Source organism: Poecilia formosa, unplaced genomic scaffold (genome assembly GCF_000485575.1).
Source record: "Poecilia formosa unplaced genomic scaffold, Poecilia_formosa-5.1.2 Scaffold59, whole genome shotgun sequence".
Taxonomy (NCBI): domain Eukaryota; kingdom Metazoa; phylum Chordata; class Actinopteri; order Cyprinodontiformes; family Poeciliidae; genus Poecilia; species Poecilia formosa.
Genome location: NW_006799998.1, coordinates 952,709 through 1,005,676, shown reverse-complemented (window position 1 = coordinate 1,005,676; position 52,968 = coordinate 952,709). Strand labels below are relative to the sequence as shown.

Here is a 52,968-nt window from a genome sequence, read left to right as displayed (position 1 = left end):
TATATATATATATATATAAATATAAATGATAATGTAGAAGAAGCAGTAAAGAACATAGCAGAGCTCATGGTACACGTTCCTTCTTCCTTGAAGACAAAGGAAGCAGGGATAGATTAAAATATTGCCCTATCAGGGAAATTATTGATAAAATAATCATCAGCTGCAGCCCTGCAGGAGAGCTCAGGCCTGTTTAATAACCATGAAATCGTGATAATAATAGCCACTGTTTTGAATTCATCGCAATTATTTTGACTCATATTCGCAAGGCAGTGACAAACAACTAGAGATTAATTAACCTTTCAGTGAAAGAAATCTCCTCCCCAACAACATCGGGTTGTGAATTAATGCAGAATCAATGCAGCTAAAAATGATAACAGTAAAACACAAAGGTGCAAACTGATAAACGGTGGGCCGCGCTTGCTGATAATAATCAGAGACCATTTGAATTCTCATTATACCTTCAAAGCCTTTTCCAAACCGCCTCTGCCGACTCAATTAAGGAACAACATGTTGCAGGAGTTCTGCGTCAGCCTGTCTCGTTCGCTGATAACCCTGCTGGCCCACGTGCTTGCTTTGGGTGACCACATCGTCAGTGTCAGCAAATACAGTCAGGGATGGCTCCATGTCTGTTGGAATCTGTCCATCATTTTGTAGCATTCAGTGAGAATCAACAATGTTGTCACCGCTGTCAGAGATTTATGTTGTTTCTGTGCAACAGAGAAGGTTCTGATTCGCTGTTTACACTTGTGCATGATGTCCACTTATGTGAAACATTTGGGTGGCATGATTCATAGTACGTGACTCTGCTCATGTGATGTGATTGTGACCATTTTTAACTGCAGCAAGGGAAAAAAATAATATAAAAATTATATGTATATTAAGGGTGTCTTGAGTGTGGTAAACTAGAAAAAGCAAGAAACTGCTATACTATTGACTTTCACAGGAAAGTCCAGCTTCTCTGATGAGGCTATCATCAGCGACCTGCTGGCCAAACAAAACCAGGCACCAGAATGGCGGACAGATTCACCTCAGCAGGCGCCACTCCGCCTTTTCTCTCCCATTCGAGGGCATTGCCCCCGTCTGTCACTGTTTCATCCATGTCCTCTGCTCATGTCCCTGTCTGCCGGCCCCTCCTCTATGTACCAGCCAGTGTTACACGTGTTTATCTTTCCTTAAAAACAGCACATAAACACATCACTGACACCTGAATCCCAGAACAAACAAAACACATTATTTTCCCCACATGCAATTGTGATTTCTTCTTCTTTTTTTTCCCCCAGCAACCTTAAAGAAGTAATGACACATTCTAAATCCAGGGGGCGTCATAGAGAAATTTGCTAATCATTGCTGGGATTTCCCCACATGCAGTTGAATGTGAGAAATGTTGCAGTGTCTTGACAGGAATTTCCAATATACAACAGAGCGTGAATAGCTTTGAACAAGAATGGGAAGTGAATCCTCCAGAACGCATAGCTGCATAAAAGTATCGACATAGGAAATAAAAGGATGTCATAAACTCAGATACATGTAAAATATGCATTCAAATCAAAAGGAGGCTTAAAGATTATGAGCTGAGTGTGATTTTATAAAACTTGAAGTTAGTTCTCACTTTCTTTTACATTTCTACATATGATTATAAAGTTTAAATCCATCAATGGTTTGATGACTAATATTAAAAAGGTATTTATATCTCTCTCTTCCTCTCTCTCTCTTTTTCTTTCTTCCTTCCTTCCTTTTTTCAAGCTTGAAAGTACATCATAATTGCAGACTGCTGCCAATAAAACTCTGAATGACGTTTTCAAGATCTTTCAGCCTCATGAACAACCACAGCATGACATTATGTTAGAGTGGCGAGACCGCTGCTATTCTACTCAGCTTCTTGATGTATGATTTAACACTAGAATCCCTCTCTAATGCACCCTTTTAGCGTGTTAAAACATAAAATGCTTTACTTATATATTTTTTATTATTCCGGTCAGCTTTCATTTTATTCAAACTAGGCAGATGAATGTTATAATTTACTCCTTATGGAAAGGCATTTTGATTATACTGGTTCATGCAGAGGGTGCTACTTAGAGTTTTAACCCCCAAGGTAAATCATAACAATATAAAAAACATTAGAAATGCTATTTTGTATCAGTAAGTATTCTAAAATTACAAACAACTTTCAAGCACTTTACGCTAAGTAATTAAAGAAAATAAAAAAAGCTTGTCTGGTGTGTTTTTAAGGCATTTGTCTTCATTTTCTCCAATTTTCCTTGTGTTTTAGACATTATTCATTTCCACATGTGAGATTGAGAAATGTGAGAAAGCTGAAAACATAGAAGAAGTAGTCAAAGGGTGACAACGTCATGCCAGGAACTCTAAACTCCGGCATTACAACATGAACAGAAACAATAGTTTGGAGAACGTGTAAACTGGAACGTAACCCAGGGATTCAAAATCAGTTCATGTTTTACTCATAAATGGTGTGACAGCACAACAGTAAGGAAGCTGTTGTAATTTGATTCAAAAGTTACCGTTGGTCTCAGTGCTCAAACTATATGTCTGTCTAGATTTCCAACAGCAGCCAGCTCAAGTCAATGCTCCACATCAGGTGTGGAAGTGAAGTAAAAATATAGAGATGCAGTCAAATGGCTTCAGCAGACAAGCAGAGTCGCTGCTGCAGCTAATAATCAAGAATAACATAAAAACAGAAATACTCTTACACATGGGTTAATAGATTGATTTACGGATTGCAAAAATAAAAAAAAAGAAAGAAAAACATGATAAAACAAAAATTAACAAAAAAAACCCCAAACTTTTTATTACCTGGGGAACAATAAACAACATCCTCGGTTATCTTTACGGTTTGTCTGACCTTTTCCTATAATATGCTTTTTTCTGCATAGGATATATTTGGATAAGGAAGATGACTCACTTCATCTGTTTCTGTGCTTCCAGTAAGGGGCTACAATTCTTATACCACATTACTGTTAGGTTTTCTTTTTGTCAAGAAAACAATTGCATTTCCAGATAGCACATCATCTATATATAGTAGTTCAGCTACCGTTTTGTAGCACTGTTCTCTTTTTCTTTACTTGCTGCATAGGCCTTTATGTTGATCATTATAGACACTAAATTAAAATATTCTGGTTTGTTCAAAATCAGAATTTAAGCTGAGATTTCTGCAGCCGCTGTGGAGATCACGAATTCCGATACACTTTGGCTCCATGACATTTTCAATTTTTATCCCTTTGATATCAGATCAAAGGGTGAGATATAAATCGTATGTTCTTAAGCTTTGAATTGGAGTCAAACATGTCTTTTAACATGTGCTAACAGTTTACTCTGCCATTTTGATCAGGGCTCAAGATCAAACACAAGTCTCTGGTGGATCAGTAAAAAAATAAAAAATTAAAAATTAAACAGCTCTCGATTCTATCCGCAAGTCCTAACACAGCTGGAAAAAAAAAATAGCTTTGGAGAAAAGTTAGAAAAACTCTTACTGTTCTGTTTGATCACCAAATATCTTAACAGCTAGCGAAAATAGATTAAAAACAATGAACAAATGATGGTAAAACTAAGCTGGCACCAAGTTCCAGAGGATTCCATAACTATCCTTAGTAGCAACAGTTTGAAGTCGTCTGGATGACCTTGGTTCTTTTTTAAAGTCGTTTCTCTTATATTTGATGGTGTGCTGGGATCATTGGACTATTGACCCAATTTATTCCAGGCTTCAGCTGTCAGACAGATGGCCTCACTGTCTCTAGACTCCGGAATAATTCGGGATACAGATGAGTCCAAGGTCAGTTCAATGGCGACAAGGTACATCATGACCTGCGGCTGCAAAGAAAGCTCAACTTATTGCTTTAAACTGTTAAGTAGGACACGTTTGTGTGGATTTGCTATCTTTGGTTCCTTCCTAAGTCTCGGGTCTTATACACTGAGTTGCCCCTTTATTAGATATTGCCTCAGTTCTTAGTGCCATAGATTAATTAAGGTGAAAAGAGATTCTTCTGAGGTTTTTGGTCCAGGCTGGCATGATGCCTTTGCACAGTCACCTGCACATCCAGGATGAGAAAATCCTTCATTGATCATATCCCATAGCTGTTCTAATGCAGCGTTGCTCAACCCTGCTTCTCAAGCCACATCTTTTAGTTGACTGCCTGCTTTAACAAGCTTTTGCTGCTGAACTGCAGTCATCTAAATCAGGTGTGTTAAAGTCAGGAAAAATCTAAACCATCCAGAGTGAATCAGAAGTTTGTCCAGAACCCAGTTTAACATTAGCTTACAATGCAACCGAAAGTGGAGCAGATATCTTAATAGAAATTCAACAAACTCTATGCAGAATAAGTATGATGGGCCTGATGATTCACTTTTTATAGGTACCAGCGTATTATGGTGTTAAAGGGAATTAAATGACAGAAAGGGCTGCAAAGAGGCCACTGGAAACACATTAGCGGATTTAGTTATCGGCTTTAGTAAAAAAGAAATAGAAATTTTAATAAAACAGAACATGAATGAGAAATAGGAAAAGTAATGGGAAAAAGAAAGGAAAGCAGGTTGTTTCCATAAAATCCCCCCACCCACCTCCCCAAAAAATGGAGAAGCGCAGGGAGGAGGAGGAGAAAAGAGACAATAATTTCTGGTCTCAGATTTAGGCATACTGGGCTAAGTAGCACTCTTTTTAATTTGGTGAGACATTGCAATGGTAAGTGTGAATACTGTGGAGTTGATGAGACAATAGAGCATGTTATGTTACACTGACAAAATTACAAGGGTAAGACTGAGTGAACCAGAGTCTAAGTTTCATGTACTTAGCTGATAAAAGTGGCACCCAGTGCGGCTTTCTGCTGCTGTAGTGCAGATGTTTCAGGGGTCAATCAGTTGTGTTTTTAGTCCAGGGATGTCCTGCATACCCCGATTGTAACAAGTGGTTATTCAAGCTTTTTTTTTTTTTTTTTGCCATTCCATCAATTCAAACCGGTCTGGCCGTATTCTTCCACACAACTGGGTATTTTCTCTTTTTTTGGAGATGGCTGACTTGGAAAATCCCAATGGATGAGCTTTTTTCTTAAATACTCATAGCAAACCCTCCGGCACCAAAAGTCAAAGTCAGTTAAATCTGCTTTCTTCTCCATTCAGTTTAAACTTAAGTCTTTTTCACTTATATGGATGCCTGAATGCATCGGGCTGCTGCACTGTGATTGTGAAAGTCAAGCTAGGAACAAGTATTGCAGATTACTTTTGCAGCACTTTTTGAAGCTTGTATTCGTTTAACGCTCATCGTTATAATATATAAACTAATAAATGAACTTATTGGCAATTGAAGAGATAGGTATACCTAATACAGTGGCAACTAAGTTTGTCATTTCCGCTTTGTTCCTTTGTTGTTTGGACGTCGCTTTGGAAATCCTCTGGATCTGTTTTAACACCTTCTTTAAGTTTCTTGTTTTAGAGCAATGTTCTCTCACAGCAACACACTTTTACATTTGCTGCCTTTTTTGTGAGGCTACTGTGATTATCTTTAACATTTAGCTTCAAATCAGTAAACTTAAACAAACGAACAAAAAAAAAAACATGTTAATGTAAAGATGATTTGAAATTCTTTTGATCAAAAGAATCGGTCTAATCAAAGGCCAGATTCTTTATTCTGAAGCATTCACATGGCTTGTGCACATTGGCACATATTTTGTAAAATGCACATTGACATTTATTTAAAACCCTCAAAAAACTGAGGAGTTTTCACTTCCCATTTGTTTTTTGCTGCTGATGCTAATGATATAAATTCAAGGTGAGGTAAAACAGAAAATAAATGTATACAAGACTTGATTGAAAAGGATTTGTAGCCTTTTCCAGAAAAAAAATACTTTGGAGAGAAAGAAATGTGAACCGGTCTGAGGCAGCAGTCAGTACGCCCCTCTCGACAGCACGCTCCTGTTGCTAAGGAAGCACAAAGGTAAGAAAAAAGCCCGCAGGGCATAAAATTGTGCCTTTTACAGTAGAATATTTTGGCCAGTGTGACTTCAATAGGAATCAGTCAACCATGCACTTGGAAAGATATGCTTTTATACAAATACATATAGACCTTCACAGAGCACTCGCTGCAACAGTTTTGGTTCCTTCTCCAGGCACATTATCACCACTGACCTCCGCATTAAATCCAATTAAAATTAATTTCAGCAATAGCAATTCATAGCTCAAAGCTTTCCTCTTTCAATTAATATGTCAATTAATTGTAAGTGCATTATCAGAACCGAGGGGTGAAGGTCACATTCCCTAGTACTTGCCTCATATTATATTTGGGAAATGACGCTGTTCGCATGGCGTTTAATTTAACATTCCCAACCAAGTTTATTCAAAGTCATCTATTTTTTTTTTCTTTTTTGTTTTGAGTTTGCGGTGAAAGACGAGAGTGAGCGAGACGGAGCGCATGCGTGTCCCAATCAGGGAAGTACATAGGATCAGAGATCATCCACTTCAAACAGACCCGGCGACACACAGACGCCGGCCTGGTTGGCTGTGTATGTTTAAAGGTAGTGGAAAAAAAAGAAAAAAGCAGAAGAAAAAAAAAGATGTACATCCAACAGTGGCTAACCCTAAAAAAAAAGTTTATAAAAAGGTCAAGCCACTGCTGAGAAACTGAAATGTTTCATAACTCAGTAGAATGGAGAAATGAAATCTGACTTCAGTCAATTTGTCATTGACTGATCTCTAAATTATGTGACGGTTTATTTCCCGTTGAACAGTTTAACAGGAGGAGGCCACTTTCTTTTAGAAAACGGTGTTCAGAAATATCACATTTGTTAGTCTGGATTAGATTTACAAACCTTGAATAAGTCACGCATCTAACCAGTGATTAGTTCATTTAAACTGTTTTATGTCCTCGAACAAGACAAACTATACTGAAAATTACGGTTCAAATCCAATGACAACACTGACAACCCTGGTAATGTGTTGGTTAAATAAAATTAATCTGAAAAGCAATCTTTCTCCCGAGGGAGAAAAAAAAACTTGCTTTTTTGAAGGCATCACATGTCAAAATGCCTGCAATATGGATGTGCTTTCATTGTTTTACAGAAGTATTCGTGCCTGTTGAGCTTTTTCCCACGTTGCCATACAACTGCAAATTTCAACGTTCTACAGACATGTTTTAACTTGAGACTTGAGGCAAAGGAGGAATAGGTTTTGATCCAAGCATTTTATATTTTTAGATCAAAACTCATTCATATGTTCAAAGAGGATCTCTGTTAAATTCAGAAGCATGTGCAAAGTTAATTCATACTCAGAACAACTTACAGCTGCAACTGCAATGAAATATGGTTCTACGGATTTACGCTTCTAAAATTTTTTAAATAAATGTCAGTAGGCTTATCCTTCAGCGTTCAGTGATGTCCATACGTAAAATCCCAGTAATTCTTATTTGTGTTTATAAAAGGTGATAAAGTTTGGTTATGAAAACATGTGCAAGAAACTGCAACCGAGCTTTGCAGAGGGTAGACTCGGTTTTTCAGTGGATGACCAATTACTCAGTCTATAAATTCTAATAGATTTTGGAGAAGTTACAGAACTGTTACAGCTGCAGTAAATGTCCCAGAGGCCATTAAGAAATCCCTGCGGTCTTTAAATTAGGGCTTAATATGAAAGCCATTGAGATCACATTTTTAAATGATCCCATTGATGGATAAAGTTTCACCTCGTGGGGAGATGGAAGACATAAAAGTGCATGAACAATTTTTTATTATTTTTTTAACAGCTGATTTGTCGAAACAAATCAGAATACGGCTTTAAGTTCTTTTAATTATAATTCACTTTATTCAGCACCACCCTTGAAACTAAATTTGAATAAATCAAATTTCTAAAGACTTGCAGTTGCAGAGTTGTGAGAAAATTAATTAAATTATCTCCTAACCCACCCAAAATATAACATTTTTTCATCTCTGGTGCTAATTAACAGCCTGGCAACATAAGAAAGTCAACCTCAGATTCACAACAGAAATAACACATTATAATGCATCTCTCTAAAGGCTGAGCAAGGACAATGAACCACAGCCAATCAAGGCTATCAGCAAGTGAAAGTTTTATTTTCCACCATTTTATTTAGAAAAGATGTCTCTAACCTGAGAACAGTGAGGCTGCTACACAAAGGGAGCTTGCTTTCTTTTGCTATTTTTATTTCATGTCAAAGAAAAAAAAAAAAAGAACGGCAAAGAAAAATCTAAAGAAATCGCACACAAATGACCTCTCATTTGTGAAGATCCACCTACTAAAGCAAATATTTAGTTCTTTACATTCTCCGCTCTCCTCTGACTGAGGTGTAAAAATAAAAGACGTAAAAAAAAATTTAAATTCCTACTGCACATCCGTCACTCAACTTTGGCTGAGAGCCCCGCTGCTTAGATGAGCCACCTGCACAGGATCTATTGGATTTGAGTATAGTAGTTGTAGCAGAATAGCACTTTTAGATCACAAGCTGTTAACTTACAGAGTCTTGGATATTTAAACGTGGTAGCCTGCATGATTTTGCCAAAGGTTTCAGTATTGGTTTTGCATTGCTGGATCCTGAGATGTTGATAAAGGGGAGAAGCGACCGAGCTTTAATGAGCCGCTCCAACTCGTAGCTTTGTTCCCCCATTTTTATTCCTACTGCCGCAAGCAAGAAAAAAAAACAAAAAAAAACACATCATGTAAATTCATTAAAACAACAAAAAAAAAAAACTTGTCAACAGTGTTAATATTGACTTGAATCACTGGTACAACCAGTTAGATTTTCCTACGGTTCAGAAAATGGGAGTTTCCATCTGAATTGTTCTCATTTTTTCCTGGAGAACAAATCGTGCTCGGCTAAAAAAGTGCAACACGATTTCTCTGCACGCTTTCTTCGTAGTAAGCAGAGTCTTTGAGCGCTGCTCTCCAGGGTGCTTCGCTCTCTGCACGTTGAGCTCCATCTGAAGAGTTGCACCACCAAAATAGGTGCAAACATCTTGCAATAAAGCAAATGGGGAAACATTCCTGCACATTCTGAGACGCAGCTTAATCATATGTGAACAAAAAGTAAAAATAAATCTGCGGTACCTGAATGTGGTTTGGCAAAGGCTTGTACTGCATTGCTCTCCAGCTAACAGTCCAAAGTGCTCAGTTGGAAATCGTCTGCTTGTTCTGCTCTTGTACATTTTTTTTTCTCTTTTTTTTACTTAAATACAATTTAAACAATCGGAACTTTACAAGTGATTTGTTTTGACTTTCTTCAATCAAGCAAATGCCCAACATTTCAAGTATACCCCGCTCTTTTTTTTTTTCTTTCCTTTTTTTTTTAACCTCAAATCAAGCTTCAAGATTGCACACACTTCATGGTAATAAGTATGACGGAGGGCCAGCATGGAGTTAATGAGTTATTGATTGTTGACTCCCAGAAATAATCCGCTCTAACATTCTGTAACATCTGTATTAAAACATGAGAAGTCGTATTTTACATAAATCTGCCCGGAGGCATCGGCTCGCACGGCTCCTCGTTTGTCTTTGGATGTAGGTAAAAATGTGTGTGCCACATTATTCTCGTCTTTCAGAATCCTGTTTTGCAAACTTTTGATGTTTTCTCGCTTTTAAAATTCAGCCCGCTCGTCTGGGGGGAGGAGGTGTGGGGGGGGTCGTGCATGATTTTCACCGTAACTGGTCTCCGTCAAGTCTTCTGTCAGCAAGCAGACTAATAAATTATACGAGCTAAAAACAACTTATTAATACAGAACTCGAAACCACAAACAGGGTGAAAGCAGGAACTATGACAAAATTAAGAATGGCGAGAAAAACGGGAACTCACAAGAAACAAACTCAGATAACAAAACCCATAGTCCATTGGTGAGGCTACATAAATACTAATCACAGGATAAGTTCAGCAGAGGTTCTGTTTCATAGCTAGTGCTGGTGCAGCACTCCGACGGAGGAGAGAGGACATGTTTTCTTGGAGTACACTTCTACTGAGCTGCAACGGGTGGTTATCTCGAGAGGACTGGAACAGTCGAGTGCAGCCACAAATGGCTGGTGAAGGGTTCGTGACCCGGAAGCTGGAGAAGGAGGCAATCACTAAAGACAAAGTGATTCTCCAACGAGTCTTTTTCCAATCGTCGCGTCTGCTCTTTTTCTCTCCCTCCCCTACAGCATCGGTGACATGTTTTAAGTGGTCGGTGCTCCTCCCCCGTTGCGTTCGTCTCCGTTATTGCGGCGGCGTCTCTCCGACCGTCTCGATGCCGTGCTGCTGGAGCTGCGCCCGGAGCAACGCGTTCTCGTTCTTCAGCTCCTCGATCTTAAAAAACAAACAAACAAAACAAACAAAAAAACGGAGAACAGAGGAATTTAGATTGTCAACAAAACAACAAAACGTTGTTGCAGTTTAGGAATTTGATTCAAACTGAAACTCGACAGGAAACGGATCCATTACACTCAGCGGCAAACCTCGAGCGTTTATTTCAGCTAATTTTGGTGACTCAACTCTAAACTCAGTTTCTCTGAAACAAAGAATATTAAATTGAACACATAAAAAAATGTCATAAAGATTACATTATGGGCAATGAAACCATAGGGGAAAAAAATCAGCACAGTCACTGTGCTCAGAAATATCAATGGAAGTTGAGCAAAACAAAAATCTGTTGTAGAAAAAAGACATGAAATAAAGGAGAGAGCAGCTATCAAGGGTTTGATTGAACATCACAAATCATGATCTATGCCTGAAACGCTTAAAGGCTACAAGCTTGTGAACAGCCACACCTCAATCATCGACTTTACCAGAAGTGCAGTTGAAATAATTAACTGATGATTCCATTACTGAAAGAGTCATTAGCTAATTAATTAAGAGATGAATTGTTAATGTTTATTTTCTTATTTACAAAGGGAATTGAATTATTTGCTTGCTTATATCCTTTAATATATTTCTAATTAGAATGTGCCAAGCCCCCACACCCCTACTGACACAAAAAATTCTATCGATTGTGTTTTTTTTTTTTTTTTGGGGGGTGGGGGGTCAGAAAAATCGATAGAATATTTGACAACTAAAATAATCGCTGGTTGCACTCCTAATCAGAGCGGCTCTGCAGGAAAAAGGAGAAAAAATTCAGTTGACAATATATTTTTTTTCTATTTCATCTGGGAATCAAAGTCTCACAGCCTGGTGAGAGAGTGTAGAGGTATAAATTTTGCAATGTGAAGTTTCTACAGTCAGCGATGAATAAGGAAATCCATGTCATCTGCTGGTGTTGGTCCAGTTCTATCAAGTCCAAAGAACCGGACATTTAGAGCACTTCATTATGCTGCTAGCAAGCTTTATGGAGATACTGGGTTCATTTTCCACCAGGATTTGACATCTGAACAGACTCCCAAAAAGTACCAACACCAGGCTTAGTGACTGTGATGTCATTGCGCTTAATTGGTCAGTGAACTTGAACTGAGCAAAACGCAGTAGAGAATCTATGGAGCATTATGAAGAGCAGGGTGTACAACCTACGGCTCCGGAGCCACAAGTAGCTCTTTGACCCCTCCATATGGCTTCTTAATAACACAGGATAAAAATTAAAACTAACCAGTTGATAGTTTTACATTTAGATATAATAACAAATGCAGTTTTTAAACAGTTTTCCATTACATTTCTGCAATACTTGCATTGAATTTTCACAAAGAATTATACAAAGTATTAGTAATATGTTTTTAGATCTGATTTTCTTGTTGTTAGGTTGGTATCTATGTGCTTTTTTATTTATTTATTTTTTACATATTTATCTGTTCCACAGAATAAAAAAGAAGAACAGTCCTTTTTGCTAAATCCTGTTTATCTTTATTTTAAATTCTAAACAGAAATAAAATTGTGGTTCTTTTAAAATTACAAATTTTCTACAGTTATCTAAAGTTTTAGGTTACGCTTTTTTTTTTTTTTTTTTTTTGTAAGTCATGTGACATTTGTGGTTCTAAATAAGTTTTAATTGGTTGAGCAGAGTAGAAATGTCTCTTTAGGTTGTAAAGGTTGCGGACACAGGGGTCAAGAGGAAGATGAGAAGCACCGGGACCAGATAAGCTGAAGGGCAGTGAAAGCAAGCTGAGCTTCCTGCTGACCCCAGCAGAGCCACTGGCTGATCATGTCCACACGCCGCACTGATGGGAGTAATTCATACAAAAAAAGCCCAAAATATTGAGAGCATTTACTGCACAGAACATGAATCTAGTTGTCAGTGGGTTAAAGTTATTTTGTTTTCTGAGAAACAAAATGTTGAATCTTCATGAGCTGCAAGTTGTAATAATCAAAATGAACTGAAATAACTACCTGGTATATTACACTTATTCAATATAGAAGCTTCACTTTTTCAATTGGACTACTGATATAAACTTCTTCATGCTAATCTACGTTACTGCGGCCCATCTGTAAATGTAGCTCGCAGTTTACAGCAGCTAACATTTTTGTTTTTTTTTCTATTTGCGGAGTTAAACTGGCTTATGCTAATGGGAGCGCAGCTTTGTGGAATACCTGGGATTAGGGGAAATTCATGCAGACCTTTTCAAAGACACCCCCCTGTCCAAAACCCGCCATTCTGACTCCGCAGCTTCCTCAGCACATGACTGAGCAGAGGATATGAGGCTTTGAGCACTGGAATAAAAATATATTGCCGAGCGCCTTGCAGGCCTCGGATTCAAGGGGAGACAGGCGGCAAAAAAAAGAAAGAAGAGAGCTCCAGAATTTCAGAATACTTTCAATGCATTAGGATGCACTTAGTTTTCTCACAGCCCCTGAGTATATCATCTCTACTGCCTCTGAAAGCACTGATGTCAGGTAACACTTCTCATTATAAGAGTGCAAACTCTTTGATCCTCTTTGTCAGACCGTGATGATTAGCTACACAGCCTGGAATCCCAGGGGGTTTGTTTTGGAGAAATGAAGATGCACATGGGGCTGGGCTGGATTTCATGCTTCTGAGACTTTCCTGCTGAATGCAGCACCAAACCAATCTATTCAGAGCGGCGGCAATCTTCACAGCCACATATGCAGCCCACTGCCGCTGACTATTTGTGCGCAGATTTTATTTATCTGCTACACCCCACCACCTCAAAAGAAGGTTTTGAATTATCATTCATAGGTCCTTTTTCATGTATTCTTGAGCTCATTGAGACTTTGCTTGATGCCACGTTTGCCAGCTCGAAAGGAGGCCCGATATCAGTACCTGCTGCCTGCACAACTCATTGTCCACTTGTATCCTCTCCACTTCCTTCAGACTCTCCTGCAGTCGCTGGTTGCTTTGCCGCAGGTCACGGATGTAGTCACAAGCTTTTGAGAGGATGCCTCCTTTGCTCTGAGGGGGACACAACTGCAGTCAGTCACATGGCTGAAAGGCAGAAATTTAAAATGGCTGCAGGAAAAAAAAAAAAAAAAAAAAAAAAAAGTCAAGAGAGAAACGGCTTACCGCTCCGGTCTTGGTGCTGTCCATAGTGCAGTCGGGTATCATCTTGGAAAGCGTGACGATCCAGTTATTGATTTTGTCTCGTCGTCGTCTTTCGACTAATTAAAGGGAACAGGGAGAACACAGCAGAAAATTTAAAAAGGCATAAGCTCCACATTTATTTTCTACTGAAGGTAGTTTTTGCCTGAGGAACCAGATTTTTCTTTTTTCTTGGATCTTTTAGATTTCAAGCAAACTGACCCAGTTCAACAGCTCAGCAGTACCCTCTAGTGGCCATTTAAAAAACATAAGTATGATATCTGCTCTTGTAATAACATATTATGACAGGGTTTGGTGAAGTTCTTTCAACAGAAAATGCTCCATTAGGCCCTTCGCCACCGTCAGCTGCATTGTGCTGGACCATCAGACGAAATCAAAAGCCACAATCATCGCTAATTACCCACCTTCATTATGTTGCGCTCGTCTTCTTTCATCTCGTGGCGTTCGGGGTCCGTCCATTTTCCTGCACATTAAATGGAAATAAAAACACTTTTCAAACGCTGCCGCATCCCTCATCTCCGAGCACCACACAATCAGGTAGAAATCCAACCCCATCCCCCAAATCCAGCTATGCCTTACCCTATTATATGCAGCATTCTTCAATGTTACCTTGCAATTCAAAACTAATGTAGGAGCTATTTTTACCAAGCCTCTGAAGTTGCTTTGTGGTTGGAAAAACTTCGGGATGCACGGCCATGTGAGGCTACGTGTGCAGCTGTGACGCACCCGCCCGTAGCCTCGAGCCACTTAACTGGAAAACTGAGACTGGGCCAAACTTCTGCTGCCTGTTCTGTTCCCAGGTGAGGCCCAAAGGGAGGACACTGATCTATTAGTGTTTAAAATGACTAAATGAGCTGCTTTCTGCTGAAGTTTGGGTGTTTGAAGACCAACATAACGGCCCCGTGTCTCTGTATCCTGCCTCGGGACTCTGCTTAACGAACTCACAGAGACATCACTGCCAAAGCTTTCCAATTTGCCGTTACGCTATAAAAGGGCCAAAAACAGACACACGTTATCATACGTGTTATTTCATAGTGTCTTTTCATTTGACTTGATGTTGGCCGCAGGCGATGGTGTGGTGAAATTTTTTTGTGTCGTTGATTATACGTTTAAGATCACTATTCTGCTAAAGATACTTTACAGTGGGGATAAAAGGGCTTTTCACATAGTCACGTTTTAATTTACACCAATTCCGTATGGAGTTTTTTGTTTCAAACAGATCAAACTGACCAAAGCACAACCCAATAATGTTTAGCAAACTTTATTTATATTTAAATAATTTGTATATTTGTGATGACAGGTCAGAAATGGCTTTTTCTGAAATGCCTCCAAACAACTAGAGTTATTGACCCAAAATGCCCTCTTTACTTATAATCTTTTGTACCCCTTCCAGCACCCTGCTTAATGTGTGTGACGCTGAGTTAAATATGGGTCTTCCCCAGTGGCTAAAAGAAATGAGCCTCTGTGTCGCATTATATTTATGCCCCAGAGAAACAGAAAGTTGTGAATGCACTCAAATTAGGTGGGAATTTTCTTCAAATTTCATTGCGAGGTTTTATTTCTGAATTTAAAGATGAATTGTTATCGGGGATGCCAACAAAATGGTTTCTGTTCTATATTAACAGAATTCAGCTGAAAACTGGATTTAGCTCAATGGTTCATTTAAAACAACGGGGGGATAACTGTGTGAATAACTAAGTGTGCAGGCCCAGAGGAATAACGATTTCCCCCTTTTTTTATTTCCTACACTACAGAGCCACACACCATCTTAATATCCCTGATGTACTGTTTCCACACAAATAAAGACAATAAGAAGAAACACAGCCTCACTGCTGAATCAGTTTATCCAGATTATTAGTTAAAACAAGTTTGCACAGCTGTGCACATTGGTCAAGGAAATTCATTTTTAATTCTCCTGCACCACTGGTCCTCTCTTAACCAAGCAACGGCCTTGACAGTAAGACAATAAATCATAAAATGAGACCTTACAGACAGCAGCTTGGACTTCTAATGATTGCAAAGGATGATTTAGGGGATCAGCTTTAAGCCCTTGGCGGTCACCAGTGGTCAGTGATATGTGAGGTATTGCAGAAATGCCAAATAATATATTTTACCTAACATAATTTATGAAACTAATACAGCCGGGTCAATGAAATACACTTTTTCCAACAGTGTTGAAGAAAGAAATGTCAAATACTCTCTATGTACTTCTCCCACCAACTTCAAAAACTAGGCTAAATGAGAACAAAACTGCACTACAACAAAGGAGCACTTAGAAACGACACTAAAATAGTGTGGATCGAGCATTTGTTTCCAGATGGAAAACAATGACCCAGTTTCTAGGTCCTAATGGAAAAATTTATTTGCCACAAGCACAACTAGCAACAATGGATCAGGGTCGGCATCGAACAAATTATCTGTGTCTCGTATATCAAGAGCTCAGAGAATCACCGGGGACTTATGGATGAGAGGGTGGGGAGGAGGGGGGGCAGAGACTGAGAGACCTTGAGCTGCTTATTTCCTTGTGATCTTATTTGATTAGTTCATTTGCTGTTTAAAAAGAAGAAAAAAAAAAAACAGGAGTGCGGGAGAAATGTGGAAACTGTCCTCACCAGTTTAAACCTTCATGTTGCAGCAGCTCGTTTTCATCTCTGCGAACGGCAAATAGGGTGGGAGGTTTTCATTCACTTTGTTCACATGTCAATCATACTGTTGGTTAGTTAGCACAAATATATCTGTTACACGTTAAATGGGTTACAGTTATTACGTAGGAGGGAATAAATAGGAACATACATGTCACAAACAGGAATCTAAAGACGGAAATGAAATATTCTACAGTTTATTTACATAAACTCCAGCATGGTTTGTTCTTTAGTCTCGGCAGTAAAGCAGCGTGTCGACGCTGCAGCATAAAGCAGAGCTGCTGTCAGGTTAACAAACTGCTCGGCCCTTAAAGATGCCCATCAAAAAAAAAAAAAAAAAAAGTACATCTTTGAAACATCTAGAGTTCTTTGAAATGACTGAAACACATACATATTTATTTTTATTCCATTACACACATACCAACAAGATACTTCTTACAGGAAATATATTCATACCCTTTGAGCTGGATTTGAGACCTCCGTATTTGAATTTTATGCAACAGACCAACATAAAGTACTACATAGGTAGGGAAAGAACACATGTTTTTTAAACTGATCTAATTTCACCCAATTAATTTAAAAAGTAAAAAGGAAAGATGGCCAAAGCCACATACAGGACAACGTTTGGGGAGGCGACCCCTTACAGGATGCAAAAGACTGGAGGTGGGTGGAAGTTCCTTCAAGTTGGTCAAAAGCTCGAAACATACCACCAGTGGTATAATGGTTTGAATCAACACTCATGTGTTAGAATGGCCAAGTCAAAGTTCAGATCTAAAACCTAAATATGTGCAAAACTTGTAGAGACATACCCAAAAAGACTGCAAATGTGGTTGTAGTTACTTAAGGGGTTTAAACAAGGGAAAAAAATAAGAAAAGTGTGCATCCATTTGCTTCTACTTAACAACTGTGTGTTATTTTGTGTTTGACTATCATATAAAACCCCAATAAAATGTACTGAAGTTGATGGTTGTAGTGTGACTGCATGCCAAACAGCTCAAGGGGTATGGATATTGTACTAGCGAACTGCAAATATTGGCAAAAGAAATCCTACATGAAACTCCTTTGCTTCTGATCTTCAAAACAACTAACCCAAATTGGAAATGTTGAAAGGTTAAAGTCGGCTAGAACATAACAAGAATATTCATTTAGCTCAAAGCAAACCCAGTTTGATAAAGAGTCATGTGTTCAGTCTGTGACCAAGAAAGCTAATGACTGAGTTGGCTTTTACCAAACAACAGAAAAATCAAGCTACTTGAGATTCAATAATCTTTCAATTCTCAGCACTTATTAACCAGTGCCAATGTGTTTTTGGCATGAAGTGAAGCCTCGTCTTTTAAGTAAGCATCTAAATTAAGCCAGACGCAGCCTGGTGTCACTTAATTAACACGACAGACGCCGTTTGAGTGACCCTGCTTATAATCCTAGTGACTACAAATACCAGCGTGTGTCTAGCAGTGGAGGATCTTCTGAGATTAATCTTGTTTGATGCCTGATTATTGTAAAGTGCGTTGCTTTCAGAGACAGGCAGGCAGTATGGGCCAAAACAGAGAAAAGCAGATGAGGAACTCAGACTAAATCATGGCGTTTAGCAAAAATTAGGTAACAGAAGTCATAAAAGCGATGATTTAAGATTTAAACTTATTGATAAACTCACATGAAAAAATGCCTCTCTACTATCCATTACATCTCTAATGCTGGGAAATTTCAACTGTACCTCTACAGCCTCCTCCTGCATTAGGATTTGTATTACTTTATTTATGCCTCTTTGTTAATTTGATGTGATCACATCCTTTGATGATATGCATCTTAGACTGATGGACAGAGGCTGTTGATTTACAAAGAAGCTTGAGTCAAGGCCTGTAGATTCACCGTAGGGCTTAATGAAAACAGTCAAAAACTCAGACGGTTGAAGTCAAACTGAAGACTACTTTGATCAGGGCATTTCTTTAAAGGAGGAGACAAAGTTCCGATGTGATATTACTGAATGAGAGGAGATACTTACGCAGGGTAAGGCTGCGTGCGTGGGGCGATGGTTCGTGGTGTGCCTGTCTGAATGACATCAGGGGGCGTCATCATCACATAAAACTGACCTGCAGGAGTTATACGAGGATGTGTTTTAAGTGAGTAATCAGCTTCAAGTCAACATACGCTTTAGAATTTCTTGAAACGGGACATTTTCTGTTAGAAACAAGAAGAACAAACCCAAGTCTTTCGTGCAAATTTAGACTTGTGGCACCAAATCTCATGACATTAAAAGATCGTATTTTCTAATCCAAATGAAAGCAGTGTGACAAAGCGCTTTCTAGTTGCCAACAGCTTGATACTTGATCTAGTGAAGCAAATTCAAGCTGATATGAGAAACGCCAGATATGAAGATGGATGCTTTCAGTCTGACAACCTGCTTTATTTGAGTGTGATTGATTTGAAGCAAGAATGTCAGTTTTTGTTGAGTTGTGCCTGTGTGTGGACAAAGTTTACTAAGAAAGACAATAAAGACTGCTCCTCAGGATGGGTGATGACACCCACACACACCGGCATTAAGAGGGCTGTCTGTGGCACCGCTTTGGCACCCAGAGGAAGAAAAACGGAGTGATGTACAAGAGATAGAATCTTCAAGGCTGTAAGAAAATATGGCCATCCACTAAATCTGGATAACGAAAGTGAACTTGACATGACTTTACATTCTTAAAGGCACAAAACTAAAAGGGCCGTTTCAGTCTTTAAAGAATCTGGGCCACATTTGAAGATCTAAAATACTTAGATCAAAACGATACTTAGATTCTTTAGAAACACAGACTGAGATTTATACAGGCTTTACTCTAATGGTTAAAACATGAAAGGGGAGAACATTTAATGTTTGTTTTCTTTTTTGCCATTTGGACCATGATGAAATTAGGCAAACATAAAATGTACTATATATGGACTAATCTGGATTATTCTACACAGACTTTTTAAAACCCAGTTTTTGATTAACATGTTTTCTACTCTGAAAAAAACAAAAGAAAGATTCAGTTTTCTCAAAAGTATTGCTCTTATGTTAAACCCCTGATAATACGCCAAGCTTAGTAAAAAAAAATTCAAAACAGAAGATTGTTTTTCTTTCCCCAGGCTGTCCTCAAATTCTTCTCATTCTCACTCCAGCCAAAAGGCTGAACCTCTTGTGTAATAAACAGCAGAGGAACCTCGACTTGTATGGAACCGAGGTAGTTTGAGTTCTGGCTCTGTCGAATGACGCAATACACAGACTTATGATAAAAATAAAATAAAATCAGTTTATGGATGTGCTGCTGCATGACTTTGACACAATACATTATCAACTGCTTATGGGTAAAATGAATCAAATATGTTTAATGACTCAGGGCAAGTTTGAATATGATGCAACCTGTTAGAAAGTCAATTTTTTTCAGTATTTCTATAGTTAAAACTCCAAACCGGTGCACTTTGTTAGCTTTACTGCATTAAAAATCAATATAAAATATTGAAATCTTTATCAGGGTTATAAGTTAATTTAGTTAGCCCTACAGCATAGTGATGGCAAAAACGTGCAATTTACAGGCTGAATTTACCAGAACTAATAAATCTATGTACATCTTACTATTCTGCTGTAGTGAGCAAAAAACACTGTCATTTAAAATACCTCTCAACTTAACCGCAGCATATATTTCTCACTATCACAAACTGAAACTGGGCAGAATGCCTGGATTTATTAGGCACAAATCTTTTTGGATCCCCGTTTGGGCGATTTTAGAATAAAACAATCCATAGTCCAACGCATTCTAAACAAATAAGAATTTTCTGAATAAAACCAACAGAGTTACAATCACCATAAATGGTAAAAAAAAAAAAAAAAAAAAACAGCAACCAGTCAGTCATTCCTCAATAACAGCCCACAGGATCTAAACCTGGCCGATTTGCACGCAATAAAAAGATTTGTTGCACATAACGGAGCTGAATGTTTGGTCGCTCAGTTACTAATGTTCTGAACAGCTTCTAAGCAAAGAACAGGAACCCATATCAACAGATTTCCTCATAAGAGTCATCAGCACAAGCACATTAAAACCACACAACGAGGTAATACAGCAGGACAACAACATGTGACCGTGTGGATGAGGCCGGATGGTAGCATGTGACAAACAAGCGGTGACTAAATTGCAATCGAGCCTTGCACATCTGAGGACACCGCTTGTGGTTTGTATATTGCCTTTATTTCCCCATTTATGAAATTATCTGATTCTAAAATGATGCGCCTCCTGAAGACACATGAGATCGCATTAAAGCTGGAGGAGCCGTGGCAGGACGCCTGAGCCTGACCAAAACAGGCTTTTCAAACACTCACTGAATAATGACAGATAAAGCATCTTTTCGACTCTCACCTTCACTGCAAATAAAGCTATAGCCACAGCATGCAACAAATGTGAGAGTAGAATTTGCATCTACAGCATCCTGCTGTATTTTAAATTAACCAGAGCTTTAGAGATAATGGCTTATTTAGATCTACTAAGAGACAAGGGTGTTATTCTGGCTTTAGGGTACTCATAACGAGCGGCTTTTGTAAAAATAATGGCTTAATTAGCCATGTAACTCTGATGTGCTTCGCCCCAGTGCAGACCGAGAGTGAGAAGTGACTCACCCCCCGCCTGTGTGAGGGTTGGGTCTGCAGCGGCCTGCACTGACACGGTCCCGTCGCTCACAGCGGTTGCGGGGAAGTAAGCGAAGCGGGTCTCCCCTCCCACTGCCTCTCCTGCTGGGCTTCCTCCATTACTGAAAGGGTTTTGGATCACAGCCTGTGACAGAAAAGAGAGGAACAGAGGGAAAGGCATGAGCGAGTGGCAATGGAGCAGTCACAGCAGGTAAACGCACACCTCGTTCTCTGTCAGACTCAATACCGGTGTCCCTCCTGCGGGCCCCCAAGGAAGACACAGAGCGGTGTGACGGCAGGGATAAAGAGCAGAAAGGAAGCGGCACAGATCTCGTTAGTGGCGATAACAACAAGGTCAGAGGAGCCGCTGGTGTACTGCAACTGAGATCAAGTTAGGTATATTGTGGTTGGAAAAGCCCCAATGACTGTTAGAAATTTCGCTGGGACTGGCATCTTATTCTGATTCTAACTTAAACTTCTGTCAAATAACAAGTGAATAATGTTCCATTAATCTCTTGAATATAAGAACAAATAGAAGAAACGATTGCAGTTGAAGCAATTAATCGGATTAATTGTCATGAATTAATTACTGTAATTTTATTATTAAATAATTAACTAATTTAATGATTGATTAATTGTTAAAAAGTGCATACAGACTAAGAATTACTAAAACAACACACCAATAGCAGCAGTTAAGCCAAATCTGCACACAAAACATATAATTTTTTACATTTCAGATAAAGAAAAAAAAAAGAAATCTATGGCACTTGAGTTCTCCACCCAGAACTCAAGTAAAACTCAAGTTTTAGCTCCACCTGGTTCAGGTTCTGATGAAATATCTTATTATAAATCAACCCTACATTACCAATTTTTTTTATCCGGTTAATAGTCAGAGTAATAGGTTACTAAAACAATCTTTAGTTGCAGCCCTAAGTAGAAAAAAAAAAGTTCACAATGATTATTGGTTCTGAATTATTGCTCTGATTGTACTTATATGACTTAAAACTACATAGAGCTTTTCATTCGGAGAACTACTTGCCGATACCGATTTCTGATTTTCTTTAAAGTCAACCTATTTCACGTGTTTGTTTAAACAAAGGAATAAAATACAAAAACAAAAATATCTCGCAGGTTTGTTGACGGAGACAGTAGCTTATGATTCCAACAGAAGATAAATTAAACACATGAATTAATCGGTAAAATTAAAGATAACATTGCTTCCTATTTTGTCAAGTTGCCTCTGTTTGTAGTTTGCTCGAAACAATAATTATTTGGCGAAACAAGCCCTGTTGTAATGTGTGCAGCGCACCAGCTGTGGATAAGCAGGGGTCAGCGGGTTAATTGGGGAGGGAATGGAAACCCCCTCGTTCTGCTACTCTACATGCAGCTCAGTCAACAGGTAGCAGACAGTCCCTGTACTGTAATGCCCACAGGTGGAAACTGCTAAACAAAAGCAAAGCAGGAACTGCTTCGAGCGACTTGGATAAAATCTGCTTTATTAAAGAAACTGCTTTCAGGTGAGTTCGATAGTCTACAGTGATGATTTAGATTAAGGGAATTCAATGCATTTTTTTCTGTATCTTCAAATATAATAAAGTCAGCAGTAAATGTGGGAAAGATATTTTAAAAAAAGCCCTTTTTGAGACAGTCATCTAAGGTGTGCCATTACTAAATAAAATAAAATAAAATAAAAATTACAAGTTTCACTTTTCATTAACATCTCACAGTGGAGCTCTCAGAGCAGACCCAGAACTTGTTGGAAGGACTACATATCCCTTGTAGCCCCAGAACACCTTGTGATTCCCAACATAAACAAGAGTGAGGCTACGAAAAGGGGCGTCTTTGTTTTCTTCCTGGACTTGTTACCGTAGCAACCCTATGATGACTAGACTGCAGGATGGATTCCCAATCACTCGTTTTTAATTCTGTGATAATTTTGAATATTTGTCGCTGTCTCTGAATACATGACACAAACAGGATGTGAACATTTCAGAAGAAAACTGTCCAGTCTGAATATTAATACTTCCACCTCACAGTTCCTCTGGTTAAGAGCCAGTCTTGGAGGTTTATTTCGCCAACCTTTTGTCAAAGATTTCTTTTATTATTTGCCTGATTCCAACAGGTCAGAGACTCCAACAACACACCGATAGCGTATACACAGACGAAATGAAGGGGAAGGATAGTTTTGCATTAGTTTTAGTCTCTTAATGAAATGCTAAAACAGAACATTTTTTATAATGAAGATAAAGGATACAGTATTTCTTTTAAAGCCCTACATATTACCAATTTCTTCTGTTCAGGAAAAAATAATGGTTGTGTTACCTGAGCCACAGCCTGAGGAGCCCCAGCAAAAGCAGCTGTTGAAACGACGCTCACTGCTCCTCCTGCATCCTCTCTTCCATCAACGTGCTGGTCGGTCACCTGGACAACACGATACGTCACCTTTGGCACAGAGACACAAATTAGTGAAGTCGAGTAATTAGAGCAGACATCTATCATACTATTTTTTTTGCATTTTAGGTGTTCTGAACACAGATAAGAAACCTCACCTGGCTCGCTGCTTTATTTATCATTTCTGTCTCTTTAGGTTAGCCAAAGCCAGTATCTGAAATCGCTGCTCAAACCTCAGCAGTCCACGGATCTCACCATCCCACACAATACGCTTACGCCTCAGAATGTGCCTGATTTAATTTTAAAGGAAGCTGTGAAGAAAATGAGCTCGTTTGTCTCAAGAATTGCTATTTGTATTCCTCCATCATGTGACTGTCCTGCTGACTGACATGTGACATCTCCCCTATGCCAATCCCAGACCAGACTGGAATCACATGACTGCTCACGCTAGACCTGTTTACGCCAAATGAGCCACATGGATGACTGACTTAATTCCCTCCAGTGGGAAAAAAAATAAAATAAAATACATACATATCACCCTTTAATATGAAAAAGCCCTCTTCTATGTTATGGTACGTTTTTCAAAAACATATTCACCATTTCGAGATCCATCACTAACGAGTAAAGAGATGCAGATAAGTGGATAGGAAAAAAAAAAAAAAGATAATAGTCACATTGGACTTCTGGGAGCCAGTGAAAGAAAAACACATTTATCTTCGTTTCAGGCAAATTAGCCTACAACCCACCTGACTCAGAAATATGGGACATGAACAGCAGGTACTGGCTGATCTGACCAGCTTGTCATGAAACATTTTCATGATATTTCCAACCGTCCAGAAATTTCTTGGCGCAGTGGATGCTGCAACCAAAATGACATCTCTAGGAGTGAAATTACGCTTGGATAACCTTTAAATAGACAGCGCCTGGTTCCTTTTTTAAGCTTGTTTAGCGATTCTTTAGCTTAAATGGGTCTTTTGTTCTGTTTTTACACTAAAGGATGATTTGGAGTTAGGAGTCACGAGAATCCTCAGAAACTTCTCATGGTTTGGTGTTTCAAAGTTCCAACTTTAATGTAGCCATTAGTTAAAGCTCAATCAGTGAAGATCGATTTCATGGTAAACAGATATGAAGCAAATACATTTCTATTCTGTCCATTCATGTTTTCTCAAGCTCTGTAGTCATGAGGAGGTGAAAGGTTTTATCCAACAATAGGAATTTGTCAAGAATCTAAACTTCTCAACCATTGTGTTTTTAAAACATTTCTCTCTACTGATGGGTTTGGTGTTCTTAAAATGCTCCTCTGGGTTTTATCGCAGATTCTCTAATAAATTTAAGTCTTGGCTTTAACTAGGTCATTGTAACACATTAATAAACCATTCCGTTTGAGAAGCTGCAGTATACTTTAGACTTGCTAATATGCTAGAAACTTCTGCTTCAACAATTTTTCTTCTAAGAATACAATGTGTTTTTTTTTTTCTCCATCTAACTTCCCATCAATTCTGACCCTGGAGATGAAAAATGTCCCCCAAGCACAATGTTGTCACCAGGATGTTTCAAGGTGAGAAGGGTGTGTTTGAGTCGACGTGCAGTTTTAGTTTTGCCACACATAGCGTTTTGCATGTAGGTCAGACAGTTTAATTTGGCTTCATCTGACCGAAGCACCTACATCCATGTGTTTCCTGTTACCCTTTATATCTTGTGACAAACTGCAAACACAACTTTTAATGGCTCTCTTTCAACAATGGCTTTCTTCTTGTTGCTCTTCAGCAAACCTCTTCCACCAGATCTACAGAACTCTGACCTTTTTCTCAGAATAGCACTCTCCTTACCCAGCTAGCAAGATTACATGGAGAACCATGTCTTGATAGGACTGCATCAGGAGTCTGCAACTCCAGTCCTCTAGGACCGGCGTCCTGCAACTCTTAGACGTGTCTCTGCTCAAATAATCAGGTGATTAGCAGGACTCTGGAGAACCTGACTCCATACAAAGGAGGTAATTTGATTGAGGTGCCAGGATACTGGCCCTTGAGGACTGGAGTTGCAGACCGCTGACCTACATGATGCAGTTTGTCCACTAATGCTCTTTTGAAAATCTCTGAGACCGACATTAAATTACACAAAGCTGGAGTCAATTATAGACTACGCAACTTTTAAAGACGGTTCCAATTAAATTCATTGAAGGGGAACAGAGTAAAGCAAAAACGACAAACTCACTCCACGCTTGCAATAAACTATGCATCGCTCTCCTAAAATTTTTACAATTTTCACAACTTTATATTTGTCCATAACATGAAATCCCAATAAAACACCTCAGGGTGGTAATGTGAACATTTTCTTAGCAGGTATGAATACGTTCACATTGCACTTTGTTTAGAACACAATGCTTCTGATCAAGTCCTTTCACCCACCTTCATCAATATGCTGCAAACCGCCTGGTCACCAGAGACAGACATGTGAAATTACTGGAGTCAAACTGTGCCCCTATCTGGAACAGAGGCTTTTTCTGCTCTTAAAACCAAGATGTGTTTGCCATCAAGAGCACTTTAAGACTTTCTGAAACTGCCACCGGAAGGCAGAAGTCACCTCAGTGTCACTGATTGATCCATAAGGTACCTACCTGCCCCCCCTCCGTGCGAAACTGATATTGGATGTTGTGGTCTCCAAATGCTGCAGCCTGCTGAACACTGGCTATTGTGACAGCCGTCTGCTCTTCCCCTGTTGCGTCTTGCAGTGAAAAAAGAAAACGCAAACAGCCAGTGGTTATTATAAGAAGAGCAATCAGAAGTACCAAGAGGTTAATGAAGCTGTAGAAAAGGTCCTCTGTCTTTTACATAAAGCAAAGAGATATACAGTTGAAACCAAATATTAAAGAAGACGCATAAACATTTTGTTTTTCACTCTCAAAAATAATATAAACTTTATTGTTTTATCCCAGCTGGGATTACGAAAATTACATCTACTTAATGAATACCAGAAAAATGAGAGACATATATTTTTAACAATATATATATTTTTCCAATTTAAAAGTTTACACATATTAAGATCAATAAGACTTTTATCAATTTAGTGAAGCCAAGACGATGACAGTATAGCTTTGTATGTTTCTGATAGATTAATTAGAGAAGACATGCATCCTCAGTGAATGTATTTTAAGGCAACACCTCCAAAAACATCTTTTCTTGTGTGAAAGTGTAAGGGGAAAAAAACAAAACAAATCTGCCAAGATGTGAGGAAAAGAACTGTGGGCCTCCACAAGTCTGAGTCATCCTTGGTACCATTTTTCAGATTCCTCAATGTGCCACATTCATCCAAACAACTATATGCAAGTATAAACAGTATTAGAATATCCAGCATACTGTTCAGAAATATTTGTTCTGTGTTCCAGAGATGAATGTGCGTTGGTATGAGCGAGTCAAGCCCTGAAAGGGAGTGTCGTTTTCTAGAGTCAAACAGGTTCAGTGAAACAAACTGGGCTCAAAGTCCATTTAGAGATGATCGCCAAGCCTGAGAACACCATAACAACAGTGAAGTACAGGGATGGCAGCAGCATGTTGTGTGAGTGCTTAGCAGGAAGAAGGACGAGAGCACTTTACAAAACAGATGGCATCATGAAAACAGATTATTATGTGGAAATATTCCAGCAAAACATTTAGAGAACAGCCAGGAAGGTAAAGCTTGGGTACAAATGGTTTTCCAAATGGGCAGTGACCCTAAGCATAGTAAGTACATTGTGATTACAAAAAGGCTGAAGGACAACAAAGTCTATGTTTTGGAGTGGCTATCAGAAAACCCTGATCTCAGTTTTACAGAAAATTAGTGGGCAAAGGTGAAAAAAGTGACAACCTACAAACTTGCCTAAGTTACATGAGTTCTGTTTGGAGGAATGAGCCAAAAGATCTATTTTGAGTTGCCTGTGGAAAGATAAAATATTTGATCCAAGTCCTTAAGTTTTCAAAGCATTTCATCAAGTACAGTACTATGGAACTTTATGTAAACTTCTGAATTTGGAGCAAATAAAAACCAAAGTATTCCACAAATAAAAACAGCTTTAGTTATGACCTTAGTGTGTTTTACACCTTGAGGGAAAAAAATACAACTGGTTTCGAATTCGTAAGTAATAGTTTGGTCTAAAATGTACCATTATTCTTTATAAAATTGCTTTCATATTTGACACACATCACTGCCTCTGCAAGCCAAATAAAAGCTCACCCTCAGATGCCTGGACAACCTCTTCTTCTTGCTTTTCTTGGCTGCAAATCGAATGCAAACATAACTCATTTTTCAGAAATTACGAAGTGGTTAAAATGTTTCAACGATCAAATAAACATAGTATACCACCCTCAACTTCTCCTAATCCAAACCCATGCAACAGTCCCGCACACCAACAATGTAATTTTGCAGAAAAATCGAACCTTGCTGTGGTTTCTGTTTCCCTTAACGGCTGGCAACAATATTCAGCGTTTTAGTTAGCTTAGGCTATCTTTCCTCCTGAAATGTTATTACCTAGTTATTATGTTTTCTTGTAATGCACCACTTGTATCTTTGAGCACCACATGTCAAATAATCTGCTTAGAAGGTCCTCCGTCTTAGTTGCTAACTTAAGAGCAGTTCTCACATTAAACTGTTTTGACAGCAGTTTTTTAGGGTCAGGCCTTGCTAAGCGTCCTAAACTAGCTGTGTGTAATAGCATGTAGTTGCTAGCCTGTCTCTGTTAGCCATTTTGAGTGTCCCGCTTACCTTGCAGTGTCCAGACTCTGTTCGAGCATATCCATCAGGGTGAAAATAAAAAGTGATATTCGGTGTCACAGACGGAGATGGGAGTGCTGATCACGGGAACAAACACTCGGGTCATGTGAGAGAGACAGCCCAGGACACGTGAGGTACAACTCGGTGTCGGAGTTAAAATGGAGGCCGCTGCTGCTGCTGTGGGTGAGATCGAGCAGAGGTGACTCCGCCGGGCGGATATAAGCGGCTCTCTGTGTCAAGCGCTGCTTTTGTTTTCATTTATTGGTATTTTTCAAATGTTGGCCTGTATTGGTAAAAATATAAAACTATTAGGAATTACATTTTAAAAAATTCCATTTTGTTATTAAAAAACTTTATCATAGTTAATACTTATATTTTATAATTCCAATATTTTTCATCAGTTCTAATCTCTTACAATTAAAGCCAGTTTTACCAAATTTTATGTCTTAATCAGAGATTTCATAAATGTATTCATACACTCTCCCATTAAAGGAGTTACAACACAAAATTGTTTTGATTTTGTATACTTTTTTTCGACTCGTTTCCTTCTCGAAAATTTCGAATGAAGCACTCAGCACACATTTCAAAATTAAAAGACAGATACATATCTGACTCATACACAGCTATTATTCAATAAGTAATTAAGTACGAACTGTGTCTATTTAGCTTGAATTACAGTAAAGTCAAACACCACTCTAAACCGTGAACTTTGCCCCACATAAACCGGAACCTTTCTTCTTTTGGTTTTCTATGCGACATTTGATATATGAGCACCACAATAAAACGTTCTGCTTAAAATAGTTACCGTGGTTTTAAAAGGTGGGGAACTCTGAGTATTAGTTTTATTACGTCTGAGGAGATTATGATTATCCACCACCCAAAGTGAAATAACTATTCTTTACCAGCCGAACACTGAAATCGTAACACTATCCCGATGAACTCAACAACGCTACTAACCGTTTCTTAGCCAATCAGCACTCAGGAAGTTGTCAGAGAGTTGCGTATGATTGGCTGAAATGGTAGGCGGTTTTGATGTACGGTGGTTTCACCGTGAAATAATTCCGGTTTGTCCTCCTTGAGTGAAGGTGCACAGCGGTGACTCTGACGGTGGCTGATTGTTAATTGTTTTTTGCACAATGTCGGGCCGTGTTCTTGTTGGAGTAAAGCGTGTCATTGACTATGCAGTTAAGGTAAACAGCATTTTACTTTTCCAGCTGATATAATTTCCCTCTTAACAGTATTTTTAAGTGCTTTAGTCATTGACTCTGAAAGCTAATGTTAGCCTACCAATATCTATTAATTTTACTGTGTGTGTTTACTATGACCTGCCTCAAAGATTATATACTCAAATTGCAAGACTGGAGAGCAGTTTACATTGATTATAGACGCAGCCATGCCCCCTGTCATGTTCATATCTTACAGTTGTGTAATCTGTACCTGACTGCATAGTTTGTCTTCCCAGGAAGCAATTTCTGGAGTATTATTATTATATTTTCATATGTTATTCTCTGGGAGTTGGAGCACAGTTGAACCAAAAAGCATGAACAGCTACATGAAGTCTATGCAACAGCAAGAACTCTCCTGTTCCAGCTGCCCCCAGCAGGATCTCTGCTGTGCAGTTGGAGCTCCCTCAGTACTGGATCTGTGCAGAAGATCACGCAACAGAAGCAGTTTAGAAAATGTACTTTAGTTCAACTTTGTGTTTTACAAAGTAATCCAATGAACTGCTAGATTACATCACTTAAAGTCACTGATATATTGATCTTTGATCATATAATGAAACTCTCATTCATGCTGTGAACTGACAAACAGGCAGAAAACTAACTGCTTGCAGTTTTGTTTTTGTGTCTTTGAAAGATTTTTCCTGTTTCAGGTCAGTCTGTTTCCAATCCTGTTTGATAGGACAGAACTTTACAAGTGAACATGAATTTCTGATCTTAGCAACATCACCTTAACAGGCTCTTCTTGACATGAAGGATCAGCAGCCCTACTTTGAGATCTTAAGATAGAGTGGTCCACATCTCAACATGTTAATCTTTTTCATTTTAATACTTGAGGAGGCAAAACTATTTGTAGTGATACTTGACTAAACTAGTACCACCGAAGTTGCAAATGTGATTTAGTTTACTCTTTTTGTCTGAGAAAATGAAATTTGTGCTTTCTCGATCAGATTTGGTGGATTACTCCTACAGTGTGGAAGCTCTTCAACGTCTCTCTCCTGTTATGTTTCTCTTCAGATTCGTGTAAAGCCAGACAACACTGGCGTTGTGACGGATGGCGTGAAGCACTCAATGAACCCCTTCTGTGAGATCGCTGTGGAGGAGGCGGTCAAACTGAAGGAGAAGAAGCTTGTTAAGGAGGTTGTCGCTGTCAGCTGTGGGCCACAGCAATCACAGGTGGGAGAGATGTGGTTAGATTTTACGCCCTTGAATTTGGTGGGGGTTTATTTACTTACATTTTGGTCAAATTTTTTGTTTTTGTTCAATAAATGTTCAATTTTACCAAGTTTAGGCCTTGTCTGGAAAAGAACTGCCATTATCGAATGTCAAATGGTGAAGATCTCCAACTTTTCACATTTCATCACATTACAACCCCACTGTTTTTCTGTATTTCATTAGGATTTTAAACGATAGACCAACAGATAGAGGCGCACATTTGGGAAATCAAAGGGAAATCATGCACGACTTTGAAAGTGTTTTAAAAATAAATAAAAAAAAGTAAAAATACCTTTTTATTAAGTTCCCTTAGTAAAAACTTTGTAGAACCACATTTTGCTGCCATGAGAGGCACATGTGTTTTAGAGTTAGTTTAGAAAATGACATTTCTCCCCTGTTCTTTTTTGGCTCAGTCAGATTAAATGAAGAGCTTTTAATAACAATTTTTTCTTGCCTCGGGTCCTCAGTCTGATTAAGATCTGAACTTTGACTCGGCCATTTTAACACATGAATATGCTTTAATGAAGAAGTTTTTTTTTTTGAAGCTCTGGCTTTATGTGTAGGATTGTATCATCTTTCCATCAACTCTTACCCGTTTCAGTTAATGTCTGAAAAAGACATTTCCACAGAATGATCCTGCCATCACCATGCTTCACAATTAACATGTCGTGTGCATTGCTTTTTGTCTTCCACACATATGCAGGTAGGTAGGTAGGTTTGTATGCAGGTAAAAAAGTTTAATTTCGTTTCATCTCACCAGAGGACAAAGCAGAGATTCTTATGGCTTTCTTTCAATAATGGCAGTGATTTTTTGTCACTTTTCCATAAAAGGTGGGATTTTTGCACAGTTCTCACTAATACTAGTGCTGTAGTACATGTAGATGTACATTTTTTTTTTTAGCTTGCTGAATCTAATTGCTAAATCCCTGTGTTTTTGATCAAACGTGTTTAACAGGGGTTACTTGAAACTGGCAACATAATTAGACTTTTAAGCTTGGATAGTAATAACAAGCAAATGTTAAGTCATCTGGGAGAAATTAGCATAGGCATATTGAAAAGTAATTATGTCTCCTTGGTACAGGAAACCATTCGTACTGCTCTTGCCATGGGAGCTGACCGGGGCATTCATGTGGAAGTGAGCGGGAACGACTATGAAACCCTTGGACCTCTGCAGGTTTCTAAAATCATGGCTGCTTTGGCCAAGAAGGAGGACGCTCAAATCATCATCCTTGGAAAGCAGGTCAAAGTCGCAAATTGATGTCCTACATATATTTTTTTTAACCATGCATATATAAATGGTTGGTTTGTTACTTATGTTATCTTTGTTTCTTAGGCCATTGATGACGACTGTAATCAGACTGGTCAGATGACAGCTGCCTTACTGGACTGGCCTCAGGTAAGTGGCAAATGAAATACATTTTTAACAAATCCGTCTCTTATTTTTATTTGTGAGATTAAAATAAATCAAGTGTGTTGTGTCAGTGCTGAGAAGCAGGTTGGCTGCTTGTTCACAGAACCTTATCAGGTTGAGCAGAGACTGGCTCTGGTCAGTTAGTGCTACAGTGTTCCTGCTCAGATCAACACAGCTGGTCAAAGGCTGATTAGGTCCAACTTTCAGTTTGTTGTCCAATGATGATTTCTTTTTTCTTAAAGCACAACTTGCTACCAAACGACTTTTATTACCATGGTGCTTTGACAGTAAACAAATCTGATGATTGGACAAGATATTATTTACAGCTATGTAGAAATCTGTGTGTGGGAGTAAATGCTTATTTATTTTGTATCACTTTATAGTTTATGCCCCAAAGAGGAGATAAGTAGGTTTGTAAAAGTAGCTTTGTAGTTCCACCTATGCACCAGCAGATGGTGTGTAGTAACAACCAATTGGCTTCTTCAGTTTTCACAGCACCTTTGTGTTGAAAGGCAGGTGTTTCTGTTTTTTGATGGACTAATTTTTAGCAGGGTTGTTCCAGTGAATACGTGCCGTCTTCTCCTTCTCCAGGGTACCTTCGCATCAGAGGTTACACTGGATGGAGACAAAATTAAGGTGGTCAGAGAAATCGATGGTGGGCTAGAAACAATAAAAATCAACACACCAGCAGTGTTGACTGCAGACCTTCGACTCAACACCCCCAGATATGCCACCCTGCCTAATATTATGGTAGGTAGCAGGAAGTTATGTTCACAAAGACAGAAAAAATGCAAACATTGTGTCAGCCATTTTGAGTAAAGTTAGATAATGTTGCTGAATGTTCTCAGTATTTCATTTTACAGATCAGTTAAAGTAAAATATGATTATATAAAATACTCTCTCTGGAGAACTCGCACCACACTTTTCAGATTTTTATTTGTGAAAACCCTGTGTTGTTCTTCTTTCACTTTATAGTTATTCACACTTTGTCTTGGTTTATCAAATTGAGTATATAAATAGTTTTTAGTTTAAATCTTTTAATGCTAAGCATCACTTGTTTCTTACCTGTATTATGCAACTCTCATTTCTTTCTTTCAGAAAGCGAAGAAGAAGAAGATTGCTAATGTGAAGCCTGCAGACCTGGGTGTGAACCTCACATCAAAACTGGAGGTGCTGAGGGTTGAGGACCCCCCACAGAGGCAAGCAGGCATGAAGGTGGAGACAGTGGAAGACCTGGTGGGAAAACTAAAGGAATCAGGAAAGGTATAAAGGCTTCAAGAGGACAGGAGCACACATCCCAACAGTGGTAAGTTTTAGTCAGTTTTTTCAAAGCAACAAGAATTTGGTGAAATATTAATTGCTGTTTCTGTCTTCCTTATTCTCATTGCAGGACTCTGATGATTTAGGACTGTACCACATGCACAGGAACCGAATGAGTTTCTGTATCTGTCTTGTCCTTCTTGTTTGCAACTGTTGTTCCTGAGCATGTGCAGTTGGTACTAACAGGAGAAAATGAATACTGAGACTCACTGTCCTTCAGTCATACTATCCCGAAAATATATTTTTTATCTGCATTTTAGCAAAAATAAGAGGTAAAATTCTAAGGAAACAGACTTTATGCAATAAATTAAACTAGACTAAATGTAAGAACTGTAGGGTGCATCTGAAAGCGACGCAACATTAGCTTTTCATCTTGTAATGTCGCCACACATGTTCAGAGGTGTAAATGGTATTTTGTAAATATGGACCCAAACATGTAGATGTCAATTTTTCAAGATCATTCTCACTGCTGTCACTAATCTGTACAATTAATGTATCTATAACTTGTTGTGGGACTGACTGGACAGTGTGTGTCAGCATATTCAGGCGGAGATAATAAATCTGAATTTTTACCGTAAGCGCCTCAATTCTCTGTTGATTGTACAGAATATCTCCATGACAATAAAGCAGCCAGTTTTTTCATAATCAATGTGGTGTTTTTGTGGGGGGGGTTTTGCATTCATTTTTAGTTGGAAATCTAACAATGTTCAATCTTGTAACTTAATCCAATCACCATCTCAAATTTGATGTATTTTTTCCGTTTTTTGTTTTTTTTTTTACCAATATTATATCTTTGACCATGAAGCACATCACGTTAAAAAAAAAAAGAATGCCAGAAAATGTTCAAAAGTTAAAAAGGATACATTTTTTATTATTTTTTTAAAATTTGGATCTTAAACAGTGAGGTTCATTGAATTTGTACGTCAGATTTTGTTTTTGTGTTTACCACTAGAGGGCCTCGGCGAACCACTAGAGATTGTTGTACAACAATTTAATAGCCCTTAACAAGATATGTAAGACACATAACGAAGAAACGCATTACTAAATCATTTTTTATATGAAACATATTCACAGTAGGTTTTATATAGCCTATTTGTGTGTGTGTATGTTAGCACTTGATAAAGCTTTTCCACTGACAATGTACCATTTACCTTTGTTTGCCCCCCAAGTGGCAGAACAGCCCCTGCAGATAAACACTGGAACAACAAAGCTAGCAAATAAACAAGCAATCTCACTTTAATATATGTTTCATGTATTTTGGCTGTTCTTTATGCATACAATTGAGTCTTCATAAATTTAAATTGAAAAGTTGTTTATTCCAGTAATTTCATCCAAAAAGTTAAACTCCCATATTGATTCACAGAAAGTGTTTATTTATGATCATTTTGATTTTTTTTCCTTGGCTGAATATGAGGAATAACGTCAATATAAGTTGGTCTGACTTTTTTCCATCCAGATGAGAAGAGAAACGCTGAGGTAGCTAACAGCTGATTTATAATATCCCATTCTGGTTAACTTTATAACGATTAAATACTCATGGCATCAGTCTTGAAGAAACATTAATAGGAGGCAAATTACAAAGAAATTGTAGCACAAACATACCCTGTTATCCTGAAATAGAGAAAATAAGGCTCCCGTTCTTTTGCATTGAAGGGGCGTGGCCTCTTAACAATCAAGGCTTTGACTCTTCACAGGTGAACACCTCACGGGGCGCAGCTCGAGTTCTCAGGAACCCTCGCGCAAGTCAGTCTGAGGCGAAGGACGGTTTTTTTTTTTATTATTATTATTATTATTTTTCCCCCCCCATGTTGGATTTTACAGAAACGTAATTAATTTTTCTCCACTTTCTTGATGAGCTCCTAGATTCTTCTGTTTACCTGAGATGACGTGGTTGAAAGGGATTCAGAAACTGAGGCCAGTGCTTGTGTCTGTTTTCTTTATCCTAACATCTCAAGGTGAGCCTCGGTGTTTTTCAGTTTTTACAAGAGAAAATATTACTGTATACGTTGTTCTTTTTTTTTTATACTGAGGGTTTGTTGAGAAGCAATATTTTTAAAAAATTAAAATAAAAATAAAAAATAAAAAACCTTGCAGGACCATCTATTGAGTTTAGAGACTGAAAAAATGTTTAATTTTTGAACTCATCTCTCCTCCTGGCAGGTGGTAACTGCCTGGTTGTGTCTCCTGTTGGTCACACCCTGGTGAATGCTTTAGCTGGCACCAACGTGACTCTGGCTGTGTCCTACAGTGGTGCCTCTGATCCAGTGGTTACATGGTTTAAGGGACCTCTGCCTGTGGGGACATGGACTATAAATGCCAATTTTCCTCCAGACATAGCCAGTAACAGCTGGAGTGTGCTCGAAATTGAAAGGGATGGATCTCTTACCTTTATTGATGTGCCACTGCGCTTTACTGGAAACTATACTGTTGAACTAACAAAGTCTGGGCAGGGAATAGCTTCAGCGACTTTCACTCTGATTATTTATGGTGAGTTAAGGGAATGTGGGAGATGTTGTGCATTAAATATGCAGATGATCTGACTACATGTGTAATATTTAGTGGAACTTTTCACATTAGTCATATAAAGTCAACTATTCTGAAGTTAAGAGTGCAGAGCTTCAAAAGGTTTCATAGGACTTGCATCTGTGGGTGGTGGCTCTTAAGGTGCTGACTCCATCTACAGTTGTGCCTCTCCCTAAAATCAAATCTGTGACTCTTCTTTGTGCATGCTGCTTCTTTTTTTTTTCATCCTACTTTATTTTCCAGTAATATACCTGATATAACTCTCTGTGGAAAGCCACGGCCTTTTGAGCGTTATTCATTGATTGAGAATTTGAATTTTTGGTTTAATTAATAATCAAAATGGAAGGAGATGAATGCTTGAAATGTGTAATGAAGCTATCTCACATGAACAACAGTTTTGATGTACCTTATTGAGATTCACCTGTAAATAGATAAGAGTTCTGATAATATGGATCCAGTTTGCAAAGTTGCTTTTATCCGTAACATTTTTGTTTACAGAAATTATCCAGAATGTGACTCTGATCACAGAGACTGACTTTGCCCAAGAGGGAGCGCAGCGGTTCACATTACAATATAGCATGCTTCAAGGTGTTGTTGAGCAAGAGATATGGCGCTTCAATGGAAGAGACCTGAAAAACAGCACGCGCTATTTGATAGAGGGAGCCAGCCTTGTAATTTTTGGACCTAACCGGACAGACAAGGGATCATACTCCGTGACATTGATGAACCCCTTCAGCAGCGTGACCACACATAAGAATGTGACTGTTCTATGTGAGATGAATCCTCTTCTGCTCTGAATGTTTCTTAAAAGCTGTGTGCGCATCCTTCTATGTTTTGTTTAAATTTGCTTTGTTGTAGACGGGCCGGATGAGCCCATTGTCGAGCCACCGCCAATTCAACCTTTCTACAAAGCAGGGGACTCTCTGATTTTCTCCTGCCAAGCTGAAGGATTCCCACTGTCAATTCCTCAGTGGATCTTTGGGGGTCAAATTCTTCCGGATTTTCACCAAGGAGTCCTAAATCTGACAAACGTGCAGACCAGTCAAGGAGGCTCTTATACATGCTCAGTGGTCAATGAGCTGACTAAGGAGAAACGCGAGAAGAATGTGACTTTAAATGTCTACGGTATGCCAAAAACACTTCTAATTTTATGTTTAATTGTTTAAATTGGCTCTCTTAGCATTGGCTTGAAAGTATCTGAACATAGAGCATGTATATGAAGTGTGTACATGAAAATTTACCCCTGTTGTCTGATTAAGATTTGTAATCATTTAGGTATTTTTTTCTGGTAACAGATGTCTCACTGGGTAGTCCAACATGCTCTGTGGTGTCTGTGAACAACGCTGACCTGCAGCATCAGTGCAAGTGGGCAGGAGGAATGCCAGAAGCCCAGTTGTCTTTCCCAGCGCTAAGTAATACAAGCAGCGGAGCTGGAACCTTCAGCCTCACTGTTACTTCCTCGGCTAACCTCAATGACAAAACTATCACTTGCTTAGCAGAGCATCCAATTGAACAAAACACCTGCAACATTACCGCAAGTAATATTTTATTGTTATCCCTCCTATGTCTTATTGAATTTATATGAACACCTGTCTTTCAATCAAAACGGTGCTTTGGCCTCAAGAACAACCCTTACCAAGATTCCATTTGCTACACAGAAAGTCCCAGAAATTTTATTCCCACTGTGGAAACCTCTGTTGACTCGGATGGAAAAATTGCAGTAACCATCCGCTGTGTCAGTGAGGCGTCCCCTCCTGCTGTGGTTTCATGGTCCCAGGGAAATGAGTCTGTCGTCACTGGGTCGACGTACCAGATCAGCAGTGACGCCACACAGCTGAAGATTCGCAGTTACAACATCAGCACTTTCCTGCTTGCGCCAAACTACACCTGTACATGTCGCAATCCACTGGGCAGTCAGAGAAAGCTGTTTCAGCTGCAAGGTACAGCAGAATACATACTAACCCTCTGTCTATCCCCAAAGCAGTGGTGGCTAGACTACGGTCTGTGGTTTTTCTTAACGTGAAAAAGGAGGACAGCAGCTGATGCACATGGACATTTTATTTACTTTTTGTAGGATAAAGATTTTTTATTTATTTTTTTTACAAATTAAAACTTTTTTAATACAGAAAATGTTCATTGCTATGCAGTGTGTTGCTTAATAGCAGGACCTCTAAAATTAGACATGGATTCTACCATTTATTAAATTTGGCAAAACGTAGCAACTATTTTAAATGAAAGGACACTTAATCTGTTCTTGTTGCTTAACTTAGAAAAAAAGATTCTAGACCAAAGATAGAAAATGGTTGACCCTTCAAAATAAGCCAAAGAATTTAAATGATGCTTTAGTAAAACAGTATATCAAACCTCTTTGGATCTACAATAACTTGCATATGACCTCAACATTTTTTTTTATTTTTTATGTAAAGCACTTTGAACAGCTTTGTTGCTGAAATGTTCCATGCAAATGAGTTCCACAAAAACCCTGAAATATGTTTATTGGACATCAAAAACTAATTTTACCATTTTTAAATGTAATTATGATGTTTTATGTTGCAATAATAACTGGTAGGTCTATAATCAGTTCAAAATGGCCTGTAAACTTTTCATAGCTATGAATCGGCCTGAGATTGTTTAAATTGCACTTTACATTTTGAGGTGAGCTGTTTGCTTTATGAGCTTTGGGCAATTTTAACATTTAAAGACACATATCAGAGAAAACGCAGGTGAGTAGGTGCAGCTAAAGAGACCGTACGTAACAGTAGCAGAAAAAGATCAAAATGGAAGCATTATATCCAACTTCCTAGAGTTGATTTGAGGCAGTTTTTAAAATTCCCGCACAAGATGATTTTTATTTCATGACCTTACAAATGGCCAATGCTTATGTTGGCATGCAATGGTTTGAGGGATTCTGTTCCATGTGCCTTCTTGGACTTGATTTCTAGGACAAAAGCACACAATAGGCTCTTAGTTGGGAGCCAAGTAATGCCTGAGAGTGCTCTCTCCCTTTAAACAAAGCTCTTCAGTCTTTACATGCCATCAACTCCCCGTCTCTCTGCTTGTCCAAAATCTCTTCCCAGGACCGACTATCTCAGATTCCAGTTTGTTCCCTAATCAAGATGGAACCATCATCACATTGACCTGGGAGGTCCCACCTACATCCTTGGTTACAGGTAAAGCAGAAATGACTCATGGAAAGCAACTGACTAAGCTCTAAGCTGATTTATCGTCACAGAAAGATCTCTTTGGAAAATATGGCTTCCCACCGTTCCTGTTCTTTGTTTGTCTACCTAAGCAGAAGTGTTCTTGGAAAAATGCTGACTAAATGTTGAATATAGCAACTTCTCACAAAATATAGGGGTGTAAACACTGAGCGACGTGTGAAGCTTTCAGCTGAGCAAGACTATATTTTTGGGAAAACATTTAAGAACAGAACTTCAAAGAAAAGCATGTCAGTTTGTTTACATTGTTAAAATTATCAACTAATTTAGCCAATTTAAAAAGAGCAATGATTGAAATATGGAGTTGAACAAAATGTAACTTTTTGTCTTCTCTAAGGTTTTGACATCCAAATGAAAGGACCCGATCTTCTGAGCCACAGTGGTGGCTATTCTGTTCCTAAGAGAAGTTCAAAAGAATACCGCATCATTCAGCAGAAACCTGGGTATGCTAGGAGTACAGATGTCTTCTTGCTTGATCCTGATATGACATACAGGTTTCGAATCATTCCCAAAGCTCGGCTAACAGATGGAGAGCCCTCTAAGGTTCACAGAATTGGCCCAGGTATGGCAATCTGTTTTGTCAAATAATTCAGATTTGTTTGTATCCGGACAACTTCTGACGGCTGCCTGACTTGCTGACTTTAGGTGATGGTTTGAGTGGGTCTGCCATTGCCGGCATTGCAGCTGGAATCCCATGCAGCATTCTTGTCCTCGTCCTACTAATTGGCATTATTTTCCTAATTTTCTACCACCACAAGAAAAAAAGTAAGTGAAGTTATGAAACATTCACATTTTTGTATCAATATTCTAGTGTTAAATTTTACTTCCAAATGCAATCTGGTTAAAAGGTTTGTACTTAAGTCACAAAAAGGGGATTTTCAGCCTCCCACTCCTCCAGTTGAACCACCTTATTTGTTTGTATATAGCAAACTGGGGTGATGAATAATTTTGTTCACATCAGGAACTGTCTCGCAATATAAGTTACAGAACAAAGTGCATTGATTCATTTTTAGAGTACAACTAAATATAAATGATCTTTGCATGCAATTCTCTGGGAGGATTGGAGTTTTTGATGTCTTAAATATGTTTGAAAGATATTAATATTTTTGTTTGTTTTTGTTTGTCCAGGCAACAAGACACGATATCCAGTCTCCAGAGCACTTGAGAAGGTTTGATTCATTTATTACATGCCTACATAAACCTTTGAATCAACAGATGAGAAAATATTCACGTATGCCAACACTTGGTGGGCTGTAAAATGGGCGGCACACCAAACTTATTTTTCTGAAAGTTTATCAATTTTCAGTATTCCAGATGCTTGTTAATTCAGGCTATAGGGCCTTTTAAACATTTGTTGTTCTTTTTATTTGCTGTAGTAAACATGGGCATCCCAAACTGACAATTGTTTAACAGTGTTTGTAGACGGTACCAAGTAAAAGATTTTCCTCACTATCCATTCGCAATTCTTCCTATAAATATAGCCGAATTGGCAAAGGGGGAACTAACACTCCACTACCCTACAAATACAGAGCACATACACTAAATCCCAAGAAATCATAACTTGAAATGGTGTTATTGATTTTAGTAATTTTAAACGACTGCCTAGTTGAAGCCTTGAATTCAATGAGGCTGCAGCTTTATGGAAATAGTTTAGCCACCATAAGATAATTTTATCTAACTGTTCCCAGAGTTAAATATGTCTCAGAAGTTTTTATTATCTCTGCTTTCTAGGTGAAAACCATCCAGCCTAAGGCAGTTTCACACAACATTTTGAACAGAGGGCTTAGGCCTCCTCCTGACTACAACAGTTTGCACCAGGTAGTTTTTCTAATACAAAGGAAGCACATATTGAAAATTGCTAATCCTATTCAAATTAACTTTTTTTTTTTCTATTGTATTCTTTATTCCAGATGCCGTCTGAAAGATCTGGGACTCTACCCATGTTTGTCCCACCTGCCCCAGTCAGAGTTGCAACGACAGTTTAAACGAGTAAATCGACGTGTATATTTTTGTAAAACTGACCTTTTATATATAAAAATGCAAATCCAGGCTACTGTTTTTTCAAGTGCTTGAAATTGCATTTAAAGGTAAACAGAAAATTATATATTATTTTAGTAATTTGTAAGTTTTTGTGCTGAAGTTGAATAATCTGTTAATCTTTGCACAAAGTATATCAATCAGGAAATTCATCTTGCTTGCTGAAACATACATTGCTGCTGGTGTTCATACATTTGTGCAGCAGATGGTGCTGTGGAGTAATGAATGACATGAATTCATCTGAATGTCCAGCTAAACAGAACTGATGATACCTTCAATAAACATGAAGTGGTGATACTTGCCTTCATCAATGTGCTTTATATTCTTTTTTTCTTGTTGAAAGGTCTTAAAAATCTAAAACATACAATATCTATCGGGCATCGTTTTAGAAACCAATGACAATTAACTCTCAGTCAGTAAAACTGGTTAAATTACATGAACTAAATTCAGTTTTAGGTAAATAAGACGAGTTAATCTCAAATCCGACCAAATGGATAGTTTTTCTTTAATTTTCTAAACATTTTTCTGCATGTTTAAAAGTTAGCTCTTTTGAAAAAATAGACATATTACAAAGAGCAGCATTGGCAGGGGAGGAACAGCTATGCAGAACCAGACCTAAGAGAAGATGACATTTTCTTTAGACCGTTGAGTGTGAGAGAATAGGACAGAAACGTGTACAGAAAAGCAAAATATTTTATCATCTCCACCAGTTTAGGAGATTACTTAGTCTATCATGAGACACAAATTAGGTCGACTGCATCTTAAAATATAAATATAACTTGCTATTATATGAGACAAGTTGACTGACATGTTGCTCACTTCCTGTGGAAACTAATATTGGGTGGGTCTCACTGTCAGAGATGGCTAAGAGAAAAGTGACTACCCTCTTTTTCCCAGAAGAGAAAGTCATGTTTACGAATTTGACTTTCTTTCTTTCTTTTTTTCTAATCATTTATGATCAATACTAGAAGCTTTATACCCCCACCTGTCATGCTTCTGGTGCAACATCCTTACCTGCTAAATGTAAAACTGTGCTGTCAGATCAGAGCTGAAATCCTGCACTGGGCCTTTATTTTTTTTCACTAAAACTGCCAGAAAAACTTCTGCCTTTACTGTTTTTTGCTAAATGGTCACTGGGTTGTATTTTTACATACAACTCCTCATGACATTTCTGCTAAGACAGTAAAGATGGATGAATAGTCCATAATTATTCTGCCTTCTTACTGTCAGTGCACAACATGTGCAACATCATTATAAAGTGTCAACATGTTTTAACACATTTCGCATGCAGTGTGTAATTTTATCAGCGAGTTGGTCATGCATCTGTTGTAAGCGTGCATGTGTCTCTGTGACCACACCCCAGCTACACTAAAAGAAACCGTGCACTTCAGCATATTCCATTGACCACAGCAGTACTGCAAGCATTTGCACATCCACAGTTCCAGAATGACTGATAGAACAACAGACGAGGACTGTAGAGCAGTGGCCTCGTATCCCAGAGCCTCCCCCGTATCCACACCATCACCCCTCCCTGCCCCTCGTTCCCTCACCCCTCTCCCCAAAAGACTCCCATGTAGTTCAATGTGAATGTGTCACGTGGATTGTGGCCCACCAGCTCAAGTGCATTTGTTCTGTGCTGATTGTTTTAAAGGATTTTGCCTCCATCAACAGAAAGTTGGGGTGATAACCTTTTGGAATTCAGCCTACAGCTTCCTCTTTGACGACTTGCTCACTCCTGGTTTGCACTCTCTCCCCGAGGAAGGGCTGATACTTAAGAGGGTTCATATATCCTGAGGAATTCAGGTAGGTTGATGTGGAGTGGTCTTCCTTTTTGCAATGGCTGACTCCACTCAAGCCAACAGGAGCATGCCTTACCTGTGGGCCCTAAAGGCCTTCAGAAGCTTTTAAGAGTTTAGCTGGAAGTCTTTGCATCTCCTCTGTCAGTTTTGTATAATGTGTTATTATATAATGCAGCACATGCATAGATAATAAGTGTGTAATGAAAATATACATGTGTATCTAAATATTATGAAATGATGTCAACTCGGTGTGGAGCTTTGTGTGGTGTTAGAGATGAAACTCAGAAGTCAGCCTCATGTCTTTCCACTTCTGTCACATCTCAAGTAAAGACTTGCATGTCCAGAATCGAGACTAAAGTCAGGACAACCAAGGCCAGAATTAAAGTCCAAGTTCTAAACTTTGCTTCTGTTCTGCCTTTGGTTTTGGTTTTACCCATGAATAAAACAACTGACTTGCAGAACTGGGACAAAGCTGTTTTGGAACTGACAAGTTTTTCAAGCCTCGAGTCAAATACCAAATAAAAGCATAAATTCCCAAGTTGAGTCCACAGTCAAGGCATGCAAATCCAGGGTTATGTCCCGAGTCCTACACTTATTTTTTTTATTCTTATACAAGTAAGTTAGCAAAATTTAAAATGTGAAGACAGTATAACAAAATTGACCAAAAATAGATTATTATGCTTTTTTTGCACAAAATTTTGCATTTGATTAACTTTCTTAAAATGTTATTTCTTTTTTGGTTTTTGATCAGCAACTGTTAACATTTGCCACGTTTCATTGTGTTTTATTTTATTTTTCTTTGTCAATTCTGAATAACGCTAAATCTTGTACCTCAAGTTAAAGTATCATTTTATTCAAGTTTTAGGGCACAAATGGATAACTGCGAGGACATTTTTATTTTTTTTTTACTATTTATAGGTTTAATAAGAATAAAAGAATAAAATTTCAAACAACTTACTTCATGTCTATAATATCACTTCCTGGCCCCCATAATTTATTTTTAACCAAGAACATTTACTTAGCTGGAAAGCTGACATATATTAAATATTATTCCCTTAAACTGTAAAAACAGAGCATTTTTCAACACATGAAATATTTTCATGTTTGCATGTTCACCAATAGAAGAGAAGTAATCGCATAATTACTTCTCTTCTATTGGCAAAGACTTCCCAAGAGTTCTGCACCAGAATTTCTCACAAAGTATGAAACGTAATGACCAGAATAAACTTGTTCTGAATATGCATGAGTTCTTTGAATCTTATATTTTGATCATGCTGTTCTGTGTTTAATAAAAAAAGGGAAATAACCCTCATGTGTTGGTTAATAGGGAACTCCAAAACTGATACAAGGTTTTGCTAGTCGCAGTGGTAACATAGACTGCTACCTATCTTGTGTGCCACTTTGTCTTCTTTCTACTGGTTGCCCAAAATGCTGTCTTAGAGAAAATGTACATGTTTTAAAGGCTTTTGAATTTGACATTTGACAGGCAGATCAAAAATGACAGAGATACCACTCAAGAATTACAATATTTCTTGCACAACAATGGGTTTTAATGATTTAAAACAGGATGTCAAACCTAAAACACTTGGTTTCATATTGGGTGCATCATTTTAGCTTTCAGAAGACCAATTTCACTTCAAAAAGAACAATTGTGGTGTGTCAATTTTGTGAAATCCAGTGACTCATGATCTTGCCTCTCTCCTAGTTGCCATTGCAAACCAACTGATGACTAACAAAGTTAATAGTTTGTTTGTTTGCTCTTTTTGCAGTGCACAAAGATTTTGCCGGCACCTTAGTGTCACTCATGATGTACAGCTTCATGGGAGGGGGCCTGTTTTGTGCCATTGTGGGAAACATCTTGCTGGTGGTCTCGACAGCAACAGACTACTGGATGCAGTACCGCCTGTCGGGCAGCTTTGCCCATCAGGGCCTGTGGAGGTACTGCATGTCTGGCAAATGCTACATGCAGACTGACAGCATTGGTGAGTTGGACGTTCTAAGCACATTCCCTGAAATGCTTGCACCCAATGTCCTTTCTTTTAACGTGTGGTGCAATAATTTCCCAGCTGTCTTATAATAAGAATAACATTCTTCATGTTGTAAGAACAATGGAACCTCAGAAGTGCAATGAGCAAGGACAGCCACATCCTTATCCAGTATATGTGATCTCTGCTTTCCTGTTGACATGTTATTTAACAAGCAGCTTCGATGAGTCACGTCACTAAGCCGTGCTTCGTCTGAATGTTATCTGTTTTCCATCCTATGAACGCAGTTTCAGAAAGAACATTTTTTAGGTTAAAAATCCAAAACATCTGCATAATGAGCATTAGAATCTGTTTTTTTTAAAATAATTGTTTATTAGTTTGCTTTTTTAAAATAATTGTTTATTAGTTTGCACATTATATTAAAACAAAAAAAATAGTAAAACTGCAAGAAATGTTCATTTAAACCACAACAGCTTTCATGACCCTGATTGTGAAAATGCATGTTCTCTTCTCAGAGATAAACATTTAAAAGGTCTTGATTTTGAAAAAAAAAAAAAATTCCCAAGAGAGAAAGTCTAACTTTTCAAATCTTGAAAAGTTGACGGTTTGAAATACAAACTTGCTTTTGTTTACTAATTTGATACCAGGTTGACTAAAGTGGTCATAATTTTCAAGATGTTTTTCTTACACAAACCAGCAAATTCACAAAGCTAATCATTCGGAACACTGTTTCCACGCAAAAACACATCGCAGTCATTCATCAGTAATTAACTGAGCACACACTATTTCAAAACTAGGATCAATTGAAATGTAGATGTGTTTGAAATGAAATTATTTTTGTAAAGTTCCTTGAGATGACCTTTGTTGTGAATTTACTCTATGCATATAAACTGAGTTGAACTGAGCCAATTTTAGATTTAGCTACACTTAAAGATCTTACAAGAATAGGATTCATTAAAAAAGAATCACAGGGACTGGAAATAAAATAATTTATTTATACTGCATGTACTGCCTAGTCAAACTAATTAAAAACCTTTTTGAGCATAGCTTGCATGGACTCATTCTTAAGCCTGTCCTCTCCTGCTTAGCTTACTGGAATGCCACTCGAGCTTTCATGATCCTGTCCGCCATGACCTGCTTTGCTGGCATCATCGCAGGAATCCTCTCCTTTGGTCACTTCTCTGCTTTTGAGAGGTTCAACCGCTCATTTGCTGCAGGCATCATGTTCTTTGTTTCAAGTAAGTCATCGATGCAACAGCAAAAATGCAACCCCCATCCTTTTTTATGTTTGTTTGTTGCTACATTTATCAAAGGATTGCTTAGAATGGAAATCATGGAGAACATTGACATCAGTTTATCTAATAGTCGCCAGGTAACAGTCAAATGAAGAGACTGTTCATTTTAAGGATAGACGTCTTATGATGAATCTTTGTCTTCATAATAGCTCTCTTTGTCCTGCTTGCAATGGCCATTTACACGGGAGTGACGGTGAACTTCCTGGGCAAGCGTTTTGGTGACTGGCGTTTCTCTTGGTCCTACATACTTGGCTGGGTGGCTCTGCTCATGACCTTCTTTGCAGGTTGGTTAAAGCTTTCAAGATGCAAATTTTTGTTGAAATGTTGTGTTTTACTGGTGATAAGCAGGCAATATTTCAAACTAAGCATGTAAATAACCTCCACACCATGTCCGTCAAGCAAGATGGGAATGGCGAGGAGTCAGAAATAACAAAATCCAATAATAATAATAATAATAAAAAAAAAAAGTTAAACCAATCCAACCTAAAGCAAGAGAAAAGAAAACATTCACAACAGGACAAGAACTGTTGCCCCCAGCTATGCCCGCTGTTTTAGAGGGCTAAAGTGGAGACGGATATAGATTGAGAATACAGTGCCCGGATGTTTCCAACACACAACTGTTGCCCCCTTCTCTTTTGTTTTTTTTTCCCTATGCAAGTGAACTCTTGTAAAAACGAAAGTAACAACTCAAACCAAGTGACATCAAACCCAGAATGCCCAGCGTCACTTACTAAGAACTATGAAGGTCTGCCACCGGACCTCTTCCGTCTCACCTGAATGTTAAATCAAAGGACATTTCTGCACATACTGTTTCACTCTTGTTGTGAATGTTTTCTTTTCTCTTATCTTGACATGCATGTTTGTTATGAAAAATGCCCAGTGTGGTTAATAATTCTGTCTTTACAACTCATGTTTGCTTTCCAGGTATATTCTACATGTGTGCCTACAGAATGCATGAGTGCAGAAGAGTGGCAGGCCCACGTTGAAACAAGCAGGAAATGACACTTCAAAGCAAAAAGCAAGAAAGGAAACCCCGATTGATGTCATTAGAAAACTTTTTGAGGACAAATAAAATCAGGATGTTTGCAGATATCAGAAATATGTTGTGTTTTGTCAGAAACAAGTCAACAACACCTTAAGGTGGAATACGCCATAAAACTGAGCATGCAAATGCAAACACCTAATCTGTTCTTTAGCCAACACTGGTAACATTTTGCTTTACACTTTATTAAATTGCTCTCTTATGTAAAGAACACAAAATTAAGAAAAAGGATCTTGAACTCCTACTTTTCAGCTGTCCAGTGGAATATTGAAGACATGCTAAGAAGCCCACTAGACTCTTCATTTCGGACTCTGACCCAATAAAAAACTCAATAAACAAAATCATAAAGTCGGGTTATAACTGCAACTAAGAAAATGTAACTAAGACTTTCAAGGTTGTCTCTACAGATACTGGGCCTAGGATGTCTGGAGGTTTCATTTGGATCAGACAACTTTAAAATTTTGATTGTCAATGTTCTGTCCTTATCTAAGACTTATACTAGAACTTCTGCGAGGTGGATGTGCTAGGCTTTTGCAATAAATATCTCTGTATTTATAAAAAAAACTTAATTCTGATTTTAATGAGTTGCTCTGCCTACTGTAATGAAATGAGTCCACATTTCATTTTCTGTGCCTGACAATCAATTAAATTAAAATGTGAGAGAACATATTTTATGTCTAAAAGCAGGGTCCAAATGTGAGTGGCTGGAGATGGTCAGTACATGTAAATGTGCTTATATATTATTAATTACATTTCAGAAGTATGACTTAGTGAAAGAAAAAAACTGTTATTTTCAGATTTGATCTCACAAAGGTTTTGTTTGAAAGCAATATGACGTCAAGCTCCATAAGCAGTATCCAACATCTACATTGTATTTCTGTATGAATTACATTGTGCTGGTCCAATGATTTTACTAATGCAAAACAGGACAACATATATGTCTTTTTCTAGGGAACATTCAAATTAGGTGACCTTTAGTTTAAAGCAAGTAACTGTCATCATTCATCACTTTGCCTCCAAAGCAGTATGAGAGTTTGCAGATTAATAATAAAATAAATCATCTTACAACCACCAATTACTCAGGAATAAGTTACCACAGTTATAAAAGAGTAAAGTACTTTCTTCATTCTCATAGGATATATAAAAACCCTCGCATGCAGATGGTCGTTGTTTAAAGGATTTATTTACAAAAAAATAATAAATAAAAAAACAACACATTAATGTTAACAACAAACAAGCCACCTAGCATATATGAAAAAATACACATTTCTAATTTTGTCTTTGTATATATTTCCTGACATGTTAATCATTACAGTTAACTTTTATTGTTTTACAAGTACTATCTTCATGTGTACTCAGAAGAAGCCGCTGGTACATGGTAGCAAACAGGAAACATGTCAAAGCTGAGGAAGCTATCATCGACTTCAAGCCTGCCAGCTTCCTGGTGACTAATAAAATGCCACTGCCAAATACATCATGTGGGAGGAAACGCACATTGATCATGAATTAGTGCCCTAAATATGTCCCTCGTCTCCATTTACTACAGTGCTTTCTGAAAATTGATTTTTCGCTTGTGAAGTGAAAGATGGAGGAGGAAAAATAGAATATAATTGGATCAATACAGGTGTTCAACGTGCTGAGCAGCAAAGTGTAGTATCTCCACACTGGGCTTTGACCCTGGAAGTAACCCAACAAAAAAGAGAAGTTGAACGGTCCAACACAAATGAGGAACACAGCAAGAGTTCCTAAAGCCATGCCGATAGCCTTCCTCTTCTGCATCCAGGATATCCTGGGACGGCTGTACAGAATCAAAATTAAGCGCATGTAGCAGAAAGTAGTAATTAAAAGAGGCACAAGGCAGAACAGAAAGAAAAACTCCAAACGCAGTGGTAAAAGAACCTCCAGCTGCTTCTCTGTGAAGTTTTCATAGCACATAGAGGAGTCTGAGCTGGACAAGGAGGGGTGGTGTTGGATGATGAATGTGATGCTGCAGTGTCCCATTGAGGTCAGCCAAATAACAGCACTGATGATGATCGGGTACACAGGTTTCTTGAGGTGTTGGTAGATTACAGGAAATGCTGCTCCGACGTAGCGGACCACAGCGATTGCCATCAGCAGCAAGGAGCTGGTGTGTATTGTGGAGAAAAAGGTAAAGGAGGTGATGGAGCACATGAGGTTTGGCAGATTCCACTGCATCCCCGATGCTGCCTCGTGCATCTTGAGAGGAAGGATGATCAAGAAGAGCAGGTCGGACACAGTCAGATTCAGAAGCAGGATGTCTGTTGGAAGAGGACTGTGGTGGATTTTGATGCTGAAAGCATACAGAGCCACCAGATTGGCAGGAAGGCCAATCAGGAAGGAAATTATGTAAACTGTCAGAATAATCTGACTTTTCACCAATGAATTCATCTTGATCCTGAAGGTAGAAAAATAAAAACTGTCAAAATGTATATTGTAGAGACAGTATATAGAAAACATTATTCATAAATACCAACTTTGCTGCTATAGTGTAATTTCCAAAAAATAAAACAAATGTATATTTTTTTTGTAATTTAGTTGCCCTAAAATAAGGAAAATACTAATTAGAAATATATACAACATTTCCCAGTTTTAATTAGAAATCTAATTTATATATTCTGTCATAACCTCGTTGTCAATATCGTTTTGTTTCTGTAACTGATAATAAATTAACTTTATGAGAGAAATGGCTCTTGTATGGCACCAATTTGCCCAAGTCTAAACTGAAAATATTGAACTATTGAAGCAAAAAAAACAAAACACATTTATTAATTTTCAAGATAAAGATATGTACTTGCCTAATGCAGCAGTCAACATCCAGCGTTTTTACTGTCTTTGAAAGTAGAAAAAGATGAGAAAATTAGGTGCCTGTTGACTTCAATGACGACTTGGTATTGAATGAACAGGAAACATCTCTTCACACTAAAGGCTTTAGTGACTCATACCTCACTCACTCCTTAACGCCTTCAGGTTGCTATTTATTTCAATTCAAAACTCTACTACCTGTTTAGAGTAGGGCATTTAAACCAAACTTTGGGTTGCTTTTTGTTTGTTGTTTGGACTTTTAGTAGGTACTTGGTCATTTATTGATGAGCTTTAGACTGCTTTTGTCTTCAGATTTTAAGCTTACTGTTTTTTAATTTAGTATGTTTGTATGATTTATATCTCTACTCACTTTTGTGCTTACTTTGGTTTTACTTAGTTGGTGTTTTCCTGTCCCCTCGTTTCCCCCTTGTTCATTCAGTCATTCCTTGTACCCAGCCTCCCTCGGTTGCTTCGATCCACTTTCCTCCAAGCTGCTTCTACTCAGTTTATAAGTCTCTCCTGTTTTCAATGATTATGTAGAAATCTGTCTTGATTTTCCTCTGATCCCTCTGGTGTGTGATGCTAGGTTTTGTTTCAGCGCCACAATTTCTGACTAGGAAGGTCCTACTTTGACAAACACAGATGTGGTTGTGATTTCCTTTGGGAATAACCCGTAAATGAGTCTAGCCAGTCAGTTTATTTTTTTTTCCTGTTGGTTTTTAAACTCTTCTGTTGTTACAAGTTTTTAGTTGCCACTACTTGAGACATGGAATACACAATGGTAAACAAAACAACAAAACCTAAAGCTCATAATTGCAGAAAGCTGTCTTATGGCTATATCTACACTGAAATATGTAAGTTAAATAACGAGAACATAGAATTATCCTGATATTAAGGTTGCTTAACACATAAAAGAAATGTTTTTATGATATTACATATTACTGGAGGAATTTGTGCAGTTTGCTAAAATTCACGAGAATTTTAGCAAACTGTTATAAAATTCAACTTTATAACTTTAAATATTTCCACTGAGTCAGAAAAAGCCTCGCATGAGATCCGAAACTCTACTCACGTTTCAGATCTAAGACAAACAAACAGCAGTTGTGCCTTAACTCCAAATTACAGCTAACAATATAAATTTTAATCAGAATTTTCTGTGAGAAGAGAAACAAAGCTTTCTTACCTGAGGGCCTGTGAAATGCTAATAAATCACAAGTCTTTTGGTGCTGGCTTCAGCTAAGTAAAGCTTTGTTCTATGTGCTCTCAGCTTAAAGATGACTTGATATAAAATGATGCAACCAGGCAATGCAATCGTCACACTGAAACATGACAGAGCCTTATTCTCCCTGTGCTGAGCAATGAGATTTCACCTCCCTTTTAATATTAACTATCATGCAAAATTTTATTTTCTTTAAACTTTGTATATTAAAAAGGACTTGCTTTCTTTTTGAGGGAACTTTTATTAAAGCTGTCTTATGGCTATATCTGCACTGAAATATGTAAGTTAAATAACGAGAACATAGAATTATCCTGATATTGTCCTTCTAGTCTTTCCGGCTGAATCTAGAATATTACATCAGTCCATTGTGATTGCATAAACTTCAGTGAGGGTGTAATCACCTTCAGCAGCCTCCATAACAGCTTTCTGCACAACAATGGCCAAATACAGTATGACAGTGAGTTTACTGCACAACTGTTTTAGTGTGTCCTAGTCATGTTTCTCTTTCTTCTACAAGGATTGGACAGCAACAATCGTTTCCTCTTTGAAGGTTGCTTAACACATAAAATAATTGTTTTTATGATATTACATATTACTGGAGGAATTTGTGCAGTTTGCTAAAATTCACGAGACAGTGTAAAATGGTGTGCCATTTTCATTCAGAAAAACGTCCCACATTTGCAGCTGTTTTGAGTTGGTATTTATAACTTTATTTTAACTTTAAACTTTATCAATAACTTTATCAATACATTTTTAAAGCTCTTTGGATATTGAAACTAATTACACAATGATCTAGCTTCAAACCCAACCACATATTAAAATACATATTTTAATTACAGTTTATTTGTTTAACCCTTTTCCAAACATGTTACATTGTTCTTGATCTCTGTACAAATGAAGACAAATTAACTTCTTTTTACTTTTCATACTTTTACTTACAGATTAATTCTAAACATACATCTACTGAATGCACTGGTGCTGAGTATCTCACCTACTCTAAAGGATTAATTTATGTCAACCATGATAAATTAATCTGCCAGATTAAAGCTGACAGCTTCCTGGTGACTAATAATATTGTGAAGCCTACACAGTACGTCTTTTAGTTTTCTTCTTAAAGGGTTAACCAAGGTTTTGGGTTAATATACATCTAATAAGAAACAGCACTAGATCATTTCAACACAACTGAGTTGAAAACAACTGAAAAAAGAAACCGTAGAGTGCAACTTTAAAAGCAAATGGCAGGATTAAAATTCAGATTCAGCTTGAACATGTGCCCCCTACTTCCATATTTACATCAATAGCACGACGCTTTCTGAAAATAGATCTTTTGCTGGTGCAGTGGAAGATTGAGGAGGAAAAATAAAATATGATGGGATCGATGCAGGTGTTTAATGTGCTGAGCAGCAAAGTGTAGTACCTCCATTCAGGGCTCTTTCCCTGGAAGAAACCCAATAAATGAGAGAAATTGTATGGCAGAACACAAATGAGGAACACAGCAAGAGTCCCCAAGGCCATGCCGATAGCCTTCCTCTTTTGCATCCAGGATATCCTGGGACGGCTGTACAGAATCAAAATTAAGCGCACGTAGCAGAAAATGGAAATTATAAGAGGTATAAGGCAGACCACGAAGAAAAACTCCAAACGCACTGGGAGGAGAACCTCCAGCTGCTTCTGTGTAAAATTCTCATAGCAGATAGAAGAGTTTTTGCTGGTGAGAGATGGATGGTGCTGGATGATGAAAGTGATGCTGCAGTGTCCCATTGAGATCAGCCAAATAACAGCACTGATGACGATCGGATAAACAGGTTTTTGCAATAGCTTATAGGTAATAGGAAAGGCCACTCCTACGTAGCGGACCACGGCGACGGCCATCAGCAGCAAGGAGCTGGTGTATATTGTGGAGAAAAAGGTAAAGGAGGTGATGGAGCACATGAAGTTGGGCAGATTCCACTGCATCCCCGATGCTGCCTCGTGCATCTTGAGAGGAAG

The 52,968-nt window shown here is 38.2% G+C and overlaps 6 protein-coding genes across 9 annotated transcripts in view; 3 read left to right on the top strand and 3 right to left on the bottom strand.

Moving 5' to 3' along the window:
- Positions 1–8,045: 8,045 nt before the first annotated feature.
- On the bottom strand, positions 8,046–28,084 carry usf2l (upstream transcription factor 2, c-fos interacting-like). Of its 3 annotated transcripts, XM_007553811.2 has the most exons (11): positions 27,864–28,084; positions 27,336–27,376; positions 25,744–25,850; positions 23,058–23,177; positions 20,727–20,880; positions 18,099–18,186; positions 16,067–16,105; positions 13,859–13,917; positions 13,419–13,513; positions 13,179–13,307; positions 8,046–10,282 (listed from the first exon to the last, which is right to left on the bottom strand). In XM_007553811.2, the coding sequence occupies exons 1-11, from the start codon at positions 27,896–27,898 to the stop codon at positions 10,193–10,195; spliced, it is 957 nt and encodes a 318-aa protein (XP_007553873.1). In that variant the 5' UTR covers positions 27,899–28,084; the 3' UTR covers positions 8,046–10,192. The 3 variants fall into 3 exon arrangements, with proteins under 3 accessions (XP_007553873.1, XP_007553875.1, XP_007553876.1); XM_007553813.2 differs by lacking the exon at positions 16,067–16,105; XM_007553814.2 differs by lacking the exons at positions 25,744–25,850; positions 27,336–27,376; positions 27,864–28,084 and adding an exon at positions 23,285–25,695.
- An 832-nt stretch (positions 28,085–28,916) lies between these two features.
- Positions 28,917–33,687, top strand: etfb (electron transfer flavoprotein subunit beta). Its single transcript, XM_016672373.1, has 7 exons — positions 28,917–29,062; positions 30,110–30,268; positions 31,389–31,547; positions 31,641–31,703; positions 32,310–32,468; positions 32,817–33,024; positions 33,109–33,687. Exons 1-6 carry the CDS (start codon positions 29,009–29,011, stop codon positions 32,985–32,987), a joined length of 765 nt encoding a protein of 254 aa, XP_016527859.1. The 5' UTR covers positions 28,917–29,008; the 3' UTR covers positions 32,988–33,024; positions 33,109–33,687.
- A 1,004-nt stretch (positions 33,688–34,691) lies between these two features.
- Positions 34,692–41,123, top strand: vsig10l (V-set and immunoglobulin domain containing 10 like). Of its 2 annotated transcripts, XM_007553810.2 has the most exons (12): positions 34,695–34,993; positions 35,199–35,525; positions 36,060–36,332; positions 36,420–36,686; positions 36,857–37,099; positions 37,220–37,501; positions 38,639–38,731; positions 39,117–39,341; positions 39,425–39,544; positions 39,908–39,948; positions 40,511–40,597; positions 40,690–41,123. In XM_007553810.2, the coding sequence occupies exons 1-12, from the start codon at positions 34,921–34,923 to the stop codon at positions 40,762–40,764; spliced, it is 2,106 nt and encodes a 701-aa protein (XP_007553872.1). In that variant the 5' UTR covers positions 34,695–34,920; the 3' UTR covers positions 40,765–41,123. The 2 variants fall into 2 exon arrangements, with proteins under 2 accessions (XP_016527809.1, XP_007553872.1); XM_016672323.1 differs by lacking the exon at positions 40,690–41,123 and having other exon boundaries at positions 34,692–34,993; positions 39,425–39,548.
- A 1,337-nt stretch (positions 41,124–42,460) lies between these two features.
- On the top strand, positions 42,461–46,990 carry lim2.5 (lens intrinsic membrane protein 2.5). The gene is made up of 5 exons (XM_007553809.2): positions 42,461–42,619; positions 44,385–44,597; positions 45,689–45,838; positions 46,045–46,179; positions 46,820–46,990. The coding sequence occupies exons 2-5, from the start codon at positions 44,420–44,422 to the stop codon at positions 46,879–46,881; spliced, it is 525 nt and encodes a 174-aa protein (XP_007553871.1). The 5' UTR covers positions 42,461–42,619; positions 44,385–44,419; the 3' UTR covers positions 46,882–46,990.
- Positions 46,991–48,443: 1,453 nt separating this feature from the next.
- Positions 48,444–49,346, bottom strand: LOC103139311 (free fatty acid receptor 2-like). The gene has a single exon (XM_007553857.1). It carries the CDS (start codon positions 49,344–49,346, stop codon positions 48,444–48,446), a length of 903 nt encoding a protein of 300 aa, XP_007553919.1.
- Positions 49,347–52,236: 2,890 nt separating this feature from the next.
- LOC103139310 (free fatty acid receptor 2-like) overlaps positions 52,237–52,968 on the bottom strand; it is a 5,833-nt gene continuing 5,101 nt past the window's right edge. The window contains exon 2 of the mRNA XM_007553855.2: positions 52,237–52,968. This exon is cut by the window's right edge and continues 1 nt beyond it. Coding sequence (XP_007553917.2) covers positions 52,237–52,968 — 732 coding nt within the window.

Excerpts from the sequence above, each read along its gene's own strand:
- lim2.5 (XM_007553809.2), top strand. The coding sequence starts at position 44,420 with ATGATGTACAGCTTCATGGGAGGGGGCCTGTTTTGTGCCATTGTGGGA. Across the intron at positions 44,598-45,688 it reads CATGCAGACTGACAGCATTG|CTTACTGGAATGCCACTCGA; the intron begins GTGAGTTGGACG and ends TCTCCTGCTTAG. Across the intron at positions 46,180-46,819 it reads GCTCATGACCTTCTTTGCAG|GTATATTCTACATGTGTGCC; the intron begins GTTGGTTAAAGC and ends TTTGCTTTCCAG.
- vsig10l (XM_007553810.2), top strand. The coding sequence starts at position 34,921 with ATGACGTGGTTGAAAGGGATTCAGAAACTGAGGCCAGTGCTTGTGTCT. Across the intron at positions 39,949-40,510 it reads TCTCCAGAGCACTTGAGAAG|GTGAAAACCATCCAGCCTAA; the intron begins GTTTGATTCATT and ends TCTGCTTTCTAG. Across the intron at positions 40,598-40,689 it reads ACTACAACAGTTTGCACCAG|ATGCCGTCTGAAAGATCTGG; the intron begins GTAGTTTTTCTA and ends TCTTTATTCCAG.
- usf2l (XM_007553811.2), bottom strand. The coding sequence starts at position 27,898 with ATGGATATGCTCGAACAGAGTCTGGACACTGCAAG. Across the intron at positions 25,851-27,335 it reads GGTTGTCCAGGCATCTGAGG|ACGCAACAGGGGAAGAGCAG; the intron begins GTGAGCTTTTAT and ends TTTCACTGCAAG. Across the intron at positions 13,308-13,418 it reads ACAGCACCAAGACCGGAGCG|AGCAAAGGAGGCATCCTCTC; the intron begins GTAAGCCGTTTC and ends TGTCCCCCTCAG.
- etfb (XM_016672373.1), top strand. The coding sequence starts at position 29,009 with ATGTCGGGCCGTGTTCTTGTTGGAGTAAAGCGTGTCATTGACTATGCA. Across the intron at positions 30,269-31,388 it reads GTGGGCCACAGCAATCACAG|GAAACCATTCGTACTGCTCT; the intron begins GTGGGAGAGATG and ends TCCTTGGTACAG. Across the intron at positions 32,469-32,816 it reads CCACCCTGCCTAATATTATG|AAAGCGAAGAAGAAGAAGAT; the intron begins GTAGGTAGCAGG and ends TCTTTCTTTCAG.
- LOC103139311 (XM_007553857.1), bottom strand. The coding sequence starts at position 49,346 with ATGAATTCATTGGTGAAAAGTCAGATTATTCTGACAGTTTACATAATT.